Source organism: Silene latifolia, chromosome 6 (assembly GCF_048544455.1).
Source record: "Silene latifolia isolate original U9 population chromosome 6, ASM4854445v1, whole genome shotgun sequence".
NCBI classification, from domain to species: Eukaryota; Viridiplantae; Streptophyta; class Magnoliopsida; order Caryophyllales; family Caryophyllaceae; genus Silene; species Silene latifolia.
Window position 1 is genome coordinate 125,319,564 of NC_133531.1, and position 72,089 is coordinate 125,391,652.

Below are 72,089 nucleotides of genomic sequence, written 5' to 3' on the forward strand. Positions count from 1 at the left end.
CAAGGAGGATGTGTGTATTTTGTTGTTGCGGTTTGTGTATCTATGTGTTGTTAGGAGTTGCATTTAGATTATATGGCATATTAGTTGGTAGAAGCATATGCATTAGGTTGTATAAATGTTAGTTGCATCATGGCATATAGTTGCATTTAGGAAAAAAATTTGTAAAAACATCTATTTGGGAAGCTTGACAAGTGTATATAAGGCCCTTGTAGATGCTTTTTCTTCTTAAGACTTTGCTTGTTAGAATACTTGTAAAACACCATAGGATGTGTCATGCTAGTATCCTTTGACCCATGGATTAAGGCCTAGTCAATAGTACCTTGTGGTGTGATAACTCCTTGGGTACCGTTTATTCCAAGGTGACCCTTGAAACCATGCAACCATCTTCCACATTCTACCACATTTTGTCATCAAAGGGAATGGGCATAAAAATTGTTCAAAATTTGAGTTCAAGAATTGAAATGAAAAGTAAAAAAAGTTTGCAATTGTATCAAATGAAAAGAGGAGAAAAATAGACTCCTAAAGTTTCAAATATAAGCACCCTCCCTACAAATGGGGTAGCTTTGAAAATTTTCAAAAAGAAATACAAAAGGTTGAAAAATTGTCAAGTGTTGAAAATGCCAAACATCAAAAGAAATGGCAAAGAAATGTACTCAAAATGTCAAATGCCACAAATTGGGGGGAAAAACAACAACAAAAGCAAACTCCCACATGAAACTCAAAATTCTATTGATCCATTTTCCATCGTATCCACTTTTGTGCATGGTAGAGAGGGGACGACCCTTCTTCTTGTCTAGGCAAGAAGGGGAATTCCGCGATCCTCCAGTGTTTCTAACACCATAGGGAGTCTATTCTTGACAAAAGCATTTAACGATTGAGGACAAAGGTACCCTAGCTTGACACAACTTGGAGGTGATTTATTGGTATCCTTCTAGGCTTAGTAGTTTGAAGAAACCATATCTATAATGGAATGTGTACCCTTAGATTGTTTCCCCTTTAGATAATTTCCGCCACTTAGATGAGGAAAGTGGCTATTCATTTTTGTAGATGCATCCATTACTTGTTTTGTGTGCTTTAATGCTTGGATGTGTCGCCATTTTGGCAAGCCCCACCTTGCCTTGCAAGAAGACATCCTACCTCATGGTTGACTAGTTGTGAGTTGAAGGGGCGGAGTGAGACCCGCTAATTGTCTCACATCGGCTATATTATTAGGTTAATTTGAATAAGGGTCCTAGTTTTTGTCACCTCTTTACTCGGGACGAGTAAAGGTTCGGTTTTGGGATATTTGATGTCTCATAACAACGCATATTTAGTCCCCTAATTGAGCCTATTTTGCATACTATTATAACATTCCATAGCCATTTTATCCGTCAAATGCTTTCTATTTTGCTTTCCTAGTGCATTTCGTATGTTTTGTAGGAAGGAAGATAATTAGGCGAAAATTCTCATCTTCCGTGCATATTTGGAAGCTTTTTAATGATATTGGATGGACTAGTATGAAAAGGAAGCAATAATGATGACCAAGGATGTAGGATTAAAAAGTATATAGAAAGATCATAGGCTTAAAAGCAAGGATGACGAGAAGGAAGACATTGCAAGAAGAAATTGCTCGAAACCTAAACCAAGAGTTGCTCCTTTGGCTCTGAAAGTATGCTATATGAAACGGCGTCTAAAACTCAAGTGGTCTAGGCTTTTGAATCACTCCAATAGGAGTCCGGATGAGGAAATGACGTCCGTTTTACAATCCGGGCTCAAATAGACAAGTTGTCCGCCAAGACGCTCGTCCCGAGACCAATCCGCTCTTCCCAAGCTGCAGTGCCATTTTCAGAATAGTCTGCTCGTGGATATGCGCATCCCGAGCTCAGGATGAGCATCCCAGTCCTAGGATATGCGCATCTCCATGGAGAGGAGCACTTCCTCAACTCAACACTTAGCATTGTTATTTACTAATCTACTCTTGCTTAACCTAATGATGTACCACTATATATACTCCATTTGTAATAATCAAACCACCAAGTTTCCTTAGATTAAATCAACTTTTCTTAGATTAGATTAAACCTTCATTAGGAGTAGATTAGAATAGATTACTCTTTAATCTTTCCACAAATCACACATTAATCTTTCCTTAATTATTGTTCAAGTTTATTATTGGGCAATTCAAGTTTATTATTGGGTTATTATTGGAGAATTGACAACTCTTCATCAATCAATCAAGTTCTCTTCTCTTATTTTTTTGCTTTATTATTTGGAATCATCTTCATAGGTATAATCTCTTTTACTCTTGTTTAATTATTGTTAATCACATCATTTATTCATCATGTTTGGCTTTGTTAGTATGATTGACAACCTTATTAACATGTTAAACTTGATTATGAGTGAATAGTCATTTAGCTAGGATTAATGGGTAATTAGGGGAAACAAACACAGGGAATGATTCATGCTTAATCTAATATGTTTTCATAATTAATTTGCTTGCTTGTTGTGATTCCAACTTATGCACATGTTATGTCTGATGAAATGCGAGCCTATGAATCCTTGCATTTTTTACCCATCACTTATCTTTTCAATGAGACTTGTAAGAGATAAACCAACTCGAGTCTCATTAGACCATGCATATAGTTGAATAGGAAGGACTAAGTCGACTTGTAGGTGTTGTACAATCTAATCGATTCGGCTCCGGGACCCAAACCTTCTTAGGGATTGTAAGATATACACTAACTCGATCCCATCACAACAATAAATTCTTGCATCTAGTAGAGAACATGTTTGTATGATCACTTCCCATGAATCCCTTATGAACCCATGATATCCTAGCATTTTTAGTCATTTGTTTACATCCTTCCTTTATTTGCTTGTTTTACTTTCCATTGCTTCTATTAGATTAGAATCTTCAACCCATTACAATTGTGACAACCCCAAGCACAACTATAATTAGATTAAATAATTTGAGTACCCACCGTCCCATGGATCGACCTCGACTTAACCTCTAACTAGTTGTTTATTGAGAATTATAAATGTGTTTGATTGAGAGCCCCAACGACACTCTCATCACATGTACTTTCTACATCCCAATTATTGTATACTTTTACTTAAAATGATCTTGATCAAGAATAAAAAGGGTAAACAATGAGTGGGATGAACTTGGTATGATTCTTACTAAACTTGATATTTCTACCAATTTAAAGAACTTATTAGTATATCGTTTATGTAAACTTAGGATAACTTACATAATCTGTAATAAAACTTCCGTGTACTTTGGGGTCCTAAGTCGGAATTATGAAGAGAATAGTGTTGGAAGGTTAAACGTGTGATCTTTTTATTGAGTAAAACTAAAATTTATACAAAGAATTGCTTAAACTAATGGTAAGTGTGGGAAATATCGGTATATTTCATCAAGAAAATTCGGATTATAACGAAATTATGAAATATGAAATTACGAGTCATAAACGAAATTGCATAAACAAAAGAATAGATATTAGAATTAACCTCCGGTCCTAGCAATTTGGCCTAAGAACAAATATCGAGATCGATATTCTCCTAATCGTTGCACCCAAGATGCTCCGAGAAATGCCTCTTTCTTGCTAGAAAGAAAACCCTAATTTCTAATAAATTTAGAGTAGTTTTTAGGGTTTTTGATGAGAGTGTTTTGTGAAAAATCAAGTGAGAAAAATGATTCTCTTCTCTCCTCTTTTAACCGTCCAAAATGGGAGAAAAATAGGGAAGAAATTTTCTTCTTCTTTTTCTTCAAACCGTGAATCCCAAAATAAGGAGGAAAAATCTTCTTATTTTATTTTTGTTTTATATTGTATAAAATGTGTATATTTATCAATTGTCATTTATGTCGTCACGTATTTAATAAGTCCACACACAACAGTTTGTAGTCGATTTATTAATACCGGTCTGTCAACATTTATTATGACAATTTCGTATAATATATACATTAACTATAAATATCGCATATTTATAATTTGCTAATTAAATATAACCGTTTATGTTTAATTACGACTTAACATCTTAATTCGTTTAAGCTAACTTTATATACATTAATTAAATATAACTGTTTATATTCAATTTACGAATTAACAATTAATTCGTCTCAACTGATATTATTTAATTGTATTAAATAATCGACTCGTCATCACATTGACTAACCTTTTAGTCAAATACATGGACTAACTTTTTAGTCATATAAGGCATCAATGTGATTATATTTTCATATAATCACATCTCTCAAACACATCCTTTAGGTGTGACTTTTAGGGACCAGTTGATCACCGCCATCAGTATGATAATAGCGTCAAGCTTCTAGCAAGCCAACCGTTATTAGTAAACGTTAATCAACTGATAAAATACTAAGTATACCCTGTGAACCTATAAGAGATTTGTACAAGTTATCACAAACTGTGGAGGACACTAGCTCCAACAATCTCCCACTTGTCCTCACAAGTGTATCTGCGATAACCGATTCTCATATCCTTAATGTCTCCCACTCAATGTAAAACAATTTGCAAAATCCGTATTCACAAAGGTCGTATTTTTCAAGTGATCAATATCAAGAGTGGTTTTCCCGACTAGAGAGTAACTTAACTGATAAACGAATCATCATTCGAGCATGGCCATGCATTTCAGTTACAACTCCTCGAGTGGCCCTGAGAAATGACTAAACCTGATAAAGGTTGGATATTTTCTTCAACTCGAATCCTGGAGATATAAGCACAGTATGAAATGACCCAGTAAAAATCTGCTTAGCCTCCTGTTATGGTCGACCATGAGAAAGAAACCAAAGTCACTCAAAAACTGCCTTAATCTCAAGAGACAGTCGATAGTCAAAAGAATCGACTTTAGGAACACAATGGAAGTCCAATCCACGACCTGGCACCGAATGTTTTTAAACATTTAGGACTCCATTACGTTGTCACAATGTCCTACGAGGTATCGTTATAACTCGCATCTGTGATCGATCAGCCAACCGTTTGACTTGTAGCTCGTTGAACCCACCATCAATCAACTTCACAATATAATAGCCAGAGTTATCAGCTCATGTAAGCGATTACGGACCAAAACAAATATAATGTAATTCAGTTCACTTTGTGGCATTCAATGTTGTCGTACAATCCATATGAAAAACAAAATATGAAATAATACGATGAAGTTATAAATAACATATGAAAAAGAAAATGTATCGAATCCATAAGCAACTAGTACAACTCTGGAACACGTTTAATTCCCATGGAAATAATGTGCCCTTCATGCTTATCATATTTCAATGGTTTAGTGAGAGGATCCGCGATGTTGTCATCCGAAGAAATCTTGTCAATCACTATCTCCTCTTGCTCCACGTAATCACGGATCAGGTGAGCCTTCCGATGTACATGTCTAGACTTGTTGCTAGACTTAGGCTCCTTAGCCTGGAAGATGGCACCTCTATTGTCACAATAGATGGTGATTGGGTCATTCGAACTAGGAATTATGGTTAGTCCTTGTAAGAATTGACACATCCATATAGCTTCCATTGCTACTTCTGAAGCGGCATAGTACTCGGATTCAGTAGTAGAATCTGCTACAACTTCCTGTTTGGAACTTTTCCAGCTGACCGAAGCACCATTAAGAGTAAAGACGAATCCAGACTGAGATTTCGAATCATCTCGATCCGTTTGGAAGCTAGCATCTGCGTAACCGATTGCACATAGCTTAGTATCTCCTCCATAAGTCAATGCTCAATCCTTTGTTCTCCGTAGGTACTTAAGGATGTTTTTAACAGCCATTCAGTGTGTTTCACCTGGATTACCTTGGTACTGACTCATCATACTTAATTCATATGCCACGTCTGGACGTGTGCATATCATGGCATGCATGATTGATCCTATGGCTGATGCATAAGGAACGCGACTCATGCGTTCAACCCCTTCAGGTGTCTTGGGTGACTCAGACTTGTTCAAATGCATCCCAGAAGTCATTGGAAGGTTCTCCTTCTTGGAGTTGGTCATGCTGAACCTTTCAAGAATCTTATCAAAATAAGACTCCTGACTCAGTGATAACATCCGTCGTGATCTATCTCGATAGATACGGATTCCCAATATGCGGTGTGCCTCACCCAGGTCTTTCATCTGGAAATGGTTCTTCAACCATCCTTTTACCGAAGATAAGAGAGCAATGTCATTCCCAATCAAGAGTATGTCATCGACATACAATATTAAGAAAACAATCTTGCTCCCACTCGACTTGACATATAAGCATGGTTCCTCGACCGATCGAGTGAAACCATACTCTTTTATCACCTGGTCAAAACGATGATTCCAACTCCGAGAAGCTTGCTTAAGTCCATAAATGGAACGTTTAAGCTTGCACATTTTCTTAGGATTTTCAGGATCTATGAAACCTTCGGGTTGTACCATGTACAATTCTTCCTCCAAATAACCGTTTAAGAAGGCGGTTTTCACATCCATCTGCCAAATTTCATAGTCATGAAAAGCGGCAATCGCTAAGATTATCCGAATGGAACGCAGCATAACTACGGGTGCAAAAATTTCATCATAATGCAATCCGTGCACTTGAGTGAAACCTTTTGCCACTAGTCGTGCCTTATAGGTATCTGGTTGCCCTTCTACAGAATGCTTTATTTTGTAAAGCCATTTGCACTGAAGAGGTCATACCTTATTAGGTAAATCAATAAGATCCCATACGTCATTCTCATACATGGAGTCCATCTCGGATCGCATGGCTTCAAGCCATAGCTTAGAGTCGGAACAGGTCATGGCATCTTTATAGGTAGCGGGTTCATTACTCTCTAGGAGCAAAACGTCATTTTCCTCGACCATACCAATGTATCTGTCTGGAGGATAAGAGACTCTACCCGACCTCCTAGGTTCCTGAGGAATGTTAACCGTATCATTAGTTGAAGGAACATCTTCCTCCATCTATTCCTCGGTTGTTGGTTCTTGAATCTCCGACAGCTCGAAGGTTCTATTACTTGACTTGTTCTCGAGAAATTCTTTCTCTAAGAACTTTGCACTAGCCGCAACAAAAACTCGATGTTCGGTAGGCGAATAGAAGTAATGACCAAACATTCCTTTTGGATAACCAATAAAGTATGTCTTGACCGATCGCGGGCCGAGCTTATCCTCGTGTCTCCACTTGATATAAGCCTCGCAGCCCCAAACCCGAATAAAGGACAAGTTAAGGACCGTTCCCTTCCATATTTCATACGGAGTCTTGTCAACAGCTTTAGACGGACTTCGGTTAAGTATAAGAGCGGTGACAAAGAGCAAAACCCCATAATGAATCGGTACTACCGTGTGACTCATCATGGATCGAACCATATCAAGTAGTGTTCGATTTCTCCGTTCGGACACACCATTTAATTGAGGTGTTCGGTGGAGTTAATCGTAAAACTATTCCACGAGTCTTTAAGGTGTTGATCAAACTCATTTGAAAGATATTCGCCACCACGATCTGAACGGAGTGCTTTAACCTTTCTTCCCAGTTGGTTCTCAACCTTATTCTGGTATTCATTGAATTTTTCAAAAGACTCACTTTTATGCTTCATTAAGTAGACATATCCGTATCTACTCAAATTATCTGTGAAAGTGATAAAATATCTATAGCCGTCTCTTGCGGTGATTGACATAGGTCCACATACATCAGTATGTATGAGTCCTAATAGGTCATTAGCGCGCATTCCAACACCTTTGAAGGAAATTCGAGTCATTTTGCCGATAAGACATGATTCACACGTGCTAAATGATGAGAAATCAAATGTGGAGATAGTCCCACTCTCAATGAGTTTCTTTACACGTTTTTCATTTATGTGTCCCATTCGACAATGCCATAGATAAGTTTGATCTTTGTCACCAACCTTTAATTTCTTATTATTCACATGTAATATATCTGTGGTTTGATCTAAGATATAAATTCCATTCATGGAAACTGCTTTGCCATAAACCATTTCATTAAAAGAGAAAATACAGCTATTGTCCTTTATTGAAAATAAAAAACCGTCTTTATCAAGTACGGAAACAGAAATAATATTCTTAGATAAACTGGATACATAGTAATGTGATTATATAAATATAACTCAAAACCACTCGGGAGCTGGATTACGTATGTTCCCATTGAGACTGCAGCAACTCTTGCTCCATTCCCGACTCGCAGGTCCACATCACCCTTTGCGAGGGGTGTGATATTTTTTAGGCCCTGCAAATGATTACACAAATGAGAACCACAACCAGTATCTAGTACCTAAGTTCCGAAACTTGCATGGTTAATCTCAATCATATGAATATAAGATGGCATACCAACAGGAATGACGCGGCCTGCTTTTATGTCCTCACGGTACACGGGACAGTTCCTCCTCCAATGCCCAGTCTTGTGATAATGGTGGCATTCAATGTTACCGCCCTTGCTCTTTTCCTTGCCTTGTGAGCCACTAGTCTCACCAGGCCCACTCTTACCGTTTCCTGACTTCTTAAACTTTGGCTTTTCTACAGTTAGGTCGCCGTGAGCTTTGCCCTTACCCTTATTCTTGTTGGAAATCATGAGAACATCTTGCTTCATGCTCCCACTCAATTTCATATCCTTCTCGGTCTGTGCGAGAAGTGAGTGTAGCTCATGAGGACTTTTCTTCATGTCATTCATGTAGTAATTTGCCCTGAAAAGGGCAAAACCATCATGAAGTGAATGAAGCATACGGTCAATGACTATGCTCTCACTGATTTTGCAATTAAGTGCCTCCAGTTTCTCGACATTCTCAATCATGTTAAGAATGTGTGGGCTAACCGGTTGTCCCTTCTGGAGTTTCGCCTCAAAGAAGCGACAGGTATGCTCATAAGTAACGATTCTCGGTGCTTTTGAGAACTCATTAGTGAGCGTGGTGAAAATCTTGTTTGCACCTTGGGCAATGAAGCGTCTTTGCAAATTGGTTTCCATTGCAAAAATGAGTACGTTCTTTATCGCACCCGCTTCCATGACGAAGTCACTATAAGCAAGTGACTCGTTTGCTCTTGCATTGGGGCCTGGGTTTGGCGGTATTGGCTCAGTCAAGTACTTGAGCTTACCGTCAGCAATGGCAGCATTCCGTAATGATGCCTCCCAGTCCGCAAAGTTGGACCGTCATTCTTGATCGTGTGGGTGATTCATGTGGTCCATGAAAGTTTTGAGCCAGGACTCGCGTGCAAGTGTGGCACTTGGCATAGGGATATCATTATTTCCGACCATTTGTTGAAGCGATATTATCAATATAAAACGAATTCTACACTGCGAAAAGAAGAAGAAAAATATAATAAGCATACTCATCGTTATGATTTAAGTCTAATGCAAAAACTGTTAAAATGCGAAGACTCAAGCATTTATACAATTGACCTCCTTTAAGAATTATATAAATGATCCCAAGACTCAATTATCTGTAAATTGATAAGCCAACCTCTTGGCTAATTCTACTTTTAGAATTCTTGGTTGATAAATTTCTGTAAATTCTATCTATAGTCCATCATAATCTCGAGAAACTCTTCGGATTATAATGTTGAGGTAAAATAAGTCAACACAAACTACTTACCCAACGTAGAAAGGGTCACATGGAGAGTAAGGTCCTATATGCCTACCGACGAAGAAGGGATTCATAGTTGTTTGGCCTATAAAGACTAGTCTCAATTTTAGTTTTAGAGGAAGATCCCATCAACTTTACTTTAATACATTTTAAGTGAACTAATATCTAGCATGCGAGAATGAATAAACTAAGATGATGGCTTAAAATAGTGTGACATCTTTATGTCCATGATAACTAACATCCAAACTATATGAGTCAATTTTCATGCATATAAGTAGGTGGTTTGGTTCAGGCGGAATATGATGCACTAACTATCATGCGAAGAAAAGCAACAAGAATGGAAAAACGTAAAACAAAAATAAAGTCCTAGTGTGGCCTATCTACCAAAATGAACATAAATACAACTTTGGAATCCTTCCTAAGACCCGAGAAACTTGTCTTGATGTTCCATCTTGGTCCATGTAGCGGGAGTGAGCAATCCAATCTCCATCTTTAGTCTTCTCAAAATTATAATTAATAAATTACAAAATAAACCTATTTACATTCTAATTTCAAAAACATAATACTTAAAGAAAACCAAAGGAGATTCGAGATCTCAAAATTACATCAAGATTATGTTTCCATCATTACGAAAACATAATCAACTAAGGCCACACTAGGTAATACAAAATTACAACTGATTGCAAAAATACGTAAATAAACCATTCAACAATTCATACAACTAAATAAAATGCATCAACAATAAATTAATCATTCAAGACATAATTCCTTAATTATGTAGAGTAATTTATCCAAACCACCTATTTTAAAATGATCAAAATTATGTGACAATTCCTCAATTACTCACACTACTTCCAATCTTAATACACATTAACTTGTAATATGAATTAATCTAACATTATTTTAAACCACTTTAAAATAATTGGGTATCTAAAATTTGTGAACTTTTTCACAACAAACAATCATACATTATAGATTTAATGTATAATAATTAATGGCCAAAACAAAAAAAACAGAATTTTTTTTTAAATGCTCTCGGCTCCTCTCGGCATTTGCCCTAAAAATCGAAAAAAAAACAGATTTTTTTTTTCTTTTCGAAAACAACCCTTTTTAATATGAACAAATTTGTTTAATGTTGCTACTAGAAGAAGATTGGCATAATCATCAACATTTAATTTAAACATAGATCCAAACCAGATGATTCAATTTAACCTCTTAAAAAGAATATCTAAATTATGATTAAATCGATTATCTGAATATTTGATTCATCACAATTGATTTGAACATTATTAAATTAATGAATCATGATTCTTTAAACAACAATTTAACATCATGTATGCCAAAACTATATAGCAAAAATAAATGAACATCAACAATCAAAACAATTTCCATTTACATGTCAATTTAATTCTTATTAAATCAAAACATCTACAAATTTATCATATTATCATCTTAACATATTAAAACAACAATATCAATAAGTCAAAATGGAAATAAGGCATCAAAAACAAAAAAAAACATCTCGGCATAAAAAAAAAATGTTTCGGCCGAAAAAAAAAATTCTCAAATTTTTTTTTTTTGTTTTAATCCATTTATGAAAATCATATAAAATAATTTCGTGTCCTATGCTCTGATACCACTTGTGGGAAATATCGGTATATTTCATCAAGAAAATTCGGATTATAACGAAATTATGAAATATGAAATTACGAGTCATAAACGAAATTGCATAAACAGAAGAATAGAGATTAGAATTAACCTCCGGTCCTAGCAATTTGGCCTAAGAACAAATATCGAGATCGATATTCTCCTAATCGTTGCACCCAAGATGCTCCGAGAAATGCCTCTTTCTTGCTAGAAAGAAAACCCTAATTTCTAATAAACTTAGAGTAGTTTTTAGGGTTTTTGATGAGAGTGTTTTGTGAAAAATCAAGTGAGAAAAATGATTCCCTTCTCTCCTCTTTTAACCGTCCAAAATGGGAGAAAAATAGGGAAGAAATTTTCTTCTTCTTTTTTCTTCAAACCGTGAATCCCAAAATAAGGAGGAAAAATCTTCTTATTGTAGGTTGGTTTTATATTGTATAAAATGTGTATATTTATCAATTGTCATTTATGTCGTTACGTATTTAATAAGTCTACACACAACAGTTTGTAGTCGATTTATTAATACCGGTCTGTCAACATTTTTTATGACAATTTCGTATAATATATACATTAACTATAAATATCGCATATTTATAATTTGCTAATTAAATATAACCGTTTATGTTTAATTACGAATTAACATCTTAATTCGTTTAAGCTAATATTATATACATTAATTAAATATAACTGTTTATATTCAATTTACGAATTAACAATTAATTCGTCTCAGCTGATATTATTTAATTGTATTAAATAATCGACTCATCATCACATTGACTAACCTTTTAGTCAAATACATGGACTAACCTTTTAGTCATATACGGCATCAATGTGATTATATTTTCATATAATCACATCTCTCAAACACATCCTTTAGGTGTGACTTTTAGGGACCAGTTGATCACCGCCATCAGTATGATAATAGTGTCAAACTTCTAGCAAGCCAACCGTTATTAGTAAATGTTAATCAACTGATAAAATACTAAGTATACCCTGTGAACCTATAAGAGATTTATACACGTTATCACACTAACTGTGGAGGACACTAGCTCCAACAGTAAGTGTAAACAAGTTAAGGATTATACAAATATTACTACATAATCATCTAATTACCAAATATGTTATAGATTGGCATTCTTGCTTACTGGTTTCGGCGTGGATGAAGAATGTGTTGTTTTTTTTTGGTAAGATTTCATAAGGGAATGTCTCAAAATGTGATACAAAACATATATACTTTGTATTTGAAAAAAAAACATTGAGGTTATTATTTTCGTCTCAATTTAATTGCATGTGATACCACAACTCTTAAAAGACTTAAAAGTCTAGATTGTTTCACGCCAAATGTTAGTTCTTCACCCCACAAAATATTAGAGTAGATAAATTGTTTTAACAAACGGATTAGACTTACCACGATTATATACTGCCAACGATAAAAAAACAAAACAAAAAGGTGACCATTCTGGGATAAATAAACAAAGAAATAGTCACTATTTATTAAGGAGTATAAAATACTCTATTTCCTTAGTCATACGGTCGCACACAATAACTACTAAGAGACCATGGCTCATTAGAGAAATTTTCTGAAATTTTAAACAACCTTATGAGATAGATAGAGCGTTGTTTGATAAATAGTATATTGACCAATTTTTATCATATTCAAGGGTTTTAGCATGTTTGACCAATCAATATGCTAATTTTAGTGTTTGGTAAACAACATATTGAAATAACATGGTCAATATGCTGTTTTACAATATGTTGTAAAATAGGAATTTTTTCTCCATTTTACAAAGAAAACTGCCAATTACCAAATACTCAAATTAATTCTGCTAATTATAATATGCTAGTCAATTTTTCTTATAAAATTTGACATTTATAATCTGCTTTTGCAATCTGCTTATGCTGAAATTAATCCGCAATTTACCAAACAGAGCCAAAAATATATTAGGCAACCGCCTTTATCAAAGTTTCATTACCAACAATCAACAATGTCTTTGTCACTATAAAAAAAACACGGCTCAATAACACGGTTTATTTTGACCAAATAAAAACAGGTTGCAATTTAAACTTATGTGACTGAATTGAGACCGTTTCAAAGATTGCGACAATTTCGTGAATTGCGACCATTTTGACTGTTGCAATTGGCTTAATTTAAGAAGGATTGTACTATTTGAAGGGCATGTACGTCAATTTAATCAGTAATTAAATTTAAATAAAAGATTTAAAAGGAATCAACTTCTCATTAAAAAAAGATTCAATCAAAAGCAAATGTCATAAAATTGTCATTCTTATTTATTTAGGAGGATTATAATATAAAATACAAAGTATATTTCATAGAATTTTACAAGATTCTAAGAAATAAAGAATTGATAAAGCTCTTAAACACGGGCATCACTAAGAGGACCATTAGGGCCTCCATAGAAAATAAGGCGGCCTAAGTTCGGGTCTTTTTGATGACCACCATCGAGCACTGAATATAAATCCGGACAATCAGCAAATTTTTCAGTATCTGGAGGATTGACGTTAGTATTAGTCTCATCGACAACAGTAGCACGGAAAAAACATGATGAAACGGTAGTATCATATGCGGCCTTAAATCCATTTCCCATTAGAGTTGGAGGTTCTACTGCATTTGGATTATGGATCTCTCCTCCGAATTCAACTTGATTAGCTACATCTTGTAGCGACGAGAATAAGCTTTTAGGCCAATATCCAATTGCCTTCTTGCTGCTCGTAATTGATAGCCACCAGTTTCCATCATCTTGATGCTACATACAACCAATAAGTCTCATCTTATACAATCAGACCATTAGAAAACGGCCTCATATTAATATATTTTCGCAACATGTCAACGTTTAAGTTCGTACCTTGTCAATGGATAAGGCCCAAAGAATTTGTCTATCAAACGTAGAATATGAATTCGGAGATAAGCCCAATGGGATATCAGTCGCTACTTGTACGAAACCAGGGCAATCCAAATTAATGCACCCTCTTCCATTTCCCTATGTAAACCAAAGGTTAAAAGAAATTTAATGACTAATAGAGTTTTTGAGGTAATAATTTACCGAGAACACAATACAATCTGTATTAAAGAGAGAAATATTTGCGAAAGTGACAAAATACTTACACTAAAACTCGCATAAAGATGAGCATTATTATCATTGAACTTACTTGGATTAACCTACATTTGAAAAAAAAAAAATCAGATATGGATGCATTATTGTACTCACGATTACAACATGGAAAATTAAATGGTGTAATTAGGAAAAACTGAAATTCAGTACTACTTACGCCATATACCTCAAATATCAGAAATATTTTGGATCCATTTTACAATTATACTAACGTAAAATTGCCTTACACATTATTATTTCTTTATGTATAAGACAATCAAAAGGAATGAAGATTATCACATCTTAAATTTTTAAGAAAAGGAACAAGTTATATTATGATATTATAAATTCAACTTAAAGAGTATGCCACAATAAGTCACTAGGATGTGTAGCTCATAGATTTAAAATTATTGTAGAATTATTTGAAAGAAACGATAACTAATTAATCCATCTAGTCTCTGACTAAAACTAGTTAATTAGAGTAGAAACCGATTTTCAGTACCTCCGAATGGCGCCAATTATGTTCCACAATATGAAGAAATAAAGTTCAAATAAACGACGACAATATAACATTTATGTTGTGACAAAAACCAATAAAATAATGGAAAATGATATATATGGTATACATAAGACGAGAATTAATAACCATACCATCCATCCAGCTTCAATGCTCTCGCCACCATTAAGAAGTTTGATACGCGAAGAGGACCATTGGTTACCCGGAACGTTTGGTTTATATATGGTAATAGCCCCCGCAACTCCAAAGAATTTCTTATTCGCATTAAAAACTGTTTGAACTTTGGCACTCTGTGACAAACAAAATCAAAAACTTTTAGTAATAATTTATAAATTAGTAAATTTACTAATTATGAATATGACAACGCAATTATCTTACCCATTTTCATATCCGTAGTATATAATTTACCCTAAAATAATAAGCAAGTTTTGTGTGGTCTAAATTCATTTTCTTAATTTTGGTGTGCAAAAAAACGGAATCAACACTCAGTCAAATTAGACGGGAGTATTCCGTATTAAATGAGTTTAAAAGAGAAACTAGGGAATGTATCGAAATTTGGATGCCAGGATTACTATTTTTAGGGGGTGTTTGGTTGGTTCTCTTGGAATGGATTGGAATAGATTTGCTTCATTCCAATGTTTGGTTGGAGTCTTTTGGAATGGAGTTAGATAACCAATGGATTCTAACTCCATTCCAACCCCCTAGAATTTTATACCCAACTTTTCCCCTGCTATCAAACTTCATTCCTGCTTTCTACAATTTTAAGATGAATCAAACAAGTTTACGAGGGAATAAGTTTAGAACCTCATACTATTATGGATTCATATTTCAATTCATTTCATTCCAGGCTATTGAAACAAACGCCCTTAATTTACTAGTGTCAAACAGTCCAATATTAACGAAGGCATGCATTCAAATTTTATTGTTGCGTACTATTGCAAAATCACAAGGAAACTTACGCAGTGTTGTTTAGCTTGATAACGAGATCCCGCGTGTGGCCCGAGACCTTCCGGATATACAACATGTTGATTAGATAGTTCTAAAATTGGAACTGTTCCAATAGGACATCCACGACTTCCAAGTCCAAGCCCACTTACGCTTTTTTGATCTTGAAGCATTACCAAGTTCGACACAACCTATGCATATAATTTGTAGCGGGTTAGAAAAATATCGACAATATAATACAAAAATATTCGTTGGTCTCAAATTAAACAACAATTTTTATATAAAATCGTCTTATATAGGTATTACTCCTAAATCAAGTGATTATTTACTCAAAATCACTCACTAAAAAACCTTCCACCAATCACTACTTTTATAATACGGACATTAAAAAATTTCATTATATGGTTTTACGATGTAATATCGTAAATGTTTCTTAATAGTTAATACTTGCAGATTTTACAATGAGAAAACGATTAACGCATTACATAAGTTCTTCCATTTTATAAAAATCTTCCCCATTTGACATTCGCAGTAAAACAAGGAAAACATTAAAAAAATGAATTGAAGATACCAGAATACCAAGTGGGCCTCTCTATGTAATTCAAAGTGTTAATTTTGATAAGAAAAAAAAAAGTAATGAAGAGAGAATGAGAGATATCAAGAAAAAACATTAAATCTCGCTTGTGAGTTGTGAAAGGTATATTCGTCAAAAATCTATAACGGGTCGAATGTCATATAGACATATACATAGGGTAGATAAGTCAAAAATCATAATATCTACAAAGTACAGAGTACTCCAAACAAATATGGACTATACATTTATAAGATTTTGATAATGTTAAATAGAGTGCGGATTTTTTGGGTCCCATTTTCTGAAAATATTAAGACAGTGAGATACAAGATAATTAAGACACGAATATGGAACAAAGTATATAAACTCTCAGGCCTTAAATAAGAAAAATAAGACAGTTTTATGATAATACACCGTATTTTACATTTTTACATGCGCACGATATAGTTACAAAATAACGTAATCCACCAAGTCAACCATGACAATGACAATCAATATAAATAGGGATAACTCGCCGGGGGCCTGGCGAGGAATTGCGAAAAGCGGGTTGTTTATAAAAATCCACACACTTGAATGTTTGTCCATTCTCTAACTGTATGTACAAAATAATCCAACGTATATAAAAGTTAAAAAAATAATTGAGACGAAAGGAGTATTTGATAATAAAAAAATAAAATAATTTAAAATCACCTTAATCGGGGTAATAAGAGATGATGCGACAAAATTTACATAGAAAATCAAAGAAGACAAAATAACAAAGGATGTAATTATATTTGTCATATTGTTTACTCGAATGGTGAAACTCTAATTTTTCTTTTTGATCATCAAAACTTTTCACTACCCTAACCTTTTATAGTGGTACATTTAACATTTCTATACAATTATACAAGGAAATATCATAAATGCTCCTTGACCACTAAAAGCAATACCATGAATGGATGGATATGCAAAAAATATAATACACCGAATATGATAAAGTACATTGAATATATCATTTCATTTTATCTTTACGGTAATGAAATACCATAAATGCTCATTGACCACTAAACATACCTACAAAATGTCAGTTCTATATAATACAAGTTATTCAATCGGGGTATAATAGTCACTTCACTATAGAAAGAAGACGATTAGTCATTAGTTTGAAATATGAAAATGACAAAAAGAAACAATAAAATGGAAATAGAGGGAATACTATCTAATAATATGAATAAAAATATTTTAAAAAAACAACAATAATATGAAAATGACAAAAGAGACAATTATTTCCTTTTCAGATTGTTATAATTATTTTTGTCTCTTTTCCTAATTATTAAGTGTGGATAATCAATCAAATTTCCTATTAAAAAACATTCCTAAAATAAATAGATAAACAATTGACCGAGTCACAAAAAAAATGAAAAAGGTAAATAAATAACCGTAATAGGGAATAATTTTCAATTTTTTGCTAGCTTACCACGACACTGTTCTATCTTTTATTTCAATAAATATGCTTTGTTGTGCCCATTGTAGCTTACACTACAAATACTTACTTCAATGGCCTTATAAAATAATTACAAGTAGACCGAAATGTATAATTAATTCCTACGATTTGAGGATGACATTTCAAATGATTAGTATTGGACCCTTGCTGACGTTTGATAATTAATAAGCCAAAGAGTAATGTACAGTGGATTGTATCACTTGCATATTATAAGAGGGGTAGTATTCGTCTTCGATTTGTGATGGTAGTGTCTGCCTTTCATCAGAATTTGTGAATGTAATTATCAAATTGTCAATATAGGAAAAAAACAAATTATGTAAAAATTTTGGGCACTTGTGTTAAATGTTAATTATTCAACAAAGTATGAATTATTTTTTTATATGTACCAAAGCGTTTCGCGGATAAAAGAAAGTTATATCCACTCAACACATCTTATCTTTATTAATTCAGAAGACAATACTCAATCCAGGACGTGCCACATCATTAATTCATCTTTTTTTTTTGGAAAATTCATGTTATGGTGGGACCCGTTAGTGTGCAATGTACTTCCTCCATTCAACTCCACTCTACCATCTTTCCTTTCATCCATTCAATTCCACTCTACCTATTTCCTAAAAAGGAATGTCAAATGACCATTTTGTCCTCATACCCCATTACTTATTTACAATATTTGCCACTCATACCCCACTACTTCTACATCAAACTCCACCCTTTTCCACTCATACCCCACTTAATTACATTATACCACATTATTTATTTACAATATTTTCCACCCAACCCCACTGCAGTGTAATGTCCAAGGGTTTAGACAAAATCAACAGACAAACCAGCAAAAGTAAAACAGTTTCTCAAGAATGCAATTAACTTATGCTAATTAATAAAATTATGAAATGACCTCCTAAAATCATGAAACTTGGCAGTAAATTCCTTTAATATAAGAACTAACTCTGAGTAAATTTCTAGGATTTGTGGAGGACTCAAAGTACTTTAAATACTCAATCAATCGAATCGGCGTACAGACACAAAGGATGATGTGGATCGAGGTAGTTCTGGGATTTGACTGAAAGGAGGGAACTTTGGATATAATTATCAACTGTAAAACCCACAGAATTCTCACAGGGAATTAAGCTAACAATTTGGGTGTCTAGAGTTAAGAGATTCCACAGATGAACACAGGAAAGACTCAACTAAAAACAAACAGCAAAGCTAAACTAACCACAGTCTCAGCACAGGAAAGTTTATACTCTACTAACAGGTACTTAATCAATAACCACAGTCTAAGCACAGGTTATTATCAAGCCTGACTCTAATCTACAGACTAAGCACAAGATTAAGAGGTTTAAATTTGAGAGAAAACTCAGGTTTCATTCATCAATCAGTTGTGTTACAACAGTCTGAGTTGAGGTCCTTATATAGGCCTTCTTAGGTTACAAACTTGAAAGGAAACTACATCCAAGGGTCAGGATCTCTCATCACATGCTGGTAAGAGTCCAAGTACAATATTACAACGGTTTAAAAGCTCTTAATTGTAAACTGGAATGAAAACAAAAGAGAAATGGTGACAAAGTGACGAGGTTGTGGTCCTTTTTTGTATTCTGGCTTTTTCTGTTGAATGTAGGCACTTGAGGACGAAATGATTGAGTCCTTGGCATTAAAATTGGCTCTAGGTTGTATCTGGTATATGGGAAGACAAGCCAAAAGTTCTTTGAGTGCTTTTTCCTCATGGTTTAGCCAGAAATGGAAAGGTTGCTTTTGTTGTTTGTCATTTCTTTGCAGATTCTGTCGACTTGGATTTCTAGGACTTGCATTGTGATTTTCCCTTGGACCCCTAGGACTTTTTCGAGCCTAGTTTAGTGACCAACCAGCTGGCCATGGTGGCGGTGGTGGTTGGGCTTGTACTCGTACCTATTAGCCACTAAACTTATTGACTTGGTTGCTTCCTAAAATGGGTGTGGTGTCTTTGTTTTGGCTGCTTGCATTTGTGGGGTGTCCTGGTCGGTGGCTCCTGCTGCAACCTCCCCTGGTTGAACAGGGCTTGTCCTCAAGCCTGGTGACTCCTCCCCTCGGCATCCTCATAATATGGACTTAGGTCACCTACATTAAAAGTGCCATGCACCTCATCTCTCTGGTAGATCCACTTTGTAGGCATTTGGACCAATCCTCTCAATAATTTCAAAGGGGCCATCAGCTCTTGGCATTAACTTGTTCTTTCTTCTTGCTGGGAATCTCTCCTTTCTTAAGTGAACCCGGACAAATCCTGGAACAAATTCTTTCCTTTTCGATGCACCTTGGACTGTTTCATGTACTTCTCATTGGTCTTCTCAATTTCCCTTTTCACAGTTTCATGGAGTTTCAGCAGTTGTTCTGCCCTGGTCTTAGCATCATGATTCATCTCATTTCTTGGTACAGATGACAAGTCTACAGGCATTAGGGGATTAATCCCATAGACAACCTCAAAAGGGCTATGACCGATAGCTTGATTGATGGTGATCTGTTGAAGGCAAAGTCTTCTTTGCCAATTTGATGTCCCAATCTTTTAGACTCTTGCTTACAAGACATCTCAGAATCCTACCCAGGGTTTTGTTGGTGACCTCAGTTTGGCCATCTGTTTGGGGGTGGTGAGAAATCTTGAACAAATGATCTTGTTTTGAGCGACTTCCATAGAGTTTTCGAAGTAACTCATGAACTTTGTATCTCTATCGAAACAATTGTCTTTGGAACTCCATGAAGCCTCACAATTTCCTTTAGGTATAGCTCAAAGCAACACTGGCAAAGCATCTTCTGTTTTCTTGCAAGCTATAAAATGGGCCATCTTCTTGAACTGTCAACAACAACCATGATTGAATCCTTTCCTCTCTCGTGTCCTTGGCAATGCAACAATAAAATCCATGCTCACATCCTCCCATGGCTTACTTGGTACTGGTAATGGGATATATGGACCAGTTTGGAAGGAACTCTTAGCCATTTGACACATCGAACATCTCCGAGAACATTTTGGACATCCCCATCATTTTTGGCCAATAGAACTGTTCTTGTAGTATGTCCAGTGTCTTTTGAACACCAAAATGCCCTCCTAAGCCTCCTGAATGGACTTCCCTGATTAGGAGGTCCTTGTAGGAACCCCTTGGAACACAGAGCTTGTTCCCTTGGAATAGAAACCCATCTTGCAGCAAGTATTTGTTCCCTGGAACCATATGCCCTTCAAACTGTGTGATCCACTCCTCAGAGAAGTCAGGGTCTTCCTTGTACATCTCTTTCATGAACTCAAAACCAAGGACCCTGGTTCCCATAGTTGTGTAAGGAGTGCCTCCTTGATAGTGCATCTGCCACTACATTTTGTTTTCCTTCTTTATACTTGCTGGAAAAGGTGAATGATTGCAAGTACTCCACCCATTTAGCATGCCTGTGACTCAATTTGTGTTGACCATTTATGTATTTCAAAGCTTCATGATCAGAGTGTAACACAAATGGCTTTGGCTTCAAATAGTGACTCCAATGCATGACTCGCCTACGATAATTGCATAAAACTCCTTGTCATAGGTAGAATATTTTAACTTAGCTCCATTCAATTTCTCACTGAAGTAAGCTACAGGTTTCTGAGCTTGGATTAGGACTGCACCAATGCCTACTCCACTGGCATCACACTCTACTTCAAAGAGTTGATCAAAGTCCGGCAATTTCGAGAATAGGGGTCTCACACATCAATTTCTTAATCCTCTCAAAGGATCTTGAGCACTCTCGGTCCAGTGGAATTCTCCTTTCTTCATACACTCGTAATTGGAGCAACAAATCGAATCAAGTTCTTGATAAATCTCCTATAAAAGGAGGCCAATCCATGGAACCCCTCACCTCGGTGATTGTTTTAGGAGTTGGCCATGATTGAATGGCTGCAATTTTGTCCGATCAACCTGTAATCCCCCTCCCAGAGACAATGTACCCTAGGAATGCCACTTCTTCAACCATAAAAGTGCATTTTTCTAGTTTGCCAAATAGTTTTTGTTCCTTGAGGATCTTGAACACAGCTTCAAGGTGTTTTGGTGTTCTCTTTCACTCTTGCTATAAACCAAGATATCATCAAAGTAGACCCTTTGCAAATTTGCCTAAACATGGCCTTAGCACCTCAGTCATCAGTCTCATAAAGGTGCTTGGTGCATTAGAAAGACCAAATGGCATCACAAGCCACTCATATAATCCATGTTTAGTTTTGAAGGCAGTCTTCCACTCATCTCCTTCCCTTATCCTGACTTGATGGTACCCTTGCCTGAGATCAATTTTAGAAAATATCATGGCACCACTGAGCTCATCTAACATGTCATCCAACCTTGGTATTGGGAACCTGTACTTGACAGTGATGTTGTTAATGGCCCTGCTGTCAGTACACATCCTCCATGTTCCATCTTTCTTTGGAACAAGTAGAGCAGGGACTGCACAAAGGCTGAGAGATTCCCTGACAAATCCTTTGCTCATAAGTTCCTCAATTTGGCTTTGCAATTCTTTGGTAGCAGCTGGATCACTTCTATAAGCTGGCCTGTTGGGAAGCACTGAGCCTGGGACAAGGTCAATGTGGTGCTCAATGCCCCTTAATGGTGGCAACCCACTAGGCAGCTCCTTTGGAAATACTTCCTTATACCTCTGAATTAATGGCCTAACTTCAGCAGGCATCTCAGGACTCCCCTCCTTGCTTACTTCCTTGGATAGTAACACCCAGACAGGTTGTTCTTGCTTCATTTCTTTGATCATGGCTGCTTCAGAAAGAAATAGCACACCATTGTTCTCCTCTGGCATACTTGGACCTCCATAGTTTCTCTGGTTGGGTGGTAATGGGGTCAGGGTGACCTTCTTGCCTTCATGCTTGAAACTATAGATGTTATCCTTCCCATGGTGAGTGGTATTCCTGTCATACTCCCATGGCCTCCCCAGGAGTAGGTGGCAGGCATCCATTGGGACAATATCACACAGGACTTCATCTTTATACACCTTCCCAATAGAAAATGGAACCAAGCATTGTTTGTCCACCCTTACTTCTGCTCCCTTGTTCAACCATCTCAGCTTGTAAGGGTTTGGGTGCTCTTGAGTTGTCAAGTTGAGTTTGCTAACCATGGCATTTGATGCCACATTTGTACAACTTCCCCCATCTATGATTAGGTTACAAACCCTCCCCTTTTGTGCATCCGGTTCGAATATTAGGGATCTTTGATCACTTCCGAGGTGAGTGTTGGGAATGCATGACCCTCCACAAGACTAAGTTGTGACTGTATCGGGGGGCCACAAGCGCATCTTGTTCTCGGTTCTCCTTCAGTCTCCACTTCCTCCATTATCGGGTCTCATCTTCCTCATACTGAACCAAACCTTCCTTCTCCCACTGTTCTACTTCCATTCTTTGTCAAGGTTCTCTTAGAAGGACAAAGTCCTTCCTAAAATGGCCATACCCTTGTACATCTGGAAGCATTTAATTTTCCCATCAGTCATAGGTGTGTTGGTTCTAGGATTCACATGACTCTTCCCCTTGTCTGGTGTTGGTTGGGTTGCAAGTTTTGGAGTTTCTCCAATCCTAACCCCAGAAAAAGGTTTGAAAGTGGATCTGGTAAGGGGTTTGGAAGCAGTGACCTTGGCTTTTCCCATCTTTTCAATCCTCAATGCCAGGTTGACTGCCTCATCAAAGGACCAAACTTGTTGCATTCTAACTCTTATAGCAATCTTAGGATCTAATCCCTCAACAAACCTAGCAATTTTCTGCTCGGGCTTTTGGTGATCTCACATTGCGGGGGTAAGTTGTTCAAAGCTCCTAAGATAAGACTCAACAGATTGTTGGTCTTGTTTCAGCTGGGTTAACTTGATAAACATATCCTGTGTGTAATCTTTAGCTATAAACTTATCCTTCAATTTCTTTTTAAGTTTTAGCCAAGATTTAATGGGTTCCTTGCCTTCTCTCATTCTCTGGCTTTTCAGGGTTTCATACCAAAGTGAGGCATAACCTTTGAATTTAAGGATAGAAACTTTGAAAGCTTTCCTGTCAGTATATCCCTTAAATTCAAAGACTCTCTCAACAGTTCTAATCCAGTCTAACAAATCTTCAGGGTTTAAACTACCATGGAAATCAGGAATTTCTACCTTTATATCTTTGTCTCTTTCCATGTAGATGCCCTCTGCCATAGATTCATCAGTATCTGACATGTCTCCTTCATGTTCCTGGTGGTATGGTTGTCCTCTTCCTGCTCCAACAAAGCCTCTACCCCTGCTTCTGCCTCTGTAGGGTGGCCTGTTAGGAACTCCTTCTGCAAGAGTGTTGACAATATTTACCAGTTCATTGATTCTTCCTGCTATCTGATCCACCCTGGTCTCAATACCAGTAAATCTCTCTTCACTCATGGGTTATTTTTGTAGTTTTGTTGTAGTTAGGGTAAAAATGAACTCACTTTCCTTCCCAAGACTAACACAAGATAGAATCGTGTTAAAACCTTGCTCTGATATACCAATTTGCAGTGTAATGTCCAAGGGTTTAGACAAAATCAACAGACAAACCAGCAAAAGTAAAACAGTTTCTCAAGAATGCAATTAACTTATGCTAATTAATAAAATTATGAAATGACCTCCTAAAATCATGAAACTTGGCAGTAAATTCCTTTAATATAAGAACTAACTCTGAGTAAATTTCTAGGATTTGTGGAGGACTCAAAGTACTTTAAATACTCAATCAACCGACCGATGACACAAAGGGACAAAGTGATCGAGGTAGTTCGGGATTTGACCGAAAGGAGGGAACTTTGGATATAATTATCAATTTGTAAAACCCACGGAGAATTCTCACAGGGAATTAAGCTAACAATTTGGGTGTCTAGAGTTAAGAGATTCCACAGATGAACACAGGAAAGACTCAACTAAAAACAAAACAAAAAGCTAAACTAACCACGGTCTCAAAGACGGGAAAGTTTATACTCTACTAACTGTGTACTTAATCAATAACCACAGTCTAAGCACAGGTTATTATCAAGCCCGACTCTAATCTACAGACTAAGCACAAGATTAAGAGGTTTAAATTTTGAGAAAACTGGGTTTCATTCATCAATCATTTGTGTTACAACGATCGAGTTGAGGTCCTTATATAGGCCTTCTTAGGTTACAAACTTGAAAGGAAACTACATCCAAGGGTCAGGATCTCTCATCACATCTTTGGTAAGAGTCCAAGTACAATATTACAACGGTTTAAAAGCTCTTAATTGTAAACTGGAATGAAAACAAAAGAGAAATGCAGTGTGTGATGTGGAGTTGTGGTCCTTTCTTTTGTATTCTTGGCTTTTTCGTTGAATGTAGGCACTTGAGGACGAAATGATTGAGTCCTTGGCATTAAAATTGGCTCTAGGTTGTATCGGGTATATGGGAAGACAAGCCAAAAGTTCTTTGAGTGCTTTTTCCTCATGGTTTAGCTTGAGAAATGGAAAGGTTGCTTTTGTTGTTTGTCATTTCTTTGCAGATTCATCCGACTTGGATTTCTAGGACTTGCATTGTGATTTTCCCTTGGACCCCTAGGACTTTTCTGAGCCTAGTTTAGTGACCAACCAGCTGGCCATGGTGGCAGCTGGTGGTTGGGCTTGTACTCGTACCTATTAGCCACTAAACTTAGCCCAGCTTGGTTGCTTCCTAAAATGGGTGTGGTGCTGTTTTGGCCTGCTTGCATTTGTGGGGTGTCCTGGTCAGTGGCTCCTGCTGCACCCACCCTTCTTAATATTTGTGCAAAATACAAATAGGTAGAGTGGAGTTGAATGGAGGAAGTATTATTTTTTCAGAATTCCGGCTATACAAACATGCGACAAATTCCGTCTTCGAACAAATACTATGAAATAATATTATGAAATAATTTTATACATTCCGAATAAATGAAATTAATGGCATATAAGCGGAATGAATTACAAATCGGAATAAATGAAACTAATTACAAATAAATGAATTACATTATCTAAAAATAATAATAATAATAATAATAATAATAATAATAATAATAATAATAATAATAATAATAATAATAATAATAATAATAATAATAATAATAATTACGAGAAGGAATTACATTTATTTACGGGATTGAATTGTTAATTGTTAATTGTTCATGTTAATATTTGTTAATTCAGATTGTTAATGTTAACATTATCTATTACACATTAATCATGTACATCACGGAATGTCATCTATTGCCCAATTATTATAATAAAAATGCAAATTTAAATATTCATCAAAAAAATATTCATATCGATCTAATACATACCCCTGCAATTTTACACGGGTTTACAACTAGTTTCATATAATTTTTCATTTTATTTAGAGTTTGTTATCGCCGGGTCGGAACGGGGGAGGGAGGGGGACACGTGCACCCTAACAAAAAAAAAAAAAAAAAAAAAAACTTAATTTTTTTCTCAAAAAATTAAAACGACGTTCCATTGATATCGTCAATCTCAGCTTCTCTTCCCTTCAAATCGTCATTCGTGAATCCCACCTCCTCCTTCACCAATACTACCCCTCCTCTGGCCTCACCTGCTCACCCGTCACCATCACCATCACCGCACCACCACGATCCTTGTCGTGACGTCCACCGCATCCAGCCACTATCTCAGCTTTCTCAAATCTCTTGTAGCGGTTGCTTTGGATTTGTTACCGGTGATAAGCTCGTCGTCGTCGACTCGTCCGGCCGTTTTCCTCCACCGTTGTTCACCCTAGGTATGACCTCACCTTCATACCCTAAATTAATAACCCCAGTGTAATTTCTCAACTTTCAAACCCTAAATTAATAAACCCCTAATTCGGTTTTGGTTTTGTTCAATTGGATTTGTTCGATTTGTTGTGTGCTTAATTAATGAATGGTCATTGTTAATTGCATCAACAACTTAATTGTTGTTTGAGTATGTTATTAATTTGATATTGAATTAGTTTGAAAGGATCAGTTGCTCTTTTGGGTATGCTTTTCATTTGTTTTCCTAGTTGTGTTGAGTTATATTAGTTATCAAACAAAAGGGAGTAATTATTGTGTGAGACGGTCCTTTTAAGTAGAAGATTCACTAATTTACTAGTAATAATTGAGTAATCTTTTTACACAATTTACCGTCTCATAGTGTGTGACCGTGTTACTCAATAGTTATTGGACAAAAGAAGGCTATAGATCTCAAACTGTGTGGAATTTAGAGTGAACATTAAAGTCTACATTTACGGATCGTAGGAGTTAGAGATTGCGCAAAAGATTAGTGTTTCTTGTTCGCTAGATTTGGTGGAATAATGTCTGGAGACTATTGATGGGTGCCTTCATGTTTGGTTTAGTCTGTGATTCTGTACTTCTTCAGGCTTGCATTTGTTTTCGCTGTCATATTAATAGATGTTATGATTGTAGAATGGCAACCCTAAGGAACCTAAAGATCAAGACAAGCACTTGCAGACGTCTTATCAAAGAGTTACATTCCTATGAGAAGGAGGTGGAAAGAGAAGCTGCTAAAACTGCTGACATGAAGGAGAAAGGCGCTGACCCGTATGACCTTAAGCAGCAGGCATGTTTGACTCAGTTTCTTCCATGATTTTTTGTTACTTAATTCTGCTTGGTGGCTGGATTTACGTGAAACGCTCAGCGTCCCTTAAAATATTTAGTCGGATTATAATTACTCAAAAGAGGATCTGAGTGTTATCTACTTCCTCTATTTAAAAATAAATGCCCGGGTCCTACCACTTCTATGAGAGAGATTTTGAAATCATGTGACTTTTGAATTCGAAAGAGAGCGATTAGGGAGTATCCTTTTATCATACAGGAGTTACAGCATGGTGGTCATTTTGTACTCCCGTTGTCTATCAAACAGAATTCTTGAAGCAAGTGAAAGTTAGAGGAATTACTTTGATTGTTATGGTGTGTTGTATTGGGGTGCTTAAGTACTCTGATTTTGGACCATTCAGATTTTTGCGTCAGTGAAAGTTTCATTCAATGACTATTTCTAGGTATAAATGGAGGTTTTGGAGAGCTGATTGATCATTGTATGGCATGTAAAATGTACATAGAAACTTCTCTTAAGCAAATAGATCATCATGGCATGATGCTAGTAATTATTGCGTGTTGTAAGATTAAGATGGATGTTGCGTGTTTGTAACTTCAGTAGGGTACTTCTTTCACCAATTGGTTTTAGGATGCGATGTCACTACACTTGTGAACATGGACATACACTTCTCGTTGGCGTCCCTGTAACAGATACTAAGAAGAACATTGTATACTGACTGCCATATTGCTTTCACTTCCTTTTTGTTCCCAATTCCACGTAATCTTGTTTTTTCTAATTAATATAATTAGAACTATTACATGCTTACTCTTTTTCTTGTCAATTGCTTGGATTAAAAATAACTATGTTACGGAGTACTTGTTAAGACAATAGAGTTGTATTTAATTATTTATGTTATTTGAGTTTGTTGGAAAGTAAAAGAAATGAACCTTACTAACCTGTGATAAGAGTGATCATCTGAATTATTTTCTGTTTTAATCTCTGTAGGAAAGTGTGCTAGCTGAGTCAAGGATGATGGTTCCTGATTGTCGCAAGCGCTTGGAGTCTTCCCTGGCTGACCTAAAGGCATTATTGGTATGTTGTTACTAGTACAGATTGATAGTTAGAAAAATTGCTCTTTAAACAGTAGAGCCACAAAAACAGGGTTGAGTGCAAATTGCGAATATTTTGGATTAGGGGGCCAAATACTTAAAAAATTGGATTGAAAACGTAAGAAATTGCAAATAGCGGCTTGAGGAATGCCAGTTTTGAGTTCCTAGCCTCATTCGATTGACATCTTGGCGCTATGCCTAAAGCCTACGAGACTTGAGGAAACGAATTAGTAAACTTTGTTTGAAGAAGTGACCAACTAGTCTCTTAATCCAACTGTCTTTCCTCATTTTCATGAAGTACTAGAAGTAGCAAATGGTGTTCTTTTTGTTTTGGTAAAGGATAAACTGGAAGCATCGTCTTTGTTGTTGCCAAAGAAAAAATGCGTGACCACCTCTGTTGTACTTAGAGAGGTGGCTTCTTAAGTGGCGCTAGGGCAATGATGCTGACTATATTAGTAGGTTTTCAAGATGACCGGTAGATGATAATGAGTAAACACCGTCATCATGTGAGTTTGAGTTTTGAGCCTTGATAGGACTTTGGTATATAGTACTCCATATGTGGTAGTGGAGAAGTAGCGTACCCATGAGATTTGATTTCTTGAAATACTTTGTAGGCGGAGCTTGAAGAATCAAACGAGAAAGAAGGCCCTGAAATTGATGAAGCTCGGAGCATGATTCTAGAGGTCGAGAAAGAATTCCAAACTGCAGATGCTTAGATGAGAGGCTGACCATCTGAAGAGACCAAACTTTAGTCTTCACAATCATATCATGCAAATGATGAAAAAGAGTGTATTTAGTTTCATTTTGTGTTTTATTAAAACTTATAAGACTAAATTTCAGTATTGAAATCCTTCGTGGCGAGCTTGGTCCCTACTTGGTGAACAGCTTAGCAGCTTCAATGACGGCATAATGTATCCATTTTGGTTTTTGGGCGATTCAGAAGCAGTCAACTTAATTTGTACTAGTACTACTTAGAAAAGCTGTGATTTTGTGCTTGAACGAGTGCCGTATGGAATTATGGATGAATCCTTTCCACTAGATCATGCTGTCTACAATTCTTCCGTCCATGCAACCGGAAATTAGGGTTTAGAGTTCAGAACAGCTCCTTCCCTCCCATCTAATGCATTGCATATTCTGCCGGAGGACAGGGGGCTGGTGGGATGTGGAATGGAAGCCGGAGTCTGGGACATGGAATGTAGTATGTAAGATGTACCGTAGTACTGTGTATAAGTTAACAGCGACTCCGGTCTGTATAATTCAGATGAGATGGTAAAACATCTCGAACTTGGGTATAGTCATAGACTCCCAGTCCTACCAATAAATCTTCTATCTCACTCAAGACTACCAATAAATTTTAAACACAATTTAAAAAATCCATTTTATACAACTTTACTTATATTTAATTATTCCAATATAATAAGTGTGACCATGAATATGGTTAAATATTAAAATTAATTAATAATGATTTGATTTTGTAAAAAAATACTTTCTCGATTTGAGAAATGGTTAGAAAAGGCGTATTTCGACCCTAACTCGACTCAGAACCCAACCTGATCAATCCTATCCGATCTGTTCCGTTTGACAGGTAAACCTATCATTTGTTCAGGTCAGTCGAGATGGTTGTCTTGCCCACCAAGACAACCAAAAAGCAGAAAGTATATACAAACGTAATTAACCAACAAAATTCTAACCAAAACCTTGAAAAACCTTGACCACCTCCTGTAGGCTGTAGCAATGAAGTATAAGGGTAATCATAGATTTCCATGGTTTATCCACCATTTATCCAATCTCAAATTCTTGCAATCTCATCGAAATATCAATTGTTCCAAACTCAATCAATTTCGTAGCTTATCTGCTTCTGCAAGAGCTTCCTTTAATAACGCCTCCAGCTCCACTTCCTCTAATGGTTGCTCTCCTCTCCTCTTTAAATTCAATTCAATTCAATTGCATTATGTTATATTTGTAAGAATTTATGGTATGAATTGGAGTAATTGAAATTGTGGTATCTGTTTTATTTATTTTATTTTGCGCAGGAAAATCGTATTTTCTACCAGGTGCAACCGTTGCCACCATGCTTATGCTCGCTACTCTCCATGCTCGCCGCCTTTATGCCGATAACAAGGTCTTTTTTTTATGATGCTTGTCTACTAGACTAGTTTACTGAATGTAGTGTAGTGTAGATGTTGATTACGTTTTGCTCAATTTAGTCTTTGAAACTCTAGTCTCACGTGCATTCTAGTGTTTTCGAGTTCATGTCTTGCTCTTGCGTACATGTTTTGACACGGGAATTAAGGCGGAAATGAAATTTGAGGAAAGATGCGGAGTCACAGTGTACAATGAGTTACGTGTGGATGATTCGAAAATCAAAGTAGGATCTTTATGGTAGATAGAGGGATTAATAGTGTTTTGAAGTTGTATGTAAGGCTCGGGTTCAAAAACAGAATGAAAGGCAAATATGTATTCAAAAATCAGAACGAAAGGCAAATATGTATTTCCTCCGTTCAAGTCATTTCCATACGTTTATTCGACATTCCTCTCACATAATTTGAACAAATATATGGAAATGAGTTAAAAAGAGGGACTAGTAGATTATTATGTGAGTGATAGTTTAGATATGTTCTTGAAAGATATAAGTTAAAATGTGAGTGAAAGGGTCAGTCACTGATGTTAGAGAGAATGAATAGGCTGGTGGTATCACATAATAGAGAAAATATTGGCAGACCATTGGGCACAGGCGATGGGAAGGTGTCCAGAAGGGGTTGTTTCATAGTATTCGTAATTTGTCAAGTAATGGAATGCATAAGACAAATGGGGAAACTTACTATTCGAAACATAATGCAAAAGGTGAACCCGTTTTAAGGTGTTGGAATCAGTAAACCATGTATGCTAAATGGAATGCATTACTTAAGTTTCACAATTTTCCTTGATGTTTTATATCCAAGTGCTTACCATCATTCGTATGGTGCTTGCTAAATATCAATTGGCACGAACAAGGTCCCAAGTCCTTTCCAACCCAATATCAATTGGCAGTTGGAGTAACTCCTTAATTTTGAAGTGATGCACGCTATGCTCTCTAGTCAGCGTGGGACACTCGCATATGACTTTTAGTTGAAGCTCTCATCAAATTCGATGAAATAATGAACTTCTAATGTGCGTATTAGTACTATAATAAGTGTGTGCGTGTCTAACCTCTTACGTTTAATTGATAATCTGGTATTTGATTTATTGGATAGGCTGAAGAAGCAAAAGCAAAAGGGATAGAAGCAGGGTTTCAGCCTGACGCTAAAGTAGAGCACTTATTCATATCCTTTCATGTCTATATCCTGTTTTACCTTTTTTTTTGCATCGGTAACATATTATTTTTTTCCCTGTTTTGCTTGCCTTAGGCATCATTTTTGAGCATTCTTCCTTTGCGCACGATTTCCCGTATCTGGGGTTCAGTGATGAGTGTGGTGAGATTACTTTTAATCTTCTTCTTCTTTTATTTCCCTTTTGTAATGGGCTTCTTAATGATCTGAGAGCACACCTACTTGTCTATTTGTCGCAGGAACTACCTGTACAAATGCGGCCATATGTTTATAAAGCATGGGCACGGGCATTTCATTCGAGTAATTGTCATTTGCCTGCCTTTTTGTTACTTGAAATATATACTGCTTGAATCTCATGTATTGTAATGTAATATTGTAACTTCCAGACTTGGAAGAGGCAGCTTTGCCTTTGACAGAATACTCTTCGATGCGTGATTTCTTTGCTAGGGGACTTAAAGAAGGATCCAGACCTATAGATGGTGATCCTCAATGCCTGGTAAACTGGTAACAGTTTCTTAGTTTCTGTAGTCATCTAATATCTGATTCTTGAGACGTATCCATGTCAATTTACTTGCTGGTTCTACTCAAATTTTCCATTACAGATTAGCCCTGTGGATGGAATTGTTATGAGATATGGGGAGTTGAAAGAATATGGTGCCATGATCGAGCAAGTGAAAGGTTTTTCGTATTCTCTGTCCGCTCTTCTTGGTCAAAACTCTTTCCTTCCTATGGTATCCCGGAGAGATGTGGATGAAGAATGCAGCGACGTTGGAGATAATCATAGGGATCAACCTAAGAAAGCTTGGTGGAGAGTTTCATTTTCCTCTCCTAAAATTCTGGATCCTATGCCACCTAGGTAAGTGGGTAGTCGAATCCCAGATCATGGATTATGTTGTAAACTTGGTGCTGACAATTTGACTTATACCCAGATTTTTTTTTTTTTTTTGCAGTCCAATTAAAGGTCTTTTCTATTGTGTCTTATACTTAAGCCCTGGGGACTACCATCGAGTACACTCACCTGCTGACTGGAATGTTCTTGTTCGAAGGCATTTTGCAGGTGATTCTTATTTTGGTTTATTGAAAGCTCTAACTGGATTGGAGTCTTACACAGGATCTTCTAAGGCACTCGATTGATATTATAATGAGATATATGTTATTCTTTTTGTTTTATTTTTTTGAGTTTTTAGCATCATTACATTTCAGAATGTATATTTCATTAGTCATCACTGTCCAAGATCAATTTTCTTCGCCTGAACTATTGAACTTTCTGTACCTGTTATAAAAATTTAGGTTCATTTTTTCCCCTTTTAACTGATTAAATATTTCCACAGTAATCTCAAGGGATCTTTTTTTCGCTGCAGGTCGTCTTTATCCTGTGAATGAGCGGGCAACCAGAACCATCAGAAACCTGTATGTTGAGAATGAAAGGGTATGCAGACTTGTATAATTATTTCCTGTTATAGAAAATTATCTAACTAATAGACTCAACTCTAAAGACAGAATTAAAGGGGTTACGGTCATGACTGAGATGACTGTAAACATTTTAGCTCCAACGACTCGCTCTACTTATGGTGAATAGTAGAGAGAGAATTCTCCTTTCTGTACCTTCAGCTTGATTACGTAGTGCCAGCTGCCAGTTGGATATGATTTGAACTGGAGCTGAATCAAAATAAAGTGTTAGTGTCTGACATTTTTGTGTGTTTTTCAAGTCATTTGAATTTATTTTTTTACTTTTCCAGGTTGTCCTGGAAGGTCAATGGCAACAAGGATATCTAGCACTTGCAGCAATTGGTGCCACAAATACTGGGTCAATTGAGGTGAACTTTATCTGCATTTTGTATTGGGAATTAGCAAATGATTTCTGACTTATTTTTGCCTTGAGTCCTTTGTTGCAGTTGGGGAAGGAGATTATCCCATTAAAAAAATTGTCTTTCATTTGGTACATTTGATATTTTGATGGTAGCTTAATTTGCAATTTGTCAGTGTGGTGTTAAACTGCTGAGGGAGTCTCATGTTCAGAGGAGCCCTAATCTTCTCTATGATTATGTTTTAGAGTACTTTCAGTTGAAACTAGTTCTAAATCCTTGGACCTTGATACACTATTGCTGCGACATGTTTAGCATGCGCAGATTCACTTCCTGAGAGAGAAATTCATTGCTCAAACCATAGCATTGGCTCCAGGGCCTCCAGAGTCCAGCCAATGGCAAGGCAAGTGGGATCGGATGTCTACTGCCGTACCCATGTGTTAACATATACCCTCATTGGCTTGAAACATTCTAATGAGAAGTTGCTTTTGAATGCTTATTACGTAGGGTAGGGCTAGCTTGTAATAAGGGTAATTGTTACGGGAATAATAGAGTTCAAAATAGAAAGAAGATGATGGTAAGGGACTCGGGTGATGGCAGAGCTGCGAAGAGTGGAAATGAGGAGGCGGACGATTATAGCTACCCAGAACGGAGAATTGTTCACCTTCTGCTCGGGGTAATACACTATATTACCTTGTATAGGAGTCATTGTTCTCCCATCGCTGCCTGTCTCCACCCTCCACTACCACCATTTACCACCACTTTCCTCTTTTCCATTGTTTGAGCTCTATTTACCCTTCCTAGCTAAGAGTTAAAAGCTAATTACAAGCTGGCCTTCAGCCAATTGTCTTATAACGTACTCTCCAATTTTCTTATATACCGTGTTTTGTACTCTCCCCCTTGTCATCTCTTACCTTCTGGATTTATTTATATTTTTGCACACAGCTTTTGATTGAGCCAGAGCTTCGGACAAATCGACCTATGAAGAACTTTGTACAATCAGAGCGACCAGCAGAGCGTGTATATGAAAAAGGAGGTGTTGGATTGATGGTCAAAAAAGGGGAGGAGGTTAGTTATGACATCTTTTGCCATATATCTTGAAATTTTATTGTCTTGTTGTAGATGTTCGAAGTCTTTGAGGGGTGATCCTTAGATAATTGTTTGTTGATTCCGCGTGTTTCTCAGGTAGCAGCCTTCAACATGGGATCAACAGTCGTCCTTATCTTCCAAGCTCCAGTGACAAAAGAACATACATCATCAGACTTCAGATTTACTGTCAGGCGCGGTGATAGGATTCGTACAGGTGAAGCACTTGGGAGATGGCGCAATTTCGCAGAATGATTAGCTTAGGAAAATATAGGAGCATGAGCATTTATGAAGTGTCTTTATTTTGTTTTAAGCCAAGTGAAATCTCAAGGACATATCACCAAAAAATGTACTCTAGAGCTATTTATTCGACATATTGTTATTAACCTATAATCTCAGTTTCTCAATGTTTTGGTGTTTTGATATTGTTTACGACTTACAAATGAACCACTAAAGCAAGAGAAAAACTGGCAAAATGGTAATTGCTAAATCCTACACACTATTTTGCTATATCCTACCCATTTTCCCCTTTTCTTCCACTTTTACCCTTATCTCTAAAACAATGAAAAAAAATGATACCCTATCCCAGATTCCCAGCCCCGACACCCTCCCACCCCTCCTATTCCCCTTGCTCCAACCACCCTGCCCCTGCTCATGCCCCGTCCCCCTCACCCAGCGTCGACCACCCTCTCCACGTTGTCGACCACAGTCCTTTGTCGAACCATTACGCCGTCAACCTTCTCCGTCGCCGACAATTTTTCCCCTTACTCCGTCGCCGTTGACCTTCATGCTTCTCCGTCGTTGGTCGTTGGTGGGGGGCTGTGGGTGCAAACTGTACACAAACAGTTGAGGGTGGGCGAGGGCGGTGGTCCTTCGTTGGGGAAATTGCTTATTTTTTTTAGGGTTTTTATTTCTCTATCTTAATTAGGGTTGTGAGAAATGAGAGGGGTAGACTTGGAATAATGCGTAAAAAAATGCGGGATTTAGCAAGTCCCGTAACGGCATAAAGTATTATGCGATAATCTTTCTCCCTAAGATTTATCTTGAATTCTAAAAGGAACTCATTATGTGTTAGACCTGTTAGAGACTTCGACGGGAATGTGATATAGAATGCAGGAAACTACCCAGATTAATGGAAGAATTAGGAGTTTCGAGGTTCTATACACATTCAATCGAACATAGAAGAATTACAGAGAGATGAGAGTAATTGAAAGATTAAGATTGTATTGAGATTTTGTGTCAAAAATGTTGAATGAATTACAAATGAGGGAAATTAGCCTTTATATTACAATGTGACAGCTAATTTCCAACTAACCGACTTAAGCAAATGATGACTCATTTCTAACAAATCAGAATCGCTTTTGGCGCCAAAATGCATTTTCTTGTTATTCTGTTATTCTACATCATATCTCCTTCCTTCAAAAGAGACTTGTCCTCAAGTCTCAGTCAATGTTTGGACAATTTCAGGCCATTGTTGTTCTAAGGCCTCTGCAAATTCCCAGGTAGCATCATGCACAGGAAAACCCTCCCATTGGATCAAATATTGTACGGTAGCTTTGTTTTGTCTTTTAACAATCCGTCTCTCCAAAATAGCTGCTGGTCTAATGGGTTCTTCATTAGAACGACCTTGCATCCAATCAGGAATATGGGCTGCAGCAGGTAATATTCCCCTGAACCCCTTCAACTGAGAAACATGAAATACCCTGTGGATTTTAGCGAGATCGGGAAGGGCGGTTTATAAGCAACCTTACCAACAGATATCAAAGACCGAAAAGGGCCATAGTATTTGGGTGAAATCTTTTCATTCCTCTATCTTTGGTGAACCTTGCCTATAAGATTGCGACTTAAGCCACACCCAATCTCCAATGCCAAACACTCTTTCAGTTCTCCCTTTATCAGCTTGTACCTTCATCCTATCTTTGAGCTTTAGTTAATTGTTCCTTAAGCATGACCAAGATAGCCTCCTGCGTTGCATAGTTCTGTCCACACTCTCCACGAGAAGATTCTCCTGGCAAATAAGGGAGATGAATGGGAGGTGGCTGATTGTAAACTGCTTCATAAGGAGTTAAATGAGTAGCAGAGTGATAGGTAGTGTTATACCACCATTCAGCCAAGGGTAACCACATAGACCAATCCTTAGGTTTTTCACCACACATGCACCTCAAGTAAGATTCAATACACCTATTTACTACTTCGTTTGACCATCGGTTTGGGGATGGTATGCGAAGAAGATAAAGAACTCAGACCCTTGAGCCGAAATAAAGCCTGCGGTAATCCCGACTTGTAAAAATGGCATCTCTATCACTCACTATGCTCCTAGGCCAACCATGTAATTTGAACACATTATCCAAATAAGCTTGAGCCACTTCAATTCTTTGAAAAAGGATGAGCCAAAGCCATAAAATGTGCATACTTACTCAACTTTGTCCACCACAACAAATATCACTTCCTTCCCTTGCGATTTTGGCAACTTGAGTTATAAAATCCATGGAAATGTCCATCAAACTTCGATGGAATAGGTAATGGTTGCAAGAGGCCAGGATAAGCGGAATGGTCATATTTGTTAGCCGACAAGTAACACATTGCCTAACATAGTGACTGATGTCCTTGGTTAAGCCTTTCCAGGTAAATAATGCCTTAATCCTCCTAGTGGTAGCATCTCTTCCTGAGTGACCACCTTGGGGTGAATTATGGAGCCATTCCATAATTTTATTCCTCAAATTCAGTCGGGACCAATTACAATTTTCCCTTTCTTCTTTAGTAACCCATTTTTAGAATCGATAAGCACTCTCCATGGAAGGATCGGTTTGCAATTCTTTGCCTCAAATTGCTCAAGAAAGCATCAAGGTCATAACTTTCCTTGATTAAGGTGTCATATCGACCGAGCTTACGATAATGCTATGCACAACAGCTCACTTCATGGTAATCTAGATAATGCATCATTTTGCTAAGTTTTCTTTACGATCATCTTGAATTTCATAGTCAAACCCCATGAGTTTGGACAACCAAAATTGTTGAAATGGTGTGGAAATTTTTTGTTGTAGAAGCCACTTCAAGCTTTTCCGATCGGTCTTAATAAGAAACTTCGACGACTGTAAGGTATTGCTCCCATTTCGAACAAAGCAAAAACAATGGCTAATGACTCTTTTTCATGACGAGATAGCTTCGCCATTTTGGACTTAATGTCTTGCTTATATATGCCAAGGGGTGTCCTACTTGCATTAATACTGACCCAATACCAATGTTGGAGGCATCGGTTTCCACCACAAATGGCTCATTGAAGTTAGGTATCGCTAATACGGGAGCCTTTGCTAAGGGCATTTTTAAGCTCTGAAATGCTTTAGTAGTGTACTACTCCAAGAAAACTCTCCTTTTCTTAGGAGCCGAGTAAGTGGTGACTAATAAGGGCATAATTTTTAACAAATTTTCGTAATACCCCATTACTAGAAAACTTCTCAATTCCTTAACATTTCTTGGTTCAGGCCAATTTACCACTGCCAAAATTTTGTTGACATCAGTTTCAACCCCTTTTCCTGAAATAAAATGCCCAAGATACTCCACTTTATCAATAGCAAAAGAGCATTTGCTACTTTTAGCATATAAATTGTTTTCCCTCATTAATTCAAACACAGCAGAAAGGTGTTGCCAATGTTCACCGAGAGAAGAGCTATAAACCAAAGTATGTCATCAAAAAGACAAGCACACACTTCCTTAGCAGAGGCTTGAATACATTATTCATCCAATTTTGGAAAGCAGCAGGAGCATTTGTTAGGCCAAATGGCATAACTAGGAACTCATAGTGGCCCACATGAGTTTTAAATGCGATCTTAAACACATCACCATCATGAACCCTTAAGCGATGGTAACTTGACCCTAAGATCCAACTTGGTAAATACTTGAGAACCCGCCGGTTCATCAATGAGTTCATCCACAACAGGGATAGGAAATTTGTCTTTCACAGTTCTCTTGTTAAGCTCCCTGTAGTCCACACATAAACGCCAAGATCCATCTTTTTTTCCCACCAAAACCACCGGGAAGCAAAAAGGATGCTGACTAAATTTGAATAATGCCCCGATCTAGCATTTCTTGCACTAATTTTTCAATGATATCCCTTTGTTTAAGAGGATATCTATAAGGCCTGATATTAACGGGTTGGGCATCGGGCATCAAAAGAATCCTATGATCATAAACTCCTCTACTAGGGGGTAAACTAGTAGGCTCTTCAAACACACCCTTGTATTGCTGTAACAATTGACTAAGCTCTTCAGGTTTCCCTTCACTTCCCAAGACTTGTTGAGAGCAACATAATATCTGAGAATTACCCTTTTCCTTGCTACTCAATTGCAAAAATACAATTGTGCAAAATAGCTGATTTCCAACAACTTTGATGAGGGCTTTAACTGTTTTGACCTTTTGAGGTGCCAACCCTCTCAACACATGCCTCCTGTTATTGAAGGTGAACTCCATTTTCAATTGTTTAAAATTCCAACTCACTGTACCCAAAGTACTTAACCACTGCACCCCAAGTACCATATCACATCCCCCAAGTGGAATAATCAACACATCAGTGACAAATGAAGTGTTTTGTAGTTGCCATGAAAATTGTTTGCTCATCAACCGACAAGGGAATCGACTCCCATCGCAATCGTATATGATTGTGGCTCCATATGGTCAATTTACACCCCAATTTTTTTATCGCCATTTCTTGATCAAGGAAGTTGTGTGTACTTCGAGAATCAATTAAAATGTGGATGACTTTTTGCCAACATAGCTGTCACCCTCATGGTCGAAATCCAGATCGCTGACAAAGCATTCATGGAAATGCGAGGAACATTATCCACCAAGTCATGGCCCAAATCGGACTCCTCTACCTCCTCAATCACGCCAAAATCCTCTTGATTATCCTCCTCCTCCCCCACTATTTCTATGGCAAACATTTGAGTGCCTTTAAATTTCTGATTATGGTTCTTGTTAAAGGGTTCATTACGAAAATAGCATTCTCCTCCTTTCTTCGCTTTTTCCGCTTTCTTTCGCCGCACTAATAAATCGAGTGGGTTTTGGACCATTATTTGAGAAAGAATGAGTATGACTAGAAGAGGGAGTGGGTAGCAGTCCTTTAGAAGAAGATTTGTTTGGGAAGGAAGGTTGAAATGGGATAGTTTTTGTGATTGAGGCAGAATTTTGTGTGAAATTTTTGGGTGTATATTTTGTGACAGACAAAGTCTCTTCTTGCAACCTAGCATATTCAACTACAGATGCAATACTTCCTGGTTTGAATGCTTTCACAAATGGTTTCAAAGAAGGTTTCAAACCACCAATAAAACTATCAAGAAAATACTGCTCAGGTAATAAAGGATTGCGTTGTAACATTAAACCTCTTAAATTCTCAAATGCATCCAAATAATCATCAATTGAACCTATTTGATGCAATTTATTAAACTCCTCAACCACATTGCCAGCAATTTCTTCTTTAAATCGTGCACACAAATCAATAATGAAATCATCCCAATCAACATGCTGCCTCATAACAATATAGCTATTAAACCAAGATTCTGCTCTACCCATCATATACATGCTAGCTAAATCAACACGTTGTTCATCAGGAATCTTACACAACTTGAAATATTTCAGGCATTTTTTCATCCAGATACGAGGGTTATTGCCATCAAAAGAAGGAAATTCAAGTTTGGGAGTAAATTTGAGGGAATTTCTGATACCTGATTGAGAGAAATCTCCATTTGTATACCCTCCTTCACCTGAAACAGGACCCTTCCCTGCCTCATTTGCTTTCAATAAAGCCATAATTTCTCCAAGAACCGAGTTTTGCTGCTCCAATTTTTCCTCCAAAGTTGAAATTCGACCCTCCATTGCTGCTTGTAATTGCTGCTTTCTTGTTGCAGGTGCCAGTTTAGGTGTCCTCCAATTTGGGGAAGAACAAACCCAGAAATTGAATTGAAAGTTGCGCGGAAGCTAAATCAAAGGATCAAAAGAAGTCTGATACCAATGATATAGAATGCAGGAAACTACCCAGATTAATGGAAGAATTAGGAGTTTCGAGGTTCTATACACATTCAATCGAACATAGAAGAATTACAGAGAGATGAGAGTAATTGAAAGATTAAGATTGTATTGAGATTTTGTGTCAAAAATGTTGAATGAATTACAAATGAGGGAAATTAGCCTTTATATTACAATGTGACAGCTAATTTCCAACTAACCGACTTAAGCAAATGACAGCTCATTTCTAACAAACTGTAACCGCTTTTGGCGCCAAAATGCATTTTCTTGTTATTCTGTTATTCTACATCAGAATGCTAGAGAGTGAGAACGATGCTTTACCAATCCCTATGACGAATTATCGACCAATGTTACTGCAACCACAATGAACAACATATTTAATGTCAAAGCACGATTACAAATCTCCCAATCTTTGCTACTGTCTCGACTATAAGTGTAGGGCACATCACAATGTCGGACAGTACATGAATATACTGTGAAGAAGTTTCGTGTCGTTTTTTTGGCCAAGACGAAGTGTTCAAATACAGTGTCGTGCCAAGCCACAAAAATCCTTGAGAAAAACCAAGCCACGAACACAGCTATCAGGCTTTCATTAAAAAATCGAGCATGGGGGACTACTTGCTACAAGCTACATGAAGATCAGAAAAAGGAAACCACATCTCCTGGAAATAAGAAGCTTTGCATTTTATAACAAGCCCTTGCCTTCTGTGTTGAGCACACCCCATATTTAGGATCATGCTCGGCAAAAATTCTCATTTGTGACGGCACTAGTCCGTCACAAGATTGTGACTTCTCACAAGGAACAAGTGGGAGAGCAAGTGGGAGGGGGGCTGTGAGAGGTCACAAGCTTGTGACCGTCACAAGCAAAACTGTCTGCATGCTCGGCAAAAATAACAAGAAGGCAATGCCGTTTAACGATTTTAGGGGGCCTTGTGCTAAAGTTAAAAATTAGAGAATAATGAAACAATCATCATTCATGTACTGTGACAGACACTGAGATGTGCCCTACACTTGTCAGACAGTAAGATTGGTTGGGGATAATCTAATGTATCATATCCTTCAAAATTATGCAATAATGAAACATGCAGCACTTGACATGCACACTCGCAAAAGCTATATAACCTTATTAACCAGGAAATAAAAACGGATGTGACATAAATGTATGTCGCAATTGATAGCATGGAAAACCTCATTTTACGGAACTTCAATCACACAAACATATCTATAAAAAAACTAAGGGCTTGTTTGGATAATTGGATTAGGGGATTTGGAGGGGAAGAGAGGGGAGTAACACTGATTGTTCATAGCTTCATATGATGAAAGATCAAGATAAACTTTGACAAGGGACCTAAGTTCAGCGATTACCGATTGGACTGCAATACTGTTATTACTGCATACTAGAGAACAATAAAACTTCACAACAAATGTAGGCAAATGGACATCATTAGTATTCATATACCATTGTCAAAAAGAAAAAGTATCACTTTGAATTAGTCTTAATAAGCACAACATCAATTAAAGGTCTTCGAGTACCTCTTTCCATAAAACAAAATTCACCACTTCCTTTCATTTACATACTCCCATAATCCGTCAGGTCAACATATCAACTCGTCTGCATCTTCCAAAACAAAACTATATCCAACTCATCTAATGTGAAAGTTTGATCTAATTTATGCCTTTGTTCCTGAAAAGCAACCAAAGTACACCTTCAGTCAAAACAATCTGCAAAACAGGTCCAAAATTTTCATTCAAAAAAGCAGAAAATATAATTACATCATTTTAAAAAGGCTTGATTATGCCCTTCCTTAATTAATGCTTAATCTAACCGAAAGCACACGAGGATTCAGATAATACTCCGCATTATTTAAGTTCCAATAATCAACATGCAACCTACTATTAAAAGTTTAAAACCATCTCTTAGCACACTCTCCAATCAACAAAAACCATTACAGCCAAATAACGCTGGATTCTTATAATCGACATGAAGAAAAAACAAATCGCAAAATCGAATCATTTATTAGTACAGTTGTATCAGGCCAAGTACAGTATCAACTTCAGGTAAACTAACCTAAGAATAACTTAACAAGCATAAAACAAACAATCAATTACGAAACCACAAAAAACCCTAATTGACGATTATTTCTGAGAATCTCAGCACAAAACATAAAACCAAAGACATTTTAGATGCGTAAGAAAGGCGGAAAAAGTACCTACGTTTGTTTGGAGAAAGAGGAAGTGGAAGGAACACGCATGTTGCGAAACATCAGATAACCCACTGGCAAAACAACTCCTACCATCATCACTATTGCTCCCATTAAGTACCTCATCGGGGTTGGTGCTTCTACTTCTATCCATTTTCCCATCTGCAATTACATATAATCACCAATTATACGAAGTTAATCACTGATTTAATGAAGAAATTGGGCATTGATTTGTTGATGACTTGCTACCTAAGTTGACATTTCTAAGGAAATCATTTACATAAGCCGCCGAATACACACAGCTTAGTCAGTGATTCAATGAAGAAATTAGGCATTGACTTGTTGAGAACTAAGCTACCCAAGTTTGCATTTTTAAGGATAATCAATCATTAACACAGCCCATTAAATATATTAAAGCTCAATCACTGATTCGATGATTTGTTGATGTAATAGCTACCCACATTGGTATATTTAAGGAATCATTTACAAAACCCGCCGAATACATACATCTTAGCCAGTGATTCAATGAAGAAATTGGGCATTGATTTGCTGAGACTAACCTACCCAAGGTAGCAATTTTAAGGACAATCAATCATTAACACAACCCACCAAACATATAAAGCATAATCACATAATCGACGAATAAATTGGGGATTAAATTGCTGATAACCAAGCTACCCAAATTAGCATTTATAAGGACAATCAATCATTAACACAACCCACCAAACATCTAAAGCTTAATCACAGAATCGACGAATAAATTGGGGATTAAATTGCTGATAACTAAGCTACCCAAATTAGCATTTATAAGGATAATCAATCATTAACACAAACCACCAAACATATAAAGCTTAATCACTGATTCAACGAAGAAATCAGGAATTGAGTTGCTGATAACTTGGCTAACCAAGTTAGCATTTTCTTCAAGGATTATGATTTACAAAACCCACCAAATAATCAAAGCTTAATCATTGACTAACCTATCAAATCTAGCATTTTTTTAAGGATAATCATACATTAACATAATCATAACCCGCCAAATATATAAAAATCATAATCACTGATTTAATTCAGAAATGGGTAACTGATTAGTTGATGATTATGTACCCAAGTTAGCATTTTTAATAAGGAAAATAAAAGGAGATAGGGAGAGAAGATTACAGGCATTATGAAGGATCACAAGTGCTGATGATTGTGAAGAGGAATGAGGAGAAGTTTGTTGTATACACCAAACCTTGATCTTCTGACGGGCCTCTTCAGTTGGAAAATTTTCAAGTATGTTGTTTAGGTGATTCAAGTAGGGGCGTTCAAAAACGGCTCGATTTCACCGAACCGCTAATTTAATTCTCTTTGGATGTCGTTTGGTTCGGCCAAACATTAACCACACAGTACTTAACGGTTAGAAAAGATTCGGTTAAACATTTTGAACGGTTATAAATAATTCCGTTAATGGTTAACCGGTAATCATATTAAATACTCTTTTTTTCTCCAATTTGTTTACTCTTTTAGGTAATTTTATTAAAAATAAGTTGATATACGTTATTATTAATCAATTTAATATTTTTGAATTTAATTAACCAATTTTCTAAAATTGTGGACCGTAATTGAATTACAATATTTTTGGCCTCTTTAACTCTAGAATCATGGGCTTGGAGAGTTGGAGGTGTGGCTTGAGCTCGACTCCGAACAACGAATTGAGATTGACTCAAACAAGCTAAAAATGCTTATAATAGGCTTTAAACCCACAAATTCTTGTTTCAGACGTACCATTTCATCTTCCAAAAATACGGTATTTAGTAACCATTTTATAGTCAAATATAACCATAATGGTCAAACTAGTTTTACAACTTATATAACTTGTTTTTCAAAAATAGTCACATTTAGTTGTAATTTTATACTTCCTCCATTTTCATATGATGTACCCATTTTATTAAAATACTCCACTCATATATTCAACAAATGGGTACATCATATAAAAACGGAGGAAGTACCAGAATGGTCCGTTCTTAAGAGAGACCAATTGTTTAAACACTAGTTATTTGCTTTGAATAAGAAGTTAGGAGTTTAGGACCAACTTTACTACTTTTAACTTGATAGTTTAATTATCTTAAATGTTAATTATCTTATTAAACTGGGGGCTTAATAGTTCTAGAGGTGGCAAATGGGTGAATTGTGTCGAGTTATTTCGGGTCTGTCATTCATTTCGGGTTGGGCTGGGTCGGGTCGGATCATTTTGGATTTCGGGTCAATTTCTGGTGACCTGTTGTCGGGTCACTTCGAGTATGGGTCATTTTGGATCGGGTCGTTTCCGAGTTAATGGCTAAAACATTTTAGTTAGTACTATTTTGATTAAGAAATATTATTTTACAAATTTAACTATTTATTAAAAACTAGTTTTGAAACCCGTGAAAAATCACGGGTCTTGATAAGTTTTCCTCTTTTAGTTAATGCCATCTGTATAGACACAAATTATTTGGAAACATGACAAATAATAAAATAGGATGTGAATTATGAAAATTAAACATAATAACACGTTACTCTGTACTGTGACTACTGTCAACTCCTTTTATTTGTTTTCCTATTTAATCCTCGTTTGCTTTTCGAGAGTTAAAATTTTCAAATTTTGAGTGAAAATCTGTTAGAGATTTCGCGGTTTTAATTTTAAAGGTTTTTTTTTCTTATTCTAAATGGATCTATTATTCAAAAACATGGGGAGTTAGACGAAGATGTGGCTCACAGAATTAAAGCGGGATGGTTGAAATGGAAGAGTGCTTCAGGGTTTTTATGCGATAAAGATATGCCCAAAAGATTAAATGGAAAATTTTATCGCACGACAATTAGGTCTGCCTTACTTTACGGTTCCGAGTGTTGGGTCATGAAACATTGTCACATTCAAAAGATGAGTGTGGCGGAGATGCGTATGTTGAGATGGATGTGCGGACATACAAGGAAAGATCGATTAAGGAATGAGGTGATTAGGGAAAGGGTAAAAGTGGCGCCAATAGAGGACAAGATGTTGGAAAACCGACTAAGATGGTTTGGCCATGTGAGAAGGAGACCTATGGGCCTTTGAGGTTAGGAGGAGGTGGAGACTTGGAGGTGAGAAAAGGTCCCTAGAGGTAGAGGAAGGCAGAGCAGGACATGGTTGAGAGTGATAGAGCAAGATATGAGATTTATGGGGCTAGAGGAGAGTATGGTGACGAAGAGGGCACAATGGAGGGAAATGATACATGTGGATTTTTAGTGTGTGATATTTTTTTGACATATTTAGTGTTTTTATTTAATTTAAAAATTAAATTATTTGTTCTTCTCTCTTTTATTACAATTTTTTACCAACCACTTTCTTATATATTTTACTTGGTTTACTTTTAAGGCATTCCGGATCCTTAATTCTATTTCTGTTTTCAAAATCATTTTAATCTTTTCTCCCGATTTAAATTTTAAGTTTTTATAAAAGAAATCCGGAATTTGATTTTAAAACCTGTAAGTTTACCTTGACTTTCCATTACATTTTCGCTCTCCCTTTTATTTTTCATTTTCTCTTTTCTCTTTGCTTTTTGAGGTGTGTGTTCACCCATAGACGGTTCTAAATGATGATTCATGTCAGCCGACCCCAAATCATTTTGGGATTAAGGCTCTGATGTTGTTGTTGTCTAAATTTTTAATTATGGTAATTATATAATCAAATAATAAATAAAATTAATTATAAAAATGTTCACTTGGAATAAATTGAATTCTTTAGTTAGACCTTTAACTATATTGTATATATTTAATTAATTATTGTTTCATAGATAAAAATGAAAGAAATTAATTAGGTGTACAAATCACAAGGGGTGTGTGCACATTAATGGACATGAGTTATTCGCTCGTTGCGATGAGCGACGCTTAGATGGGCAAGGCTGCAGCCCCCCACTGCCGGCTTGGGTCTCCTGTTGCGATGGGAGCCGGCAGGTCTACATACTGTAGTCGATTACTGGTATTGGTGGAGTTTGGAGGAATGTGGATTGCGTGACTTGGATAGTTGGATGTTGTCTTGTTATTTTTTCTTACTTGGTTATACAGGTGACTGACCCCGTGTTATATTTTCAAAAATGTGGTGATCCATTCGGGGATGGTGAACAGTTGGTTTAACAGGTATTGGTTGATATATTGCTTGCGGGACATGGAGGGGAATCGAGTTATCACGCTGTTTAGCAAGTTGCCGTTGTCACTCGTGTTTAGTAGTCTTTCAGTTGTTAGAGTTGTAATCCTGGTCACGTTGGTTTAATCTGTAAAGGACACTTAATAAATGTTCTGTTATTGTTTATTTGATATACTTACCTCCGGCAACCGAGATGGTAACACCCTTACTTAATGGAGAATGTCTTGTTAAGACTCTTTGATAAGTGGGGGTGTTAGAATACTTACTAAAAGCTGGAGCTCAAGTCAAGCTCACACCAACCAAGTTTTTTTTCTTTGGAAAACGAGTGGGCACCTGACGACACTCAATCTCGGTCTTTACCCTCTCACATATAATAAATGGGAACTCCTTCAATAAATGATGCATGCGACAGTCGTGACACCCAATCTTGACGCTATCATAGACGGATATAGTTAAAGACGGGTCAAATACCTTAAAAGTTCTGACATTTTTGGCTCCCACCACCCCCACTTATTACTTGTCCTATTAAGAAATGTGGTAATTATAAACAGATATATACCATCTATAATGAGATTTTGTGATCCAGTAAATACCCTATCATTATCGTCTTTTTACCAAACTGATCTTGAGCGGTCTCGTCTCATAATCACCCAAGAACGAACTATCATCTCCCTGGGTGAAATCTCAGCTTTGACAGACTCCTCACCTCCAACTTCCAAGTTTCGATGAACCAAACTCTGATCACGAGCGTTAAACGTCCAAAATCATAGCATAAGACATGAATGTTATTAGAAGAACATCATCACAACAACACTCCATCTTCTCCAAAATCACAAAGAGATCCCTCAAAACATTGAAATTGCAAGGAGAGTCTATTGATCCACCTCTCACTCATGGCATCCATGTATTTCACTGCCCTGTATGTTATCCTTCCATTTTATTGATTTTTTTCATTGTTCCATTATTATCATTGATGCCCATGATTGTAAATTGTATAAAGGTTGAATCTTTTGAATATTGGTGAGAAATGGTGATATGGGTGAGTGATTAAATTGTAGGATGCTGTAGGAATTGTGGCAAAGTTATCAGAATGTATTGCTTCAAGGGGTGGTAACATTCTTGGTGCTGACATTTTTGCACCTCCCAACAAGCATATCTTTTACTCCAGAAGGTCTTTTTCTTTGCTTTATCATGTCTTTTTGACAAACTCTCTAAAAACAACTTGTACGGCGTACAACGGTCTTATAGTAAGTTATAAACCTCGTTGTGGCGTTTTTGTTATGTACAACTCTTTACATTTTTAGCAGGATTGATAATGTCCAGAGGGGTATTTGATTGAGGGTTTCGGAATGGAGTGGAATGGATTTGATCCATTCTAGCGTTTGGTTAGGTGATTTTGGAATGAAGGTAGAATACTTTATGAATCTAAAATTTGAAAGCTATTCCAAACCCTTAGCGCTGCAGTTTCCACCTAAGTTTCCAACTCCATTCCCCCCCTACGTGGATGATCAAACCAAATAACTATGAACTGGTATGGAGTTCTAAGTTCTAACTCCATACCTCCCCGTATCAACTCCAATCCATTTCGTTCTCCTTCTTAAATCAAACAACTCCTGGTAGGAATAGTTGATACTGTATTTGTTATTGTTGAAATGGATAGATTATAGCTAAATTTAGGCTAAGTTTTTCTCCTTCCGTCCTAATCATCTATTTATCTTTTTACTCTTTTTGAAGGGTATTTTAATCGAAGGCAAACAATTGATTGAAACGTAGGGTCATAGGGAGTATTTTATTATATTTTGAGGCGTTAAATCGTTGGCTTAAAAGGGTAAAGAGCTATATAGAAATACATTGTATGCTATTTTTCATTTTGATGAAACAAATTTCTTATTATATTGAAGAGAGTACTGTTATATTACATTATTTACATGGATAAAGCTAATATTTTTAAAGCCCTTACATTACGTGGGTGGAAATGTTTCGAATGAATTGTGGAGTATGTGAAATAGAGATGCTACTACCATATTATCTGTTTTTTTTCTTGTGTATGGTTATGTATTTTTTATACATACTCCTATACTTGCTTGCATTACCGAACTTGTCTTCTATTCATATGGGTCACGAGTCACAAGGATTTGAGGATTCCTAAAATGATATGAAAGCAATGATGGGGTACAGGCAGTAGGAGTAGATGTAAGGGTCTTCTGTTCTTGTTAAGGGGTTTTGTCAGTTATTGTTCTAATCTACTAGTGTTTACTACATTAATTTTGGCCAGAGAGAACAGGTTAATGTTAGATTGTGCAGTTCTTATTAGAGATTGGTACGTAATGAAGTACATGCGAAAACATATTTTATTGATGTTTGAGGGCTTATAGACTGCTGAAGTTATTGAACTAATGCTTTTAGCTTTTGTTCACTTTGCTTCCCAAGCTGGGACCCTTGTAATTTTTTTGTAGCATCTGCTATAATTGTTATTCGGACCCTTGTGTTTTTACTGTCTAAGTACTCCAAACGTCCATTTTAGGGCCTCTTTCACTGGCTGTAAATTGCTCCTCACATCCTTCCTTAAGGAAAAAATTACCACTTTTAACTTCTGATAATCACGTCTCAAGTCATATATTTTGGGTATGGCTAGGTATCACGAAAAATACTTGTGTCCACTTGGGAGGACCGTCCTCCTTACATCTAAAGGCAATCCACCAAATAGAATATTATAAACTTAGGTGTAACTTGTAAGGAGTACGGTCCTCCCAGAGTCCCATAGGACACAGGAATTTTTCAGGTATCATGATCGTTATTGTAATAGCTGGTGACCAGTGATGTTAAAGTAGGCAAACCTTCACCATGGGTTCATGACGAATGTTTTTGTAGTTTTGATGGTTGAGAAATGATATTTTTATTTTTATTTCTCTACTTTGCAGTGAATTTATTTTTGATCCCTCAAAATGGTCAAGGAAGCAGATGGACGAGGACTTCCTCAAAATTAGTACTATGTTTGGTGCAATAAGATCAGTTGTTCGTGTGCCTGATTTGGATCCAAAATACAAAATTGCAGTGTTTGCTTCAAAGCAGGTCTTCTTTATTTATATGCCTTCCACCATATTTTGCACATACTTTCTGCTTCTGGAAGTAACCCAATGTTTCAACATTTAATACTATCTTGTTTTTAACTTCATGTAGGATCATTGCCTTGTTGAATTACTTCACGCATGGCAGGATAGAAGACTGCCTGTGGATATATCTTGTGTGATAAGGTGATCAATAAAAAACCCTTTACATTTATCTTAGTACTCTTGGTGACGATCATTTTCCCTTTCCAATGGAACCAATGCCTCATTATTTTTTAGGTTTGGATTATGATCGAATAAAACAAAATAACTCACTAAAGTAGTTGCGCATCCTTTCATTGTTTAGTAGCGGTCATTTGATGCAAACATTGACACAATTTTATTTTGGGTAATTTTGCCCAATCTCTCTGTATTGTAGCACATGAAACATCCGACTTCCCTTATTCTGCAATTTGTAGAAGCCTATAACACACTGGGGTAATGGTGGTGTTGACGATTTAGGGATTAATATATTGTTCTTCATCTCCACGTCTTTACTTGGTTCTTGCAGTAATCATTATAGAGATCCAGACTCTCATGTGATGCGTTTTCTTGAGCGGCATCAAATTCCCTATCATTTTTTAGATACTACTGCAGTCAACAAAAGAGAAGAGGAAATCTTGACTTTAGTCAACGATACAGATTTTCTAGTACTTGCTAGATACATGCAGGTACCTCCTTGTAAACATTTTCTTGCCTTGTGCAAGGTGAAGCGCACTTATTCGCACTTTAGGTTGAACTGAAATTAGCTTTTATACCATTAGATTTCTTAGGCTTCTAGTGTTACAAATTTCCATCATAATACAGATAGATTGGAGCTTACAAACAGTAGAGCACTAAGAAACAAAAATTTTTTTTTTTTTCCAGATTTCACTATGTGTGGGGGTTTATGCATGAAAGGATTGGTTCTTGTACTGGTGCTATAGTTTGTTCATTTTATAATGCCTTTAACGGGTAATTTGCAAAGGAATGGTTGTGAAACTGAGTTAAATATATTTCGAAGACATACTGTAATTTAGAAGGCGGATGAACTATTGTGTTTCATACAGTTATCCATCGAATAGAGTGCTGATTGCTATGACGAGGTTTTGTTTTGCACTGTTTTCATTAAGCTCCTTTTATTAGGCCTGCATTATCTGCAGACATTCTTGTTCCTTCCTAAATAAAAAAAATATTGCTGAACTTTTTTTTATCATTGCTGAACAATGACTTTGATCCTGTAATACTTTTTTTTTTTCTCCTAATGTTTCTGTAGATATTGTCAGGGAACTTTTTAAAAAGGTACGGGAAGGACGTAATTAACATTCACCACGGCCTTTTGCCGTCATTCAAGGGTGGGAATCCTTCTAGACAGGTTAAAATGTGGTCCTTTCTGCCTCTGGAAATTTCCTCTGTTTGCAGTATGTGTATGGTGTACCCCTGTACTTAATATTTGCGGCTGACATTGACAGGCCTTTGATTGTGGAGTGAAAATGATCGGTGCCACAACACACTTTGTGACAGAGGAATTAGATGCAGGACCAATCATTGAACAAATGGTATGCGTCTGTACGAATCATGTTTAACCTCCTAAGCCTATTCTCTATTCAAACTTGGGAACGAGTGTCGATCACGGGTGCATATCCTATTGTCGGACACTTGGACTATGCCTTAAAATGAGAATACGGGTGCAGGGAGGTCACGTTGTAAAACAAGTTAGAAATATGGCTTAAAAATCATTATAAGATGATATGAAGTTTCTTTTCACTATTGTCACGGAGGGTTCCCTTTTTGTGTTGTCTAGTAGTGTCTGTTTGATAAGGGTAGGGTATGGATACCACATCCATGTCCTTGATAGTGGTACTGTCCGCCATGCATTCAACCCTAGAAGTGGGAGTCGAAGTACCATAGGTGATAACTCCTTTGTTTTGGTGTTCAACTTATAAATAATTGCTATGGTGGAAATTTTCACCATTTTCCTCTCAGTTCCTTTTGACTAACTTTAATTTTCTCGAGCAGTCAAACTCATAGTTACGTACTTCCTATCATGGATTTTCTGGAGCAGTCAGACTCATAGCTCTAACTAGTTCTTTGTGTGTACTGGATTTCCTAAACCACTGTTTTGGGGCTGTAGGTTGAGAGAGTTTCCCACCGAGATAACTTGCAAAGTTTTGTACAGAGATCGGAGAACCTCGAGCGACAATGCCTGTTCAAGGCGATCAAATATTATTGTGAGCTGCGGGTTTTACCATATTTGGAGAACAAAACTGTTGTGTTCTGAGAGATATAATGTTCAAACCAGGTCAAGTGTACGTCCGTCTATACCTTTTTTTCACCTACACTGTTACTATTTTCATATAAGATTACAACATTAGGTCTCTTACTTATGGTGGATATAAGGTCTGATGTACGCAACTTAACCTCCCAAAAAGGTGTTTCCTGATTTCAATAGATTAACCGACTATTTTTGCCCTGGAAGTTTCCATGATGAATAGATTTACCAAATTTCCAAAATGTTTTGTTCAACTGATTTCATTGTGTCTCTGTGTTCTTATTTATAACATAGGATTCCATTATTTGACCATGGAAAGCATAAACTCTTGAATATTTTGCCCTGCAAGTTTCTGAATCCCATCAACGCATTGCTGCTTATGAGCCTTGTGTTTGCACTTGAATTCCTAAATTCGTTTTTGACGTTTGAGTCCAAAATAGGTGCCTGGGTGGTCGTTTCCTTTTTCAGAGCCCATGCGTTGAACGATCACAAACGCTAAGGGAGGGGGGTATTTTGATCCCTTTGACTTTGATGGTTATGGTTATGGCAGATTTTAATGAATGCATAACCAATGTTACAAACCTTTAAAAGCTTAGATTGTTACTTATAGCTAGCATAAAAGGTTTTAAATTTAGTACGAGAAGATAATTCTTATACGTGACGAGATTTAACAAGAGCTGTCAGGCTCGTAGCGATATAGTGATATAGGTAAGTCATCAGACTTTTGTAGCAGCTACTGAGTGTTAACTGTTTTAGACTTGTTGAATGGATCACTCGAGACATCTTTGTTACAAGTCATTTTGGGTACATTTGCGTTTGGGTTGAGTTTGGTCAAGTCATTTCATATCGCGTCAATTTTGCTAGGTGGCAACTAAGGTCACCCTTTCATTGTTAGCATTTGCCTTAACAATGTGATGCAAGAGCTGTTTATTTTCGCGGCTGTGATGTCATTTGAGTCTTGGTGATAGAGTTAGTTTTATAACAGTAATTTGTGATTGGAATAATACCAACAGTATAGCAATAATGTACGTAGCTAACAATTGTACAAGGAGTGCAGTTCAATAAATAAAAGACTATTTATTCGAATACGGTTGGAAAAGAAGAGAACATAATAACAAGTTAACAAGAGAGAAAATCACAAATGTCTCAATCACGATCCGACAGTCGTTTGATCAAACAAGAGACACTGTCTCAAAAAATTGGAAGGCTGAATGTATTCTGAGCCATATAGGTTCATCAGCATAACGAAACACAGGGTAAGGTATGCTTGCTGTAATGTTCTCGAAATGAAGAACTATGACTTGCCCTGGTATTGATAACACAATCTCCAAACTTTCATCACTACTTGCACCATTGATGGCCAACACATCATTCTCACACTCCGAAAACTGCGTAGGAAACCCCCAATGTCGACCCATAATCATGAATGTTGGCTTTAAAACGTCGAGATCTACCCTGTATTTAAAATCCCATCCTGAGTAATCCTTTTTCATTTGGTACAACTCAAGACAGTGTTGAAGAAGGTTTGTAATTACATAGAACAATCGGCCTTGTGACTTCCCAAAGTATTTGAATTTAATATTATAATGATATTCCTCCTTCCTTGGAAGCTCTGGCATATCTCTTACTGTCATTGTATTCAGTTCGAGATACGATCCGAGTTTGTTCTTCACCCAATGAATGGCATTATTGCAGAAAACACCACTCTTCAAGTTCACGTTTTCAGGAACGAATACGGGCTGCTTTGAGGGAGTCCATTCACCATTTTGAGATGAATATTGTGAAATCTCGTAAAGACCGCTGTGCCCATCTACCTTTTGGATATGAACAACCTTGTAGTGAGTTGAAATGACAGGATCCCAGACGAGTTTAAGGGCGAATTCACCATTTCCTATTTGAGAATATTTTGGTAGGATTTTGACCATACGGGTTGTTGGATTGCAAATAGTATAATCTCCGGACTCTTGAGAATGGCAGATTAATAATCCATTGCAGGAATCAACAATCTGGAACCTTCTCGAGTTAAGAAAGTCGGAAAATGGGAATTTGGGTTTTCTTTGATTAAGCGAGAGGAAGTGAACTTTCTTGGGGTGGGTAGTGTGTCTAGGGATCAAGAATAGGCCAGACAACGATGGGGGTTGAACGAGGTTGTGCCTTTGGATAAATGTAGGATCCGAGAGGAAAGAAAACCATGTTTTGGATACCCATGAACATTGAACAAGATAAGTTGCTGGTAAGCGGATGAATATCTCGTTGGATAAGTCTTTGTTTCCTGCAATAATCTCACCAGATTTTGCCTCACATTCATCAGACGACTCACTCATTGGTATATTCTTCTTGTAATCTTTTACGAATTATACAAAGGTTATTGTAAATTTGTAGTATTAATCGACTTTTCAGTTACTTATTCAATGTTACTTTGAACAATTCTTATTTCTTCAACGTGAGAACATGACGCACGTTTTGAAGTGTTGTTAAAAAACCCTGGTTGGTGTTACTGAAGAGTGACTATCAACTGTTTGATAGTTCATTATCGCCTTTTCAACCAAAATAACAAGAGACTAAACACAGAACTTCTCTATTGATTGCAAATTATTATCTTTCTCATATTTTCTGATTTAAAATTCGAGGTATGAACTATCTCACATATCTTGGTGACTTGGTCCATGTTTTTATTTGAATTTTAAGGAGATGTTAAGATAACGACGACTTGAAGAAATTATTTACTGACATACCGTAACTTCATAGTCTTTTTTTCTACTTATTTTCTTTAATAAGCCCTTATTTTTTTAATGTAAACTTTTTAATGAAGTTGTAGTTCAGGGATATTAGTCAATAGTCTTATTGGTAGAGAAAGACATTTTGAAGGGATGAATTAAGCTATTCTTAATTTGTCCATATAACGACGAGATGAGATTATTAACGATATATCCTCAAGGTCTCCCATATCTCCTATATCTTCCTCAAGCAAGCAAATCGAGTCACAAACTGCAACAAATAACTCGAGTATATAATTTGTAATATATTTTCCATATCTTGTAAATATAGCCTTCTTGTATATGACTCCATCTATTAGGTCATTAGTAGTATAAATAGGATTAACCTCATTGTAAATTAATTCATTGAAATACAATCATCTTATATGGTATCTAGGAGCTCAAATCGATCCGCCAAAAACCACCTCCAACCCCGCCGTTCCATCTTCAAACGCCACACAAAAATCCAATTCAAACCTACTGCCACCATGACCAACACCCTCGACACCACCGTTTCCAACCCTCACGAAACCACCACTCCACTCACCTCCCTAATCTCAACCATTGTGTGAAACTAACACCCATGAACTACACCTCATGGCACTTTCAATTAACCCACATCCTCTTTGGATATAGTCTACTCGGGTTCCTAGACGGTTCCCACCCATCTCTATCACCAACCATTGTAGGTGATGACAAAGTCGAAAAACCCAACCCATCTTACTTCACCTGGCTTAAACAAGACGGCCTCATACTTGGTGCCCTTATGGGAACCTTGTCCTCGGCTGTTCAAGCCTTAATTGTCCAGGCCAAAACCTCGAAAGAGGCCTGGGATGTACTCGCGCAAACCTACGCAAACCCTTCGCGTGCGCACATATTACAACTTAAAGACCGTCTTGAATCGATTGTCAAAACCACTGATCAATCGATAACCGATTATATGAACTCCATTAAAGCCATCATTGATCAACTCGCTTTAATGGGTAAAGTACTTGACCCGGAAGACATTGTATTTAAGGTTTTAAAAGGCTTTGATTACAAGCTCTACAAACCCGTCTTGGATACCGTCCGTGCTCGAGACAACCTAATTACGTTCGAAGCACTTCATGAGAAATTGCTTCAACATGAATTACTTCTAAAACAACAACCCGAAGCCGAAATTTTCAACCCCTCTGCCAACCCCGCCTATCGCCAAAACCGTGACTATGGCAACCAAAGAACCACCACCAACTACTATCAAAACAACCGTGCTCCCACCTCTAACAACCCGCACTCCTACCACACCAACCAGCAGCAACCCGCCACCAACCCGCCACCAACCATAACCCACGACCATTCAAGGGTCGTTGTCAGTGGTGTAGACAAACGGGACATTTCATTGCCGATTGTCCCTTCTTCCGCAAATTGTTTCCAAATATTGTTTTCCCTGCCCCACCAACTCGACAGCCACCACCGCAGGCACACACCGTCTCTACTGGATCCATACCCAACCCCAATTACCTCCTTGACAGTGGGGCATCTCACCATGTAACCCATGACCTCGACACCCTTGCCCTTCACACCCCTTACTTCAGTCAAGATGACCTCATTATTGGCGATGGATCCGCTCTCGACATTGCCAATATAGGTAATTTCACTCTCAACTCTCTAAAAATAAATAACGTTTTACATGTTCCGAAAATCTCGCGCAATATTTTATCAATTTCGAAATTATGTAAAGATAATAATGCATATGTCATATTCTCATCTGATTCTTTTATTATTAAGGACATGTTGACGGGAGCACCAATCCACCAGGGCTGAGCTAGACACGGCATCTATGAGTTGAGCACGCATCAACCATCTGCAAATTTTATGAAGAAAAGCTCAACTCCTCTATCGTGGCATCATCGATTAGGACACCCAACCTTTGATGTAATGCGAATTATCAATAAAAATTTACCAATTAATATATACAATTTCTCGTCTTGTGAATCATGTCATATTAGTAAAAGCACGAAACAACCATTCGGAACATCCACCTTCAAAACCAACGCACCACTCGAACTCATTTTTTCGGATTTATGGACAAGTCCAGTTTATTCTCGTGAACATTACAAATATTACGTAATTTTTGTTGACCATTTTAGCAAATATATTTGGTTATTTCCACTAAAACGCAAATCGGAAACACAACAAGTTTTTTTACGATTTAAAGCACTTGTAGAATTTTTTTTTTCAAAAACCAATAAGACAATTCTTTTCCGACAATGGTGGAGAATTTCAAAAAATGATACCCACCTTGCTCGACAATGGCATAAGTCATTTTACCACTCTGCCTCACACTCCTGAACATAATGGGTATTCTGAAAGACGACACCGTCACATAGTTGAAACCGGGCTAGCTCTACTTGCTCATGCTAAGCTGCCTACCACGTTTTGGCCCTTCGCATTTAGCACGGCCACATACCTTATTAATCGACTGCCCACACCTACATTACAAGGACAAACTCCATACTACAAATTACATAACAAATTACCTGTATATACAAAATTACACAACTTCGGATGCCTCTGTTATCCATGGCTAAGACCGTATACAAAGCACAAACTTGAGTATCGTTCCGTTCCTTGCGTCTTTGTTGGATACTCTTCCACTCAAAATGCGTTTCATTGTCTCGATCCCAAAACCAGTAGACTATATACCTCGCGTCATGTTAAATTTGTTGAAGATGACTTTCCATACTCTCGACTACTCGCCACGACCTCGTCACCAAGTGACAACACGGACCCCAACGAGTGATGTCCTCCAATGCTCACCATTCAACCCGCTGCTACCCCATCCTCACCAGACCACGCCCCAACCACCACCTCGACCCCTTCATCTATTCCTCGCTCTCGCCACCCAATCACCAATGTATATACCCGACGGAAAACCTCCTCGACCAACCTCACAATCACCCCTTCTTCCACACCCTCTTCCAACGATGCCAATCCATCCACTACACCTTCATCTCCTTCTCCTGCCACTCAAGAAACCAACCCACCACCACCCTCTACACAACATAAAATTGTAACTCGCCTGACCAACAACATACACAAACCAAATCCACGCTATGCTAACCTCGCTCTTACTTCCGCTTCACCACACTCGCTACCCACAACCGTAAAACAAGCTCTTGTTTCCACTCAATGGCGTGCAGCTATGCAAGAAGAATTTCACGCCCTTGAACGAAATCAAACATGGACATTAGTCCCCAAACAACCATCTCAAAATGAAATTGGATGCAAGTGGGTCTATCGAATTAAATATAATCCCGATGGCTCACTCAAACAACATAAAGCGCGCCTAGTTGCGAAAAGTTTTCATCAACGACCGGGTCTTGACTATACCGAGACATTCATCCCAGTCGTCAAGCCCACCACAGTGCGACTAATTCTTTCCTTAGCGGTCACACAATCCTGGCCATTACGACAGCTTGATGTCAACAATGCCTTCTTACAAGGCACTCTGACAGACGATGTCTACATGGCACAACCACAAGGCTTTGTCGATGAATCAAAGCCCACCTATGTATGCAAATTAAACAAAGCGATTTATGGCCTAAAACAAGCTCCTCGAGCTTGGCACACCGAGCTTAAATCGTATCTAATTACCTATGGTTTTAAACAATCCATCTCAGACTCATCCTTGTTTATTTTTAAGACTAATAACATTCGTATATACATGCTTGTCTATGTTGACGATATAATCTTTACTGGACCAAACCATCATCATTTACAATCTTTTATCAACCAATTAGCAAATCGATTCTCCATTAAAGATCTTGGACCACTCTCATATTTTCTAGGCATTGAAGTCACACCAAATTCACTCGGTCTTCATCTAAACCAGTCCAAATATGTTCATGACTTACTCCTAAAATACAACATGTCAAATGCAAAACCAAATTCTACACCCATGGCAGCCGATTGCCACCTTGTCCGTGACGACAATAAACCTCTTCACGACCATTCGAACTATCGAGCTATTGTCGGTAGTCTACAAAATTTGTCACTTACTCGACCAGATATTGCCTTTACTACAAACCGACTTGCACAATTTCTCCATCATCCTACCGCAACTCACTGGTCTGCTTTAAAACGATTACTTCGCTATCTCCAGGGCACACAAACTTTTGGCATTCAACTCTATCACACCTCTCCTTTGTGTTTACATGCCTTCTGTGATGCTGATTTTGCGGGTGATAAGGATCAATACCTCTCTACAACCGGCTACATTACCTATCTTGGCCGTAATCCCATCCCTGGTCTTCCAAAAAGCAACGAGGTCTTGCTCTATCAACCACTGAGGCCGAATTCCGGGCTGTCGCAGCTGTCACCACTGATGTTCTCCGGCTTCGTAATCTTCTTACTGAGCTGCACATTTAAGTCACCAAGCCGCCTGCCATTTACTGTGATAACATCTCTGCTACTCTCTACGCCAAAAATCCCGTCTTCCATTCACGAATGAAGCATATGGCTCTCTCATTTCATTTTGTTCGAGAACAACTCCAGCTTGGCCACATTCGCATACAACACGTCGCAAGCAAGGATCAACTGGCCGATGCTCTGACTAAGCCACTGTCCAAGCCTCGTTTCCATGATCTACGTGACAAGATTGGACTCCTCCCACCTACGTCCATCTTATGGAGGCGTATTAACGATATATCCTCAAGATCTCCCATATCTTCCATATCTTTCTCAAGCAAGCAAATCGAGTCACAAACTGCAACAAATAACTCGAGTATATAATTTGTAATATATTTTCCATATCTTGTAAATATAGCCTTCTTGTATATGACTCCATCTATTAGGTCATTAGTAGTATAAATAGGATTAACCTTATTGTAAATTAATTCATTGAAATACAATCATCTTATAGAGATATGATTGATACTTATTGATTTGGACAGTGATCTCAAATTGGGAGATGGAGGAGATCTGAAATGTTAAGGAGCTCTCTGATGATGATGGATATTGTATTTAATGACAATAATCCAATCTAAGCCTCTAATTCCCCATTTAATCCAACCTATTGATTATCCCATATTAATCTGATCTTTTCTATCATTTAACTCATTTTGATACTTTGGAAGGGCAACCTGTTAAATAGGTTACCCTTTATGTTACACACATTTACCCTTTTTTTTCTCTAGGCTTTGTTTATTTTCACTTTTCATTCTCAGAGTTTACCTTTCACCTACCTTTTGCACCTTCTTCCACCTTCCTTCTTCATCCCCCATAGCTCCCTCTTCAACTATAACATGGATAAGGTAATTCATCCATTATCAATCAGCAAACACCAAAAACCATTTTCAGCCTCACACCCTCACCCCACCAGTTCAATGTCGACCGACACCACCGAACTACACTGTCCCCACCACTAAAACTCAACACGCTATCCCACCACGACACCGCCTTCGTAGCTCGTACCATCGCCAATCCGGCTGATGAGGAGATGAGGTGGGTTTTCGAACGGAGGGCTTTAGTCCTGCTGAGTTTGGGGTGGGTTGCAAGGGCTTTAATCCGGCTGAGGACATATAATGGAGGGCGTAATTGCTAGTTTTGCTATAGCTAATGTTGTATGTTTCTGAAAATTGAAATTATCTAGGAAACATTGGTGAAGAAGGCTGTTAGTTGAACAAATACCAATAAACAATCACCAACATCAATCCTGAAGAGGACTAGTGCACCAATGCCAAAATCGACAATGTTGTCAACTCCTAAATCATCAAAGCCTCATCTGATTAAACGTGCTACGTTTGCTGGCCGTCTCTTAAATTTTGATTAATTGTCAACCCCAATTTTAGATTTATAGATCCTTAGTTACGAAAATTTCAGTTTGCGAATTGAGCCGTAATTTAGGACTTATTATTACAATTTATCAATCTGAAATCCCAATTATGTACAAATATACTTTTCATTTTAGATTAATAGAAAAGTATAATAATTTCGAGTTTTGTTTAATCCACCAAAAAAGGCATGCGTAAAATCTCAACTTGCAGGGTTCAAAATCAACATAGAGAGAAATACATCTTTTTCATTAGTAATAAAACCTTAGTAGTTCAAAAGGCAATGATTTTTTCCCTCGTTGGATGACTTTAAGTCTATAGAATTTGTAATTTTTTTCAGCATTATGTTTACTATATAACTAGCATAAATCCCGCGCAATAAATGCGGTGGTATTATAGAATTTTTACTTTTGACTGTATTTTGTTTATTCCTTCCAAATTTATAAAGTAATTTTTCATATTTCAACTCATTATATTTTGATGTGAGAAAAAAAAATTAAATTGTAAAACTAATAAAAAAGTTGAGTATATCATGAAATCTGTATTTTAATGAATCTTCTATCATAAAGTTAATGATTAGTAATTTGTATTTTATAACTTTATACCATTTTATTTTATTTTGATTCAAACATTATAGTTTAGAATTTAATAAAAGAATTATAATTTAAAGAAAAAATAATAGTTGAATGGAAAAAATCTCATTTCTTTCCTTATATAAGACCATCCCCAAGCAAAAGGTCGACTTAATCGGGTCAATTAGAATTTTACTCTTAATCACTCCTTATTAACTTGACCTATGTTCACCCTCCCAAGCAAAAGGTCACGACTTGGGTCAATTAATCCAATCATTTTCCACTTTCTAACATTTTCAATCATTTTCTACCATCTACCCTACTAAAACTCTCTCTTACTTTTTTCAATTATTATTTACTAACTAATTATACACAAGTTTTTATTGTAATTTAAAAAAATAAAAGTACTCCAATATATTAAACATTAATTTAATGACGTACACTTCGGAAAAAAAATTATTAAATAACAAAGTTAAATTTAATAATCGAAAAGCCGATTTCATTGACAATAAAAAAACCGCATACATAATTAAAAAAGCCGCATACATTAAAAAAACCGTATACATAATTAAAAACACCGCATACATAATTAAAAAAGCCGCATACATTAAAAAAACCGCATACTCTTTGTACTTTTAATGTTAATATATTAGTTTTCTTTTTTTTATTGGATTTTAAATATTGTAACCAATTTACAATTTGACACATGTAAGGTCAATTGTTGGGTCAATTTGAGCAAATGAAGGTCACCAATTGACCTCTTCTCACCTTTTCAACCTTTGGGTCATCCTAATTTTTTGCTTAAATATGAATTAAGGTGACCTTTCACCAATTGACCCCCCAATTGACCTTGCTTGGGGGTGGTCTAAGTAGCTGGAGTTTGGAAGAAAAACTTTTGAAAATTTTTATTCTCTTAGTATATAAGAGATGACCATGATGGACTTTAATCATTTTGCTATATTGTTCGAGTTTTTTTTTTCAAGTGTGCACTTCCATTCATAAAGCTCTAGGTCCATCACTGGGTCAAAGAATATTATACTATTATATACTTGACGGAATTTGAGAAGCAAAGTTTGACAAATATAGAAGCACAAATTCTTATTGAAGATGGACACTATCCGTCACAAGCTGAAGACGGATAATGTCCCTCTCATAAAATGCAAATGGATAGTGCAAGTGGGGGAAAAATGGATACCCCACTTACCACCCACTTGCATTTTGTGAGTGGGTCACTATTCGTCTTCAGCTCGTGACGAATAATGGTCGTCTGACTGATATAGAATTTGGTTAAGTCCCCGATAGAGGTGGCATATCCCCGATAGGGGTTGTATGTTTCTCTGTTTTTCGCACGTGACTATGCTATGTATTTGGCGGCTAATTCACTTGATTATCATTGGTTGTTACAAAAAGTAACATCCTTTTCTCTTTTGACAGTATGGTATGTATGTGTAGTCCACACACCTACTACTCCCTCCGGCTTCCTATTTTCTTCCCACTTACCTTATTAGGAAGTACTCCCTCCTATTCATTCATTTTGTCCCTCTTTCCTTATCGAAGCTAGTCGGATTTTTGTCCCTCTTTCCTTTTTTGGTAACTTTTGTGTGGTCCAAATTTAATTACATGTGGGGTAGAGTGGAATAGAGTGTTTTGTGTGGTTCAAAATCATTTTCTTAATTCTTATGCAAAATAGAAGGGGGACAAAATGAATGAATAGGAGGGAGTATTTTTTTTTCTTCCCACTTCTCATCATTTCCTTATTTGGTAAGTCTTTTTACCATTTTGTCCCAATAACTTTCATGTAATTACATTGTTTGCCACTGATTAATTTCTTTAAATAATTCTGTTTAATAATTTTTTCAAGATTAAGTGAGTTAATCCTAATTAACTTACTTAAACACTCCCTCCAAAAATTTTAGATTTTTAACAATTTACGCACCAAAACCTTCATATTTTTGGATCAAAAAACCCATTTTTTAGATATCATACCTGCAAACCCAACTTAAACCCAATATCACACCTAAATTCATTACTACTCCTACCCATGAAGCCTCCTTTATCCCTCTTTTCATCTCACAAACCCTAATTTCTGCATCTCTCCTACCTTTGCGGCACAAGACATTCACCATTTTTCTTGTTTCTTTTTTCAGATCTATCATTACTAATTAATGTCCTCTATAAGATCCTAAACATACTATGTCTTCTTCCAAACGGTACTTTCCTAAGACATTATATTACTACTCGGATACTCATGGGTATGGTGAACCTGATTCCTTCGAAGGATTTGATGACGTATTTGAAGATTCCGATTGTGAGATTTCCTCAGTATTTATTCTAAAGCACTGGGACCAAAAATTAGCAGAGGGTCACATGGATGGTTCAATTGGACGTCGCAAAAAAGTTAAGCCGTCTAAAACATCAAAAGATACGGTTTCATCTGATGATGACGACGATGATATTTATGGTGATAGCTTGGATCCCTGGAAAGATCTTGGGGCAGTTAATGAAACGAAAGGGTTAATAAAAGAGGATAACAAAGAGGAATCCTAGGTATTTCGTATTTTGAAGGGGATGAGAACCCTAGGTATTTTCACAATTAGATAAAGGCTAGACAACTGCATAATAAGATACTCCAGGGGATACTTCACAAGGAACCCCAAGGGATTGAGCAAATTTTTTTGGAGTATTATATGGGTCTGTTGGGTACACGCAAGACTACTAGTAAGGTTCATATACCTACTGTCAAATCTGGAACTTTGATAAATGATCAGCATAGAAACATTCTTTTGAGACCAGTCAGTCCTGAGGAGATAAAAAAATGTATTTTCTCCATTCTTGCTACTAAATCTCCTGGGCTTGATAGTTTTACCAGTCAGTTTTATAGAGATTCATGGGATATCATCGGGAAGGATATTATTGGTGGTGTCCTTGATTTATTTGATTATGGAAAGCTCTTAAAGCAGATTAATACCACTATTCTTACTCTTATTCCTAAAAGTGTTAGTCCTAGTAGTGTGCTGGAGTATAGACCTATTGCTTGTTGTAATATTCTTTATAAATGCATTACTAAACTTTTCTGTAATAGCTTGGGAGAGGTATTGCCGGAAATCATTAATAATAGTCAAGGGGGGTTTGTTAAAGGAAGGCATATCGTGGAGAATGTGTTGATTTGTCAAGATTTGGTTAGGCTGTATAATAGGAAAGCAGCTGATAAGTGCATATTTTATACATTTTAACCCCCTATATTAGCTTGATTTTACATGTCTTTAACACTTATCTTAAGTGTTTTATAGCTAATATTTGCATTTCTAGTTGTTTTGGATGTTTTGACATATTTTGTAGGAAGTAAGCTTTTTGGAGCTAAAATACTACAAAGTTACTAGAAATTGCAAGCTAAGTGGAAAGAAGAGCAAATGGACTAAGAATTGGATGTTGCATGGACTTTGCATGAATGAAATGTTGGATCAAAATAAAAATACAAGAGAAGTCAACAATCAAAGGCAAGCCCAACTTCTAAGTCCAAGTCAAGGTCAAGCATAAGATTCTTACATGCATAAGATGCTGTTTGGAAGCCTTAGAGAATGGTTAAGCAAACATTTACCTGGGTGCATTAAGGGCAATTAAACACGTACTTTGGATTCCTCAAGCATTTAAGTGAGGAATTAAGAAAAATTATCCGGAGGACTACGCCCCCGATCAGGGCCCCCAACCCCGATCGGGGTTGGCTGTTGTTTGGTCATTTACGTTTCATCTCCCCTCTCCTATAAATAGGAGAGGCATTTCAAGGCTTTAGACATCACATCTTATCTCATTTTTACGTCTCATTTCCTTACATAGCCTTAAGCATTATAATCTCTCTCAATAGTTTTCATATTAATTTACAAAATAATTAAGCTTGTAGTCCTTAAACATTTTGTTCTTAATACATTTTCAAGCATTTGGTTATAATTTTGTTTTTCCATACAAGTTCTCTACTATTAAGGTATTTCTATTTATAGTTTACATTTCTACATTTCTATTTCAGTTTATACATAGTTTATAATTAAGTACTTCATTTAGATTACTTTAGTTTTATTTCTTTTACATGTTAAATCATTTAGTTTATATATATAAATCATACAATCATGTTTGTCATCTCTCTTAATATAGTTTACAATTTACACCTTAATATGAGAAGCTAAATCTCTTAGTCTAAGGGCTAGGAGAGCCATGCAAAATCAAATATGTAACATGATAAAATAGGTTAATAATAATATTGTTCATATTGCTTCTATCACATGTTTGCATCGTCACGTTTAATCCTTGTTTAAGGCCTTATGAATAGACTAAGTTTGTTCATTCATTCTAAAAGTCGAGAGGCATGGAATCGAATTAGACAAAGCATGTGTAGTAGGACGACCTAGTCATGGACGAAAGTTTCTCTAGGACCCGGTCTATGGTTGATACTAATGCCGTAAGGTGGGTGATTGGCTTATCGCGTACCTATGCAAATATAATTACCCTAAACAACAAGTTAATGTAGCAATAGAGGTCGAACACAAGGAAACGGGAATTACGTCGTGAATTGTTATGGGTGGATTTTTATCAAGGTCGATTACGATTTGGTTTGGTTTGGTTGTTTGATGATTAATAACAATGATGATGTAAATTATATAATAAAAGAGAGTCTAAGGGGTTCGGGTCACACATGCAAAAGTAAACATATGATTATGATAAATTCGGTACTAATAACATTGTCAATTGCTTAGGCTTAAAGATACCCACCTTGCGGCATTAGCATCAACCATAGACCGGGTCCTAGAGAAATTCTCGTCCATGACTAGGTCGTTCTACTATACATGCTTAGTCTAATTCAATTCCGTGCCTCTCGACTTATAGAACGAATGAACAAACTTAATAATTTGAACAAGGCCTTAAACAACGATTAAACGTGACGATGCAAGCATGTGATAGAAGCAATATGAACAATATTATTATTAACTTATTTTATCATGTTTATATATTAAATTTATGCATGGCTCCCCTAGCCCTTAGACTAAGAGATTTAGCTACTCATTTTAAGATGTAAATTGTAAACTATATTAAGAGAAGTGATAAACATGATTGTATGATCTAAACAGATTAGGTGATATAACATGTAAATGAAATTATGCTAATGAAATGAGATTAATAATAAACTAAATAGCAATGTAAAATGTAAACTAGAAATAGAAATACCTTAATAGAAATAACTTGTATGGAAGAAACAAATAGAACCAAATGCTTGAAATGTAATAATAACCAAATGTTTAAGAACTACAAGATTAACTAATTTGTAAACTAATATGAAAACTATTGAGAGATTATATTGCTTAAGGCTATGAAGAACTAAAATGAGACGTAAAAATTGAGATTATCAAAGCCTTGGAATACCTCTCCTATTTATAGGAGAGAAGAGGATAACATAAAAGCCAAGAGGCATGCAACCCCGATCGGGGCCACCCCACCCCGATCGGGGTCGTGTGTTTCCGGGTATTTCCTCTTAATTCCTCCCTTAATTGCTTGAGGAATCCTAAGAGCGTGATTAATGACCCTTAATGCACCCGGGTAAATGCTCCATCTATGATCTTTAGAGCTCCCAAAAAACATCCTAAGCATGTTGGAATCTTATGCTTTCCACCTTGACTTGGGTTTGATCATTGGGCTTTGACTTTGGTTGTTGTCAACATTTGCATTATACATATTAATCCATCAATTTCTCCATGCAAAACCCAATCCAATGCTCCATGCTTAGTCCAACACTTGGTCTTGTTTAGCTTAATGAACTTAGTGTATAGAATGATAGGAAAAAGCCTCTAAATGTTTAGATTCCTACAAAAACATGTTAAGACAAGCAAATACACTAGAACAACAAATATTAGCTTATGACACTATGATAAGTGCTAATTAACAAATAAAATGAAGCTAATATAGGGGATGAAAGTATATAAAATATGCACTTATCAAACTCCCCCAAGCTAAACCCTTGCTTGTCCCCAAGCAAGAAACCAAATCCCATCAATTGCAATATCCAAACAAGCTAAGCATAATGATTTAGAAACCCGAAGCAACATGGGCAAGGAATAAAGCAAAACATGGTTGAGATTTACATGACGGCGTAGCATAGAAAACTTTGAATGAACCTTTAAGCTCTTGCATGATCCTTTGACTTATAGACTCTCACGGGGCACTCAAACTCTTTTTATGTGAAAGGACAATTATTTGAATGATCACTCAACTATCCTCGACTTATAACAATGTGCCTGCAATCTAATATGGTAAACAATCAAAACTAGCAAGCCAAAACAATCAAATGCAAGCATGATAAAAAAGCCAAATGGGTAGGAAGAAGGCAATATGTAATGGGTAAGAAGGGGGAACAAATGAATTATGGATTGTGGAGCTAATGTCGAGCTAGCAACAACCAAATGTAAGGATGCTCAATCCCAATTCTAACCCAATTTTGCAATTCAAATCATAAAAAAAACTCTCCAAAATATGTGAATAATGTATGAGAGTTTCTCACATCAACTTCTTCTTCTTCTTTTTTCTTTTCAATTCATACTTCTTTTTCCATGCTTTTTCCATTTCCTTTTTTCAACTTTTTTCTTCTTTTTTCATTTTTTCTTTCCTTGTTTCTCGTTTCTTTTTCAAGAGCATTAAGACCAAGCTCACATGATATTCAAAATTTGAAACAAATCCCAATTGAGCATCCAAACAAGCTACTAGCTCAACAAGGTAGGCAAGTTATAATGTAGCTAGGGAAAATTGTTTGTGAAGGGGTCAAGAAGGCAATTATATTCATGTGAATGGCTCCAAAATGCTTTAACAAAAGAATGCATGCTTACCAAGAGATGATATGAGAACCATACTTGTGCGTTTTGATGAAACACACATTATAAGGAGACACCTACACTCACCTAAGAGAGACCGGATATGGATGCATCGGTCAAAAGAGGCTCTACCTTACCAATTTGTAGCTTGCCACAAGTCAAGATCAAGCCTATTCGGTTCATTCTTCATCTCTCACCTACTATGTCAAGACATCCCCATGTAGCTAATATCCCATCATTAAAAAATAAATCATTAGCAACAAGCTATTGTTAGGATAAGCAAAGAGGAAAGTAGGCTACAAGCAAGCACAAAGCAAAAATTTCTCTCAAAATTTTTCAAATTTTCTACACTACATGCAAACTATTCTATATGCAAATGCAATATCTCCCCCCAAGCTAAACATCACATTGTCCTCAATGTGCCAACAATTCATAATACCCAATCAAACCATAAAAACGGCTCAAAGCACAAAACAAGAAGGACTAAAGGTTATGTTTAATGGGATGCAAGATCTAAACTAAAATGCAAAGCAATTAAAAACTTACTCGACTTGCTAACCTTCCCCCAAGCTAGCATGAATTCGGGGGATGTAGATGTTTCCTTGTGACTAAGGTGAGAAATAGTGAAGAAAAATGGTAGCGAAAGAGAATGAAGGTACCATCGGGTTTCTATAAGAATGATAGAATGATTTACTCGTCACCCGCATAAAAAAGAAAGGCCAAAAATTCACGGAACCACGACCCCGATCGGGGCTGGCAACCCCGATCGGGGCTGGCAACCCCGATCGGGGTTGACTACTCCTTCGGGTTTTGACTCTTTTCCGCATTTGATTTTAATTCCTTCTCGTTTCTCGAAAACCACGTCCCCGAACGGGGTTCCTGCATGGGGAAGCGTGCTATATTCACTTCTAAACCTCCTTTCTTCATTTTCACCTAAAAATCACAAAAAGAAACATCGTCAAGTCGAACATTTTATTACTAATCTACGAAAAACAAAAAAAATTGCAGAAAATTAAAAACAAAAATAAATAAAAACAATAAAAAGCTTGGGTTGCCTCCCAAGAAGCGCTGGTTTAACGTCCCGCACGACGTAAGAAGCTTATTGATTCAAGTTTCATCATTGAGCTTGCCACCAACCAAGCTCCATTTCATAGCTATCTTTGCATTCCGCAACCATTTGAAATTGTTCAAATAAATTTTCCTTTTCCTCTTGGCACTCCTAGCGTTAGTGCCCTTGGCATCGTCACCTACAAAACAAACAACACCCATATCGTCCTCTAACGGATCCGTTAGTGAGGATTCAAGCATAGTAGAGGCATAAGAAGAGTCCACAGTGCTAAATAAATAACAAGACTCTTGTAACATTGGGCTTCGAATGATGTTGTTTTTGCTAAAGGAAACCCGGTCATCGCCCACTTCCAATGTCAACCTCCCATTTTTCACATCAATTAACGCACCCGCGGTGCGTAAAAATGGCCTACCCAATATAATTGGGGTTTGTGAGTCCTCGGCCATATCAAGTATGAGGAAGTCAACGGGTATGAAAAACTTGCCAACTTTGATGGGAACATCTTCTAAGACACCTAAAGGTCGCTTTAAAGAACGGCCCGCCATTTACAATGTAATACTTGTGCATTTTAAAGCACCCATGTTAAGTTTTTCACAAAGGGAATAGGGCATAACACTTACACTAGCACCTAGGTCGCAAAGGGCCTTATCAATGGTATATTTGCCTATAGTGCAAAGAATGGAATAGCTACCGGGGTCCTTAAGTTTCGGGGGAGACTTGTTTTGTAAGAGTGCACTACACTCTTCGGTGAAAGCAATGGTCTCAACCTCAGTGAAGGATCGCTTCTTTGAGAGGATTTCCTTCATAAACTTTGCATAAGAAGGGACTTGGGTAATCAATTCCATAAACGGGATGGTGACTTGCAAATTCTTACAAACTTCCAAAAATTTAGCAAACTTACCTTCCTCCTTGTGCTTTGCTAGACGATGGGGAAATGGTACTTGAACAACTTCCTTGGGAGGAGCATCCTCCACATCTTTCACTTTCTCTTTCTCATTCTCCTTAGGAGCATCCACTTTCTTTGAAACGGCATCACTCTCCTTAGCATTAGGAGAGATTTCTTCAACAACCACCTCATCACTTTCTTTTGGCATAGGAGACCCAACATCTTTGGCATCAAGTTTGCTCTTCCTCTTTAGCATCAACAATCGATGAGGAAATGGTACACGATTTTTAACACTAGGCTCTTCACTAGCCTTCTTTTTGTCATTTCCCCCAAGCTTAGCCTTTTTAACAACCACCTCATCATCCAAAGTCATGGATGGCCCATCATAGTTTGAACCACTTCTCAAGGAAATAGAATTAACAGTTTCATGTGGTTGCTCACCTTGGGGAGGTAGTTGACCGTTCTTTCTTTGAGAGCTAGAAGCGGCTAGTTGAGCCACTTGTTGTTCCAACATCTTGACCGCGGCACTATGGGCTTGATCATTTTTTTGAATTTGAGAAAACAATTCCCTTTGCATTTGGACTATCATGCCCTCGAGCTTACCTGTAACACCCCCGCACACCAGAACGCCTTACCAAGGACCATTCCAGTGTATGACGGTGTCACCATCTCAGTTTTCCGAGGAAGTAGATCAAATTAGACAATACAAGGACAATATTACATTAATAGAATATCTGTCACAATACCATTTTATTCAAGTCTCTAAAATAAAGTTCAATTACAACACTAGTGATTCTACAACTCTTGACCGAGCGTGATGACTCGATCCCTCCAATCCCCAGCGAAGAACCAACAATACCTGCTAAACCAACTGCTCACCATCCCCGAATGGATCACCGCAGATACCACAAAACAACACGGGGTCAGTACTGACTAATCAAATATAAGATAAGACAATAAAGTAAATAGCTGATCATCCACAATCCCAAACTCACCACCTCGTACAAACACCGACTACACATGAAGTGTGTAGCCCCCGCCAGATTACCCATCGCAATGTAATCCTCGCCGCGATGGGTGACCGCAGACCCATCCCCACCTAGTCCGGCTCCTCAACGAGCGACTAACATCATCCTGTCCCTTAATGTGCACATCCCCTCCCGTGGCGGGTTCCACGGAGGGCGAACTAGGGTGTGAAGCCACTCCCGCAAGTGACTCCACCACAATCCCAATCACAGCATCGCTGCTGTCACATGACAACGCCATCATTACCACAACCACTATACTCCGATGATCAGCGGATAACCATGAATCACAATACAATCATAATCTCAATCAATTAACAGTAGACTGAGTAGGAAATCCTACCTCATAACAAAGCATGAAAGACTTCCATTTATAGCCACGCACGACTCCATTAAGCACCCTTGCACATCGGTGACGACATAGACAACCACCACCCACGTCCTCCTTGCTCCGCGAATCCCGACATTCCCAAGGTAGGGGTTTAAGCTAATCCCTTTAAGGTATGAGGCTATGGAGTGATAGAGTAGGGAGATGGTCTAGGGTTAGAGAAAGAGAAACTGTCGAGGAAATGAGAAAAATAGAAATGAATCTCGCGAACTCGTACTTATATTAACGCGTCGACAGCAGCCATACTCGGTCGAGTATAGGAACACTCGGCCGAGTAGACTCCACTCGATCGAGTATTAGTGATACTCGGCCGAGTGGCCTCAGCTAGGTCGAGTAACTAACCAATACGTCTCCTATTACCAGTCTGATCCCTCACCCAATCATTCCTAAGG

The 72,089-nt window shown here is 37.1% G+C and overlaps 4 protein-coding genes and 1 long non-coding RNA gene across 7 annotated transcripts; 3 read left to right on the top strand and 2 right to left on the bottom strand.

Moving 5' to 3' along the window:
- Positions 1-26,152: 26,152 nt before the first annotated feature.
- On the top strand, positions 26,153-29,474 carry LOC141587221 (tubulin-folding cofactor A-like). Of its 2 annotated transcripts, XM_074408673.1 has the most exons (5): positions 26,362-26,472; positions 26,531-26,560; positions 27,185-27,338; positions 28,320-28,406; positions 29,038-29,474. In XM_074408673.1, the coding sequence occupies exons 3-5, from the start codon at positions 27,186-27,188 to the stop codon at positions 29,137-29,139; spliced, it is 342 nt and encodes a 113-aa protein (XP_074264774.1). In that variant the 5' UTR covers positions 26,362-26,472; positions 26,531-26,560; position 27,185; the 3' UTR covers positions 29,140-29,474. The 2 variants fall into 2 exon arrangements, with proteins under 2 accessions (XP_074264775.1, XP_074264774.1); XM_074408674.1 differs by lacking the exon at positions 26,531-26,560 and having other exon boundaries at positions 26,153-26,520.
- Positions 29,475-29,963: 489 nt separating this feature from the next.
- LOC141587222 (phosphatidylserine decarboxylase proenzyme 1, mitochondrial-like) lies at positions 29,964-35,029 on the top strand. Its single transcript, XM_074408675.1, has 12 exons — positions 29,964-30,329; positions 30,457-30,545; positions 31,657-31,710; positions 31,810-31,875; positions 31,971-32,031; positions 32,118-32,227; positions 32,334-32,587; positions 32,682-32,788; positions 33,093-33,160; positions 33,471-33,548; positions 34,482-34,604; positions 34,722-35,029. The coding sequence occupies exons 1-12, from the start codon at positions 30,158-30,160 to the stop codon at positions 34,875-34,877; spliced, it is 1,338 nt and encodes a 445-aa protein (XP_074264776.1). The 5' UTR covers positions 29,964-30,157; the 3' UTR covers positions 34,878-35,029.
- A 7,038-nt stretch (positions 35,030-42,067) lies between these two features.
- On the bottom strand, positions 42,068-44,149 carry LOC141658961 (uncharacterized). Of its 2 annotated transcripts, none has more exons than XR_012549545.1 (3): positions 44,003-44,149; positions 42,855-43,003; positions 42,068-42,324 (listed from the first exon to the last, which is right to left on the bottom strand). It is a non-coding gene; the product is annotated as an uncharacterized LOC141658961 (long non-coding RNA). The 2 variants fall into 2 exon arrangements; XR_012549544.1 differs by having other exon boundaries at positions 42,068-42,362.
- A 3,558-nt stretch (positions 44,150-47,707) lies between these two features.
- On the top strand, positions 47,708-52,573 carry LOC141587224 (formyltetrahydrofolate deformylase 2, mitochondrial-like). Its single transcript, XM_074408676.1, has 8 exons — positions 47,708-47,901; positions 48,041-48,153; positions 49,904-50,054; positions 50,163-50,236; positions 50,601-50,760; positions 51,345-51,443; positions 51,541-51,627; positions 52,203-52,573. The coding sequence occupies exons 1-8, from the start codon at positions 47,761-47,763 to the stop codon at positions 52,347-52,349; spliced, it is 972 nt and encodes a 323-aa protein (XP_074264777.1). The 5' UTR covers positions 47,708-47,760; the 3' UTR covers positions 52,350-52,573.
- Positions 52,574-53,512: 939 nt separating this feature from the next.
- LOC141588620 (F-box protein At5g07610-like) lies at positions 53,513-54,664 on the bottom strand. The gene has a single exon (XM_074410051.1). The coding sequence runs from the start codon at positions 54,662-54,664 to the stop codon at positions 53,513-53,515; it is 1,152 nt and encodes a 383-aa protein (XP_074266152.1).
- Positions 54,665-72,089: the final 17,425 nt, after the last annotated feature.

What these genes read in the sequence shown, in the direction of transcription:
- LOC141587221 (XM_074408674.1), top strand. Translation starts at nt 27,186, where the DNA reads ATGGCAACCCTAAGGAACCTAAAGATCAAGACAAGCACTTGCAGACGT. An exon ending in CGTATGACCTTAAGCAGCAG is followed by an intron (nt 27,339 to 28,319) that starts GCATGTTTGACT and finishes TAATCTCTGTAG; the next exon opens with GAAAGTGTGCTAGCTGAGTC. An exon ending in CTGACCTAAAGGCATTATTG is followed by an intron (nt 28,407 to 29,037) that starts GTATGTTGTTAC and finishes AATACTTTGTAG; the next exon opens with GCGGAGCTTGAAGAATCAAA.
- LOC141587222 (XM_074408675.1), top strand. Translation starts at nt 30,158, where the DNA reads ATGAAGTATAAGGGTAATCATAGATTTCCATGGTTTATCCACCATTTA. An exon ending in GCCTTTATGCCGATAACAAG is followed by an intron (nt 30,546 to 31,656) that starts GTCTTTTTTTTA and finishes TTTATTGGATAG; the next exon opens with GCTGAAGAAGCAAAAGCAAA. An exon ending in TGTATGTTGAGAATGAAAGG is followed by an intron (nt 33,161 to 33,470) that starts GTATGCAGACTT and finishes TTACTTTTCCAG; the next exon opens with GTTGTCCTGGAAGGTCAATG.
- LOC141587224 (XM_074408676.1), top strand. Translation starts at nt 47,761, where the DNA reads ATGAATGTTATTAGAAGAACATCATCACAACAACACTCCATCTTCTCC. An exon ending in TACTTGCTAGATACATGCAG is followed by an intron (nt 50,761 to 51,344) that starts GTACCTCCTTGT and finishes ATGTTTCTGTAG; the next exon opens with ATATTGTCAGGGAACTTTTT. An exon ending in GTGGGAATCCTTCTAGACAG is followed by an intron (nt 51,444 to 51,540) that starts GTTAAAATGTGG and finishes TGACATTGACAG; the next exon opens with GCCTTTGATTGTGGAGTGAA.
- LOC141588620 (XM_074410051.1), bottom strand. Translation starts at nt 54,664, where the DNA reads ATGAGTGAGTCGTCTGATGAATGTGAGGCAAAATCTGGTGAGATTATT.